The sequence below is a fragment of the Cydia pomonella genome, chromosome 14 (genome assembly GCF_033807575.1).
Source record: "Cydia pomonella isolate Wapato2018A chromosome 14, ilCydPomo1, whole genome shotgun sequence".
NCBI lineage: Eukaryota > Metazoa > Arthropoda > Insecta > Lepidoptera > Tortricidae > Cydia > Cydia pomonella.
The window spans coordinates 8,519,639-8,591,727 of NC_084716.1; the positions used below are offsets into that span (position 1 = coordinate 8,519,639).

Consider the following 72,089-nt stretch of genomic DNA (forward strand, 5'->3'; position numbering starts at 1 on the left):
TTGGTGGGGAAGATGCGAGTAGCCCCCTGCCGCCTGTACTCGCCGATACGCGCCCTACACGCAGCACGCGCTCCAAACTACCTACCAGGTATCAAGACTATGAGATGGACTATTCCCTCATAGCTGAAAGTATGTCTTTTACTGAGCCACAATCTTATGAGGAAGCCATCTCTGGCCCTAACTGTCACCATTGGCAGGCAGCCATGCAGGATGAATATAATTCTATGCTATATAATAATGTTTGGAAATTAGTAGATCGCCCTTCGGGAGCCAATGTTATAAAGTGTAAATGGGTCTTTAAGACTAAACATGACGCTTCAGGGAATTTTGATAAGTACAAAGCCCGTTTAGTTGCCAGAGGCTTTACACAAGTTCATGGGGTCGACTACTCTGAAACATATTCACCTGTTGTCAGGCACAGTAGTATGAGAATACTATTCTCCTTAGCAAATAAATTAGATTTAAATATAGATCACATAGATGTTGCTACAGCGTTTCTTAATGGGAACCTAGAGGAGACCATTTATATGGAACAGCCTCCGGGCTTTGATAATAATGATCGAAACAAAGTATGTATGTTGTTAAAAGGAATCTATGGATTAAAGCAAGCTAGCAAAATTTGGAATAATAAAGTTCACGACTTGCTTTCTTCCAATAGCTTTACACAAAGTAAATGTGAACCCTGTGTATATATAAGTAGGTCACAAAATGATTTGGTCATAATAGCTTTATATGTGGACGACTTTTATGTCTTTTATAGCAAAAATAGTACCATTTATAAACATTTATTACAGCTTTTGGAAAGTAATTTTAATGTAAAAAATTTAGGTAATCTCAAAAGCTGTCTCGGTATGAATGTTACACGTGATAGATCAAAAGGATTGTTAAAGCTTGACCAAACTGAATATATCCGGAAATTGTTAGTTAAATTCGGTATGCAAAATTGTAAGGCCGTGTGCACACCCATGTTGCCTAACAGTAAGTTTCATAAAGCTGAGAAATGTCTAGATGAAAATCTTTATAATTATAGGCAATTAATGGGCTCACTAATGTACCTATGTGTTTGCACAAGGCCAGATATTGCTTTTGCGTGTAGCCAATTGTGTCAATTTAATAATGGCTTTGACCAAACTCACTGGTTAGCAGCTAAACGCATACTTCGGTATCTAGCAGGGACAATTGATTATTGTTTGTTATTTACAAAAAATGACAATTGTAATTTAGATGCATATGCCGACGCAGATTGGGCTAATGACCAATTAGATAGGAGGTCTTATACAGGCTTTGTTATTAAATTTGGTACTGACACTATCCATTGGGAGGCTAGGAAGCAGAGGTGCATTGCTCTTTCTTCTACAGAATCAGAATACTTAGCGATGTCTGATGTTTGCAAAGATATCTGTTTCATTAAGAACTTTATATCAGAAATTTGGGAAAATGTAAATTTAATTATAACTTTATATAATGATAACCTTAGTGCCCAAAAGCTGTTAGAAGTAAAAGAGTATTGTCACAAGCGAACTAAACATATCGATCTTAGATACCATTATGTTAAAGATTTGGTAAAAAGTAATTGTATATCTGTTAAGTATTTGCAAACCGATATGATGATAGCAGATGTTTTTACTAAAGCTCTAGGTTCCACCAAGCATTACAAATTTATAAAACAATGTAATATTGTAAAGTGTTAGTTTATAATGTATGTAGCTTGTTTGGCTGGTTTGCTTGGAATGATTGCATATTATATAGGTTTAAGTGTTTTCAACTTCTGCAAGTGATACCTATATTTTGTTATGTATACCTAAGCATGTTATAACATTATAAGCATATGGGGAAGTGTTAATTTTTACATATGGTATTGTTGGTATGCTCATAATGTGTCACTCGCGTTTTGCATACTGGCAACTCTCTCTCTCTTTCCCTTTCAAGATGGAACTGTGAGCATCGATATTTTTATCTCAATGTACATTAAAATTATTCTAGTTAATTGTAGTCATCCGTTGTTTGATAGTTGTAATAAAACTGTGCTTTATTCACGGCTTATCAATATACTCAGTGAAAATAATATTTCGTTGTTTTTCTTAAGCTGCACGCCAATACGATTCACCCACTGCCAAGCCCTATACAGGCTTTTCTTTTAATAGTATCATATTAAATATCAGTATTTAATATTTACTGCTAACTCCTAGGTGAAGGAAAATAATATAGCGAAAGCTCTATATTAAATTAAGAGTCTAAGGTACGCTTTCATAAAATATAAGCCCACGAGCATAAAACTGCTGTGAGATTCAAATATATTAAAATTATTTTAAACGCGCTACTTACGTAATTTTACTTGATTCAAACTCGACCTATTTCGATCCATTTCGAAGATCTTCTACAGGAGCAACACCTGCGACGAGTGCCGTGTACTGCGGGGAAGCGGTCAAGACCCCATACAAATTCATTCTTATTCTTCATCATCTCTTATATCCTTGGTTGATGATTTAATTTGAAATGAAAAAATATATTTGACATATAATTTTATTACAAAGTAAAAAACAATACTATTTACAATATAACTATAACATTAACTAGAAACGCAAATATAATTACATAAAAATATTTACACTTACAAGATCATTTATAAATGGCTTTTGAAGCAAGTATCATTTAGAAATATAGATAAGTACTACATGTGGCAGTCAAGTGCAAAAGTTGCTTATAAATTACTTACTTATACCTTACACACCATATAAAAAAGTAAAATACATTGTATATGCAGATATCAATCACAATGAAAAAAATCAACGATGATCAACTCTGACCAACATGGGATACGAACCCACATCATTGGATCACCGGTCCAATGCGCTATCAATTGCTCTAGCTGACCATCCGTCATTGACCGCGAATTCAACAATTGCAACTGTGACAACGTCACTAACGCCGTTGATTATTTTATTGTGATTAACATCTGCATATAAAATTTATATATTATAATGTGATACGTTCCACAATAAAAAAGGAAATAGTATTAACATTTAAGTAAAATAAAAATAAAATTATGTTAAATGAATAATGGTACACAAACGACAACTGTAGAGGAAAGTGAAATGAAAGAGCCCGTTTAGAATCTAAACAGTCTAAACGTTCGAAAGACCCAAGCGGCTCTTTTATAAATTAGCTCCTTCATGACATTTCTCCTCTAACTGTTGTACCAAATTAATAAGAACACAACCTTGTTCGTAAATCACATAAAACATTAACAATAATTAAGAAGACGACATTATTATGAAGGTTTAGGCGTCATAGATTACATTTTTCTGATATAAATCATAATATTTTCATACAAGGAGAATTACATACTGACACATAATTGGTTTTTAATTTTGTTTCATTTTAATTTTATTTTAAATGTTCAATGTCCTTTCACACATACATAAATAAGATGTATGATATCTATGAATTAGCTATAGTGATAACACTGGTCAGCTCTACGCTTCAGAGTTACCAAATTTAATCTATAGGTACCTACACTTCTTTGGACTTCTTGTTTCTTTGAAGCAAATGACTATTAAGATTATTCGAAAACAGACTCAATTAATGGTCCAATCATATAATTCATATTTACTTATAATGACTCCCATTTCTCGCCGTAATTTTTTCTTACGCCTTACCGTGTTATGTAAAGCACAGACCCGATAATGACGATTTCAAAAATCTATAGTGAGTCATAACATTAAATTAAAATACAGCGCTTAACCCCTATATTAGTATTTAATATAGGATATCTCTATTTTAAATCTATTAGATGGTGTCCGATTTTGGTGTCTAGCTCGTTGCTGACTGTGTTTTATTACTGTTAACAGTACAGTAGGATCTCGCTAATCCGGATGGAAAAAAACCGGACGGTGGCGAATTATCCGGATAATCATTTAATTGGTAAGAAGAAGCTTTTTCTGTATGTATTAACATATTACTCAAAGAAACCAACGAAAAGAAAAAGAGTTTTTAGTTATAAAAGTAGTAGACCAGAGCTATACTTAGTCTCTTAATGGGGTGAGAAAAGTAATTTTGATGCTATCAATGTCGTTTTAAGACAGTGCAGTGCGCCTTTAGCGTCCGGATTACAGAGATCACCGGATTAGCCAGGCTCTACTGTACTACCAAAATTAAGTTAAACATTGTATTTTAATTCACATTTTTCTCAAATTATCCATAGTAGGTAGGTCCATGCATGTACCTATCAGCTCGGCGGTCTATGACGATGAGGTTCGCGTTCTTGGCGGGGTACCCGTGGTGGTACACCCACTTCTTGCCGCCCTGGTGACCGCTACCGTGGTGGTGCGCCGCGTGGTGCTTGCCGTGACCATCATGTCCGTCTGCGGCTTTGTGGCCCTGGGGACATATTGACATTAGAAAGAGTAAAAGCAATGTAAAGATGGGTTTTGCTTTTACTATTAGTAGTTTGGTTCTAACTAGTATAAACTATATATTCGGTTATAAATAAAATATATTTATACCGACTATAGAGTGGGAAACCAATTTTGACCGTGACATTAGAATAATACTCATCACTCTTTTTGGAATAATACCAAGTAAAAGACACACACTAACAAGCGAATCTTTCCAAACTATCATACCAATTTGAACGTAGGTACACTGATATCAAAATGATATCTAGCTAGGCTTTGCACGATGGATCTGAAATGTATAGAAAGATCCGTAGATCCGGATAGTTTCATACACTTCCGATCCGGATTGCAATTGCTGTCATTCAGTTATTGCATTTCGGTCGTACTTGTCTGTCCATGCATTGGCGTGGGCGAACGTACAACCATTAAATAACATGATTCTGAGATCATTCTGATATCAGTGACTATTCGAATTGGCCTGGATGTCATTTAGTTATCAATCGCACGTGCATTTCGCTCGTCCTTATCCGTACACCAGATAATTTTGTTTTCACAATACCAACTGGTAAAGGTCCTCTTGATTATTCAAAAAGTAATGAGAAAGTTGCATTTTATCCATATGTGGTGCAAAGTAATCAGATGCAATGTGAGTTGTTTCCTTATGTTACCTGGTAGTTTGACTTTTAAATGATGATTTTGAATGAATATTTTTTTATTATTAGAATGTTTCGCTTGCTCGGGTAGCACGAGCGGTTAAACAACAGCTTTGCCCTCTTGTACAACAAATAAATATTTACTTTACTTTTACTTTAAAATGACATGACCGGGCCACTGAACTCGATCATACGACAATGACCACTCACCTTGTGAGCGTGGTGGTGGCCTCCCTTGATGAAGTGTCCGGATTCGCCCTTCTTGTTATGGTGGTGATCGTTGTGGAGTTTCCCTTTCTTGAAATGGCCGCCCTGTGGATTGAAATAAGTTGGTAAGTAAATTGAATATGCCTACTTTAGTAAGAGTCGGACCACGATAAGTTTTCACTGCCAAGTGCTCAAGTATGGAGCCTATAAGGATACGCATACTGCCAGGTTTGTGCAAATTTGGCTAGCTGTCTAGGTATACTACAGTATGTATCTGAACGTAAAGCAATTACTCAAACCCGTTAAGGTTTAGAGTATACTGAGCAACTTTTACTATGGGACCAACCCCGAAATCAGAACCCCTAGTGTATCGAATAAATGTACACTAGGGGTACACTATGACCTAACCATTACCGCGTTTAAGTTTAATGTCTACTCTACACATTAATCAGCTCTGCACTTGAACCAGTAGAAGTACGTAAATAAATTTAAAATTTCGGATATTCATGCGCCAGCAAGAAATACAGGGTGTTTAGTCACCTGCAATAATTTACGAGGTGAATATTATAGGCATAACTGAACAACTTTTACTATGGGACCAACCCCAAAATCGCGAAAAAATATTGGGAGTTTCGTACATTTTGGCTGTCTGACCTTGACATTTTCTATGGGAGAGTAAATTATTTTCCCGATTTTAGCTTTGATCCCATGTTAAAGTTGCTCAGTATGACCTATAGGTCATTAATACATATATTCATATGGTAATATATATATTCATCCCGTAAATTATTGCAGGTGACCAAATAAACACCCCGTATACTTCGTTGCAGATATGGTTTGATTATGTAACGTTCCAAAACATGCATTTTCAATTTATAATTTATAGATTTTCTACTTGTAAATGAGAAATATCACACTAATTTGATCTGCCGTTTTTGCGTGACGAGTCAATATTACAGTATATACTGTACATTACTCGAAAGTGTGGTTCAATAGAAATTGAAAATAAGTTACTCACACGCCAGCGACTATGTCCGCGTCAAACTGTTCCATAAATAACCAATACTCACCGAGACAATTCTAAAAACCCAAACACAATTAGATTGCGTTGTTTTATCACAGAGTTCCTATGGCCACCTGCTGTCTCCATAATCAGATCAGTTCGATGGTACAATAATATTGCATTGTCACCCGACCTACACATGTATGCAAATTTTCTGCTTCATCGGAAACCGGAAATTGGGTCAAATTTAACTTGCATGATTTGATTACAGACAGACAGTTTGATAACGTGACAGGTGAAACTAAATAAAAGCTTGTAAAAAATAAACTGGTTTGTTTCATGTTATTTCTATCCTTTCAGCCTCAGAGAGTAAACGTAAATATTTAAATTTTAGGTAAATATTTCTGATTTGAGCTCCGATATCACCTTACATTTAAACAATAAGGAACAATCAACTTACTCATTTTATCTAAGATTGGCGTGCACTTCTAAACAAGTCCAAGAATATCATATTTAATGGACAGCATCGGCAAGAACAATAAGTACTTTTAACTCATTAGAGAACTCGGTAATAGACACTGAAAAACAAAACTGGCCAAGTACGAGTCGGGTCATTTGTGTAAAGGGTCTGTTGTTTAACAAAATCACATAGTGGAAAAAATAAACATAGTGAAAATGTCATCTATATACTAGCAGCCGTACCAGCACCAGCCAATGAAAAACCAATATAATATAAAATATATTTGAGGAATATTTTGCACAGATCGACATAGCCCCAATTAGATTGGAGCTAGGTCGATCCGTTCAAACTTTAGATACATATATAACATCCACAACTCAGGAACAAATATTCGTTATAAACACACAAATAAATGCCTTAACCTAACCGGGATTCGAACCCGGGACCAGTACGACTGCCACCAGTTTGACGCTGACATAGTCGCTGGCGTGTGAGTAACTTACTTTCTATGTATCTCGCTCGTACTCGCATAGGCGAGCGAGATGGTATAGAAAACAAGTTATTACGCATACGTTAGCAAATATGTCAGCTAGTGTCAAAGTCCAGCTAAGGCAGTTGTAGTAAGGCTAAGAGGCCGTTACATATTTTGAATTTGGAATTTAATGCGTGAGAATACGGTAAGCCATGTGAATTGCTGTCTGTGAATTTCCAATTGCTGTTTCGGCTGTTTCGGCTGGCGCCTAGTAGGTAATAGAGTCTAATGGAACCTTTTGGGTACGGAACCCTAAGAATAGCTTGCTTAAGTAATTTAATAGTTATAATAGTATGCTATCAGGTACAGGGGATCCAACGGTGCAATTTTTAATTAAGTCCCACGATAAGCCAAGAAACTAAAGAACTTTTAAACAACGGGCTAAGACACAGGTCCAAAGAAAACGTGGGAGCATGGCATTCCTACTCATTTTTTACACAATGACAAATTGATAATATGACAGAAACTTTATGAATAGATTAATAAAGATAGGTAGAATGTAGAATATTATACCTAAATTGAAAATGATTTAATGCACGGACAATATTATTTTTTTAAATTTTAATATCCACAAAAAATTGGACTTAAATAACTTTATTGCAAGTTTTAGGCTAAAAAATTAAGACAATTTTTTCCCTCATATTTTATGGACCTCAACATATTTTATGGTCATCGGCTCCACGCACGCTTCCTAAATGTTCTGATCAAAATTGTTCAGTAAATATTTTAATAAATTTACTTACGAATATATATATATATAGAGGTATATTAATAACTAGCTTAAATATAAAATAGGCCCTTGAGGCATTGTACCAAGGATGCTGGCGGCATTTCCTCGTAAGTATTGCAATCTGATTGTGCGAGGAACTTACGAATATAATTCGCTCTAGCTTGTATTTTAAACGGATAAAAAATAACAGTAAAGCTAGATTTGAAAAGTGCAATTAGTAGCGGCAACACAGAGCCGGGTCGTAAAAGCCGTTCCCTTTAATCCAACTTTGCACCAACGGCATAAATTATACTAACTTTACTAATATATGTCTGGGTGTTATTACTGTTCTAGCATTAAATTAAAAATGGGGTAGTGGGGGTAAAGCATCGCTAAACTGTTCTTGGAAACAACGAGGCTTTCTTTTCCACCACGCATTGCACCCTAAAGGAAAACCAATTAAAATTTACTGAAAATACGGTTAATAAGTAAATGAGTTTTGGTGGTGGGGCGGAATTTTGCACATTAAAAATCTGCATGAATAGCAAAAAAACCGGACATGTGCGAGTCGGACTCGCCCACCGAGGGTTCCGTACTTTTTAGTATTTGGTTATAGCGGCAACAGAAATACATCATCCGAGAAAATTTCAACTGTCTAACTATCACGGTTCATGAGATACAGCCTGGTGACAGACAGACAGCGGAGTCTTAGTAATAGGGTCCCGTTTTACCTTTTGGGTACGAAACCCTACAAATGAAGACCATTTTGTAAAATAAAATGACGAAATCTGGCAAGTGTCCATTGTAGCCACAAAATGCGATAATAACCTCAGCGGCCCCAAAATGGTCGCGCTTAACGTCTCCCACCGTAGCCGTCACTTTTTAACCAATATAATAATGTAAGTATATTAGTATCATAATAAATAAATATTATAGAATATTCTTACACAAATTGATTAAATTGCTACGGCACTTACCTACTACCTACGGGTGTAGAGAGCGGAGTTTGTGAAAAATCGTACCGCTTTCTTATGTAACAATACAGTTGCCAAAAATTTAATTAGCAAACTTGAGGATTTTCTCTAGGGACTTCACCAATTCGAATCTTGATTTTGTTACTTTCATTCTACTTCAACAAAATCACGAACATGGGTCTAAAACGCACTTTAAAAATGTGTAACAATTTATGCACAAAAACTAAAAAAACGAAAATTGCTTCCAAAGTGCGAACATGATATCCGCGTTCCCCAGGACGCACGTCCATCTCGCTTTCACTTATGCTCAGTAAGAGTGAGAGAAGATCACGAACCTGCAGCTCCACAGTAAGGTCAAGAAGGCATAAAATACAAACATGGCTCAGGAACAAATATCTGTACATCACACAAATAAATCTCAAGGATTCGAACCCAGGACCATCGGCTTCATAAGCAGGGTACCGACTAGATAAGTATGTAAATGCGAGCCTGATCTGTAACGTGACAGCGTACTTATGACAGTGTATGTGTCTTTCAATCGCGATGAGACGATAAGTGACGTTTATTTGTGAATAACATTATAAAGTCGAATAAATTAAAAATGGGGTAGTGGGGGTAAAGCATCGCTAAACTGTTCTTGGAAACAACGAGGCTTTCTTTTCCACCACGCATTGCACCCTAAAGGAAAACCAATTAAAATTTACTGAAAATACGGTTAATAAGTAAATGAGTTTTGGTGGTGGGGCGGAATTTTGCACATTAAAAATCTGCATGAATAGCAAAAAACCGGACATGTGCGAGTCGGACTCGCCCACCGAGGGTTCCGTACTTTTTAGTATTTGGTTATAGCGGCAACAGAAATACATCATCCGAGAAAATTTCAACTGTCTAACTATCACGGTTCATGAGATACAGCCTGGTGACAGACAGACAGCGGAGTCTTAGTAATAGGGTCCCGTTTTACCTTTTGGGTACGAAACCCTACAAATGAAGACCATTTTGTAAAATAAAATGACGAAATCTGGCAAGTGTCCATTGTAGCCACAAAATGCGATAATAACCTCAGCGGCCCCAAAATGGTCGCGCTTAACGTCTCCCACCGTAGCCGTCACTTTTTAACCAATATAATAATGTAAGTATATTAGTATCATAATAAATAAATATTATAGAATATTCTTACACAAATTGATTAAATTGCTACGGCACTTACCTACTACCTACGGGTGTAGAGAGCGGAGTTTGTGAAAAATCGTACCGCTTTCTTATGTAACAATACAGTTGCCAAAAATTTAATTAGCAAACTTGAGGATTTTCTCTAGGGACTTCACCAATTCGAATCTTGATTTTGTTACTTTCATTCTACTTCAACAAAATCACGAACATGGGTCTAAAACGCACTTTAAAAATGTGTAACAATTTATGCACAAAAACTAAAAAAACGAAAATTGCTTCCAAAGTGCGAACATGATATCCGCGTTCCCCAGGACGCACGTCCATCTCGCTTTCACTTATGCTCAGTAAGAGTGAGAGAAGATCACGAACCTGCAGCTCCACAGTAAGGTCAAGAAGGCATAAAATACAAACATGGCTCAGGAACAAATATCTGTACATCACACAAATAAATCTCAAGGATTCGAACCCAGGACCATCGGCTTCATAAGCAGGGTACCGACTAGATAAGTATGTAAATGCGAGCCTGATCTGTAACGTGACAGCGTACTTATGACAGTGTATGTGTCTTTCAATCGCGATGAGACGATAAGTGACGTTTATTTGTGAATAACATTATAAAGTCCTAATATACGATATACGATAAAAGTGTAATTATCATATACGTAGGCGATAAAAAGCTGAGATGACGATGACAACAATAACCGTTATTACCACATTACTTCACTAGTCAACTGTCAATCTGACAAGGGTTGCTAAAGCGGCAACAATTGAATGTTGTCAATCAAACTACCACGCTGGGTGACCGATTTAATCAAAATTGATACTGACTTCTTGCGGTATTGTCACGGTTTTCAATCAATGTGAGGCAAATTCGACCTGACTCAGTGAAATTTGCGACATGTCGACATTGCAAAGTGATTATTTTTAACTGCAACGGATCTGCTCAGTTATGTGCAAGGATTATTTTTGAATGGAAAGAAAATAGAACGAGGCAGAGCTTGGTAAAGTAAATAATATGTCTAATCCCATCCGTTGAGAAATTATCCTATCAATTGTGTATGTTTAGGGGATAACCTACGTTTGGCCGAAATATATGATTGCATTAGCATTGTTGTCACAAATGACCTTGTAATTTATATAGAATGTGAAATAGGAAATATGACAAATCATATCATAATGGCGGATATGTCTTAAATCATGTAAAATGATGTAGAATTAAGCACGATCCAACTTTTGCTTGTTAGCGACTTGCTACTTCGATATTTGAATTCCTCGTCGCCAGAACGACGCGAAAATGAATCAGGAACGTTTGTGCTGATATGCTTGTACGATATGCTTACCTTTTAATGATTTCGTAGGAATTGCATGCAAACACAATGCATAATTTCATACGTCACTATATTAAATAACTATTTTTTCTTTTTTTATTAATATACCTAAAACATAAACTGATGCTTATCCACTTATGACCACGATATATACCTTACAAACAATACTTTATTAATAGTAAAGGATTGACATTACAGGTTCATTACATACCGTCATGGTTAAGGGTCCACAGCAAGCTCGGTTCTCTATACAAACGTAGTTACGTTCACATTTTAAAACGACTAGATAGATTGCGCTGAAGCTTTGCACTTACAATAGGACAAGATATATCTATGCCTGTACTTAGTTTATGTAGCTTCAGATACCATAGTTAAATAAATACATAAGCTGGAGCGATATAAAAATAATTACAGGCATATATATACATGTCATTGTATGTGCAAAGTTTCATTACAATCCAACATGTAGTTTTAAACTCAGAACGAAATTCCGTTTGTATGGGAAGGTGAAATGCGGCCGAGCTTGCCGGGGACTCCTAATAGTTTGAAGCTAACAATGTAAGTGGACACAAACTTTTCTTAATTAATATGGATGTTATATAACGGACGTAATGGGAAAGTTTAGGGCCTAACCCAAAGAAAGGGGAAAGTTTAGTTCTCCGAGTTGATCACAGATGCCGTAGGCAACCCTAGTGCTTGGCACAGGATACCTAGGTCCGGAAAGACCTAAGTCTAACTTTCTCTTAGTTTTTGCGTGTACACCGTACGTACTAAATATAGATTTAGGTTAGTTTTATATAATCTTATTCCCTTGTATATAATATTGTTAATAAGAGTTGTAATTCGATACCTATTACAAAGGAGTATGATTAATGAAACTTTGTTTTTCTTCGTAAAAATCTTGTTTTTCTACAAACGTAATACAATATTACATAATTTAATGTAAATCTTTTGCCTTTCAGATACCAAGATACTACCTGTAAGTAAATAATCCGATGCAGAGTTTGTAATCCACTCTCAAATAAAATTTTTATTTAACAAAAATACCTAAGGATTACATAACCATCGGTATTACTGGATCTTCTTCCTCCTCGCGTTGTCCCGACATTTTGCCACGGCTCATGGGAGCCTGGGGTCCGCTTGGCAACTAACCCCGAGAATTGGCGTAGGCACTAGTTTTTACGAAAGCGACTGCCATCTGACCTTCCAACCCAGAGGGGCCTATTGGGATTAGTCCGGTTTCCTCACGATGTTTTCTTTCACTGAAAAGCGACTGGTAAATATCAAGTTATATTTCGTACATAAGTTCCGAATAACTCATTGGTACGAGCCGGGGTTTGAATTCGCGACCTCCCGAATTGCAAGTCGCTCGCTCTTACCGCTAGGCCTCCAGCGCTCGGTATTACTGGATATAGCTACTAATAATACTTATTAATCACTTTATAAAATATTCAGCCAACACCGTTATCCACAAAATTTTCCATTGAATTTCCGAACCTACGACGACTTAAACCAGTCACTGTTTACCCATTCAAAATACCGTTACGTATTGGCTAATAATTATATCTAAACAAAGTAATAATTTCCTATAGAAAATACATGCAAAATGCATTTTTAACTGCCCAATTTTCCAATAGGTGGCGGTGTGCCGGTCGGAAACTGGGCAATGAGATCGCAACGCAGCTGCATGGGGATGCATCTCAGAATTGGCCCTTAAAAGCATTTCAACTGTCTGTTCATCCACTGAGTGTGGTAACTAGAGTTTTTGGAGCATACGACTGCATTTTATTGAATGCTGGTCGTATAACTTATTTCATTACATAAAAAACTGTTTTTTTTTTATCAGTGAAAAAGCGCGTTTTTTAAAAGGTAGGCCCCTAACTCTGAGCCCCTATTTTGTAAAAAGTCATATCTACAGGTTTAAATAATTTAAACCTTAATTTTAATTATTAAAATGATGGTTGATGCAACAAAAGTACAGATGAATAATTTACTTTATTCAGTGATTTGTAAGGATCCGTACCCATAGGGTAAAACGGGACCATATTGCTAAGACTGCGCTGTCCGTCCGTCCGTCCGTCTATGTCCGTCTTCCACCAGACTGTATCTCATGAACCGTGATAGTTAGACAGTAGAAATTTTCACAGACGATGTATCTCTGTTGCTGCTGTGACAACAAATACTAAAAAACAGAATAAAATAAATATTTAAGGGGCTCCCATACAACAAACGTGTTTTTTTTGCTCGTTTTTATAGATAATGGTACGGAACCCTTCGTGCGCTACTCCGACGTCCGACTCGCACTTGGCCGGTTTTTTTATTGATTTCTAATTTTACACGGCCTTTCATTTCGCCACTAAAGCGAGTAGGTATCCGAAAATGTTCAACGTGCTCCTCGTAATATTATCATTTTGATTATTAGGTAATTCATGAATTTGACGACCGGTTTGGCCTAGTGGGTAGTGACCCTGCCTACGAAGCTGATGGTCCCGGGTTCAAATCCTGGTAAGGGCATTTATTCGTGTGATGAGCATGGGTATTTGTTCCTAAGTCATGGGTGTTTTCTATGTATTTAAGTATTTATAAATATTTATATATTATATATATCGTTGTCTAAGTACCCTCAACACAAGCCTTATTGAGCTTACTGTGGGACTTAGTCAATTTGTGTAATAATGTCCTATAATATTTATTTATTTATTTATTTATGAATTGATATTGGAGTGTATAAAAAAATATACGCTCTCTAACAAGTACATTCTAGTTATAGTTAGGTACTACATATGTTTCTAATATGACACTTGAATTTCGAGCGCTCGATTTCGTGTGGCTCCCTTTAATACTATCTCCACTACTAGGCATTTCAATTCCACTAATAGAATTAAAAACGAGTGCTCAATACTACTAACTGACTGCCCGCAGTGGTCAGAAATGCAGCCTCCACCGATATATTTAAATGTAGACTGCGAAAGTGGCTACTAACCTTATCTTTGTATGACGTCGATGAGTTTTTTAAACTACCGTGTACATAGGTTACTCGTATTAAGGTACTATGAAGTTGTATTAACTTATATTATGTTGAGTGTTTTTATATGAAATGAGAATTAATGTGAATCAGATCTATATTAAGTATTACTCTGTGACATTGACATGTTTGTTTTAAGTACTATTGTACCTATTATTAAGACATTTTGACCTATAACTTTGGCGTTATTAATAAAGTTTTGTATTTGTATTTGTACTAGACTCCCAATTTCTATCGCTTGTATGTCAAAAATAGCATTTCGCCGTTTTTCACAGATTTTCGAGGGACGAAGTCGAGCACTCGAAATTAAAAAAAATCGGCCCCATGATACTTGTCTGTAAGTGTCAAAGTGACATTTATGTCACTTTTTTATACTGACAGATCAGTAACGTATTGGAAACACTAAAACTAGAATTGGCCTGTAAGCAATCGCACCAGGCAAAAAATGCTTTCAACAAGTGAACTCTGCGTGAAGTGAAAAACTGTATATTTCCAATCAGCTAACTAACTTAAAAAACCCCTCATTATCCTAAACAAATTCACAGATAATAAAAGATAAGATAAGAAAGGCTAATCCCAAGTTTTTAATCCAATCCCGATGTCTAGACACGCTTGTGGGTGTTCAGAATTCTGATTGCTTACATTTTTTTCAAATTCTGAGTGAAGCCACCGTGTCATTTTTTTTGACAAATAATTACTTATATTTAAATGTGTGTATTTGAAAAGTAATTGATATCGAACTTAGAATAAATTTAAAAGTGGAAAAGATTACTGTCTTGGGTGAGACTTGTACTTACGGCCTCTGGATAATCCAGCGCTCACCCAAGACAGTAATTTTTTCTACTTTTAAATTTATTCTAAGCTTAATAGTATCGTTCGCAGACGTTTCTGCTTGTTCAAAATTAATTTAATTGATATCGGATAGAAAATAAACAAAAATACAGGCAGAGTGACGCTTGATATTCCTTTGATCGTAATCACATCTTAAGTAGTAGTTACTGTCGTTTACTTACGAGTCTGTCATATTTTAATTTCAGTTAGTCATTTAAAGTAAAAAAACAAAAACCCGACTGCGCACTAAAAAAGAGGAAAACAAGCACCACAAGAATATTGTTGTTGATGGTAAGTATCGCAGGCGGGGACCACCAGAGCGTTACTTATAGTCATTTTGGTTGTTGGTCCCCGCCTGCGATACTTACCATCAACAACAATATTCTTGTGGGGCTTGTTTTCCTCTTTTTTAGTGTGCAGTCGGGTTTTTGTTTTTTTTTTATAATAATTTTTATTTTATTTATAACTTTTTAGTTACCCCCAAAAACCATCCTATGACACTCCTGTGATCAAGACGAATCTAGCGATACCTCTTACATCAAAATCCATCAAGCCGTTTAGGCTACAGGAGGCCACAAAGAAACATACATACATACATACATACATACACTCGAAAAACATTACCCTCCTCCCTTTGGCACTCGGGTAATAAATATTTATTAATGACTTTTAAAATCCGTATCTTGTTAGTATCACTCAAACTCGAAACCCTATAAATTAAACGCAATAATGTTGTGTCTGTTTTTCAATGTCCAAGTAAAGTATCATTTTTTTTTTCAAATATATAAATACATTAATTGCTAGATAAAATTTCCTGCAAAACTTAGCACTTTATCTACTAGTTAGGCTTATTTGAAGATCGTGAAACGCCAATGATGACTATTCGTCAGATAAGTGGCAAGTACCTTATTCAGGACTTTACTTGGACATTGTGAAACAGGCCCTAAGTATTTTTGGTTATAAACTTATAATATGTGAATATATGTAACACTAATTTTAGAGAAAACAAAAAAAAAAATAAACTTGCAATATTTTATGCCAGACAAGCTATCTCTTACAAAACGTGATTTAATAAGATTGTAATGCAAAATATTCTGGTTTACGTATGCTTTCTACCACACCCGATACACACATTCATGTATGGTAATAATGTGCTGTATTATTAAGAGGGTCACACACTATGACATCACGAAAGGGGTGCAAAGAAAGCATTTCATTCATACAACATATATGAGAAAGAATGAGTAATCCTTGCTTGTGTATACGGGAATTTAAAAGCTAGGTATTGATTTATTGTAGTGTTTGTAAACTAGGGGCCTATCCAATAGGACAATCGTTGGTAGGAAACGTCAATAGAAGTGTATGGAAATATTTCACTAATTCTATGGAAGGTAGAGGTAAGGAATACAATCTCCATGTACCGAAAAGTATCCGTCATAAAACCTTGACCCATAAAACCTAAATAGGTGGCACTACAATACCTAGAATATTTGAAAAAAAAAACAGACAGCGCAGTTCATTCCGTCAATAACGCTTAGGTTCCTAGCTAGCTACTCTAGCGCTACTCTGGAGAGATTTGGAACTATTATTTACAGCTGATAGCTGTATTCCTTTCCGCCACCATCCATAATTAATTCTCTTCGTTTGGCGTTTGTCGATGTACGAATGTCATCATGGCCAGAAAACAAAGCGGTGGTTGCGGCTTCTAACCCAAGGTCGTGAGTTCAAACAAGTTCGGCTCGTAACAATATTAAGTGTTAAAAAAATTCATTCTACGAATACTTGTTTGAATATAAATTATAGTGAGAAATACTGTCAATTTAATATAAAAAGTAATAAGTTTTTGGCAAAAACTTCATTTTTGGTACAAGCTTTTATTGCTGACTGTACTTTTCTCTACAGGCAACTAATACTCATCGAGACAATTCTAAAAGCTCCAAACACAATTAGGTTGCGTTGTTTTATCATAGAGTTCCTATGGCCACGTCCTGTCTCCATCATCAGATCAGCTCGATAGTACCATATTGCATTGTCAGCCAACTTACATATGTAGGTATGCAAATTTTCAGCTTCATTAGAAATCGGGAAGTGGGTCAAATTTAACTTGCAAGATTTCATTACAGACCGACAGACAGACAACGGGACTGGTGAAACAGGTGAAACTGAAATAAATAAAAGCTTGTAAAAAAGGTAAAATTTATGTAAAACGCAGAAGTGGAATGTTACGTTGTAAATATGTAAAATAATGTATTTCTTTAGTTGATACCTTTTGACGACCTGTCTGGTCTAGAGGGTAGTGAACCTGCCTATGAAGCCGATGGTCCCGGGTCACCACAACACAAGCCTTATTGAGCTTACTGTGGGACTTAGTAAATTTGTGTAATAACGTCCTATAATATTAATTTAATGTCTATGCATTTAACTATTGTGGTTGCTATGGAAATGCATTTAACTAATACAACAATATGTAGGTATTTCTCACGTCATGCTTTAAGTTGTGTTAAAGCAAAGTGGAATTCACCTCCTCTACTATCATACCTTTACTTTCTACAATCAAACCAAGTTTTTAAAGCATCCATACAAGGTTAGATTACAGAAGCCAAATAAATTTTTGTTAAAAATATTTCTAAATTAATTGTTTGTTTGCGATTCGTTCGAGTCACGCCTAATTGGTCAGACATCAGGTTCACCGTTAAGTACAAAACGGCTTATGTCGATATCTAATCTAACAGACGTGTTAATCTTAAATAAAAGGAACCCTGTTGTTAACTTTAAGGTGACATGTTTAGTCAAATAATACCTCAAATTGGTTTTAAAATAGTCTTTTAAATATATAAGACGTAGATTTACTAATTTTTCTAAAAATGTTTTTCATTTTTTGAAATTCAACTGTTAAATATCTATTATTTAGTACCTACATAATCGTACCTACTTTTCGAGAAATTCATTGTATGAGCTGAGGTTTGAATACACGACCTTCCATCATCAATAATTTTAAATTTGAAAGTGATTGTGCAAGAATATGTTACGATTAAACAATCGAATGACCTTCACAGTGGCTGTTAGACCTATTTTGTGTGCTCGGACAGAAAGCACCCACTAGGCTCCCTTTTTACTAAAACCGACACAAATGTACTTACCTCCTTTCAATCTGCTTAAAAATTAGCTACGTCACGGCTAAACAGAATTGTTATCTTAACGGTGCAAATAGATTTCACATCTCGCAGTTTCAATACAGATTCTATCGGGGGAAATCCAATTATGTTGGCCAATCAAGGTGGTTAGCGAACAGGGGGATTAAAATAGGCTCCCGTTGTGCTTATTTTATGGTTTGCCGACAGTCATATGCAGTCGGACCAAGCTAAGTCTGCAAGCTACGTGGTTGTAATGACGAAATGTGGGAATGTGGTCAAATTTCTTTGGAAATATGACGTTCATAATATGACTTTACACTTCGTCGTATAAAAGTCGGTATACTTAGAGTTAGCTTAGATGGATTCCGTCATCTTTCTAGCGCTGTCCCGGCTTCTTGCGCCACAGCTCATAGCAAGATAAATAAAAATTTAAAGATGATATACTTTAATGTAAAAATATTAATAGTTAAATGGCGATGATAGTAGCGCGATCACGCAAAAACGGCTGAACTTCATAAAATAATCATAAAGAAAGTTGGAAGTATTATAGATACTAGGATATTCAACGAATTTTAACGCTGACGAAGACGCAGGACATGCGGTTTAAACGATGTAAATAAATAAACAAGAGCATATCGGGCCATGCTCAGAGTAGGGTTCCGTAGTTACTCTTCCGTCACAATAAGCTAAACTGGAGCTTAAAGTATAGTAGATTATTAACCAAGGGATGAACTGTGGATAGTACGTCTTTTTACTATAAAGGGGAAACTTTTTGCGATAACTCAAAAACAGCTGAACTGATCATGTCCGCTATAGTTTTCATTTAATGTCTTTCTTGAGCTCTACTTCCATGATTTCTTTCATATTTTTTGACCTATGGTTCAAAAGTTAGAGGGGGGGAGGGGGGACACATTTTTTTTTTCGTAGCTATTATCTCCGAATATATCCACTTTATCAAAAAATGTTTATTGAAGACCCCTATTCGTTTTGAAATTCAATCGATATCCCACGCTGTAGGGTTGAAGTACAAAAAAATCACCCCACTTTAAGTGTAGGGGAGGTACCCTAAAAAATATTTTTTAGATTTTATTTTACGACTTTGTCGGCTTTATTGATTTATATATCCATGCCAAATTTCAGCTTTCTAGCACTAATGACCACGGAGCAAAGCCTCGGACAGACAGACAGGCAGACGGACATGGCGAAACTATAAGGATTCCTAGTTGACTATGGGACCCTAAAAACCGGACAAGTGCTAGTCGGACAGTTCCATAAAAAAATTACTTATTTTTTACTTTATTTTTATTTTTTACTAATTTAAATTTACTAATTAATTTTCAGCTTTTTCCCTGTACTTGTAGTATAAGAAAATACATATAACTTGCCAAATTTCATAGTTCAGTACCCCTAGTGTAAATATTTTCGACAGCGAAACGTGACGTACGCGTTTGCGTTAAGTGTCATTTTGTATGAGATTTTTGACTTTCCAAAACGTCCCCCTTGGCGCGCTGTTCAAAACCCATACAAAATGAGACTAAACGCAAACGCGTACGTCACGTTTCGAAATCGAAATTATTTACACTAGGGGTACTGGTTCAACGGAAAGTATCCTTTACATTTTGATTCCCCTGAGAATTTCGTAAGTCGTAATATATGTTTTTTCCGGCATAAACGCTCGTATCCTTTTTTTTGCGTAAACGTGGAAGTTTGATTTTTTCACAGATTCCAGTAAACTTGAGTATATAGTTTTAATTTCAACTCGATACATCCACGCGTACCCGAGATAAATGATCTTGACAGACAGAAGGAGGGACGGACGGAGGACGGACAACAAAGTGATTTCATAAGGGTTGCGCTTTGTCCTTTTGAGGTACGGACGGAACCCTAAAAATGTTTATTTATAAACGTGTGTCAATTTTAACAAGCCTTAGATGATTCTGTATCCCGTAAAACCACCCAACTATATTCCATTACTAGATTATTACAAGTATAGTCCAACAATACCAATCTTCTTGGTTTTGGGTGCTTGCCTGAGTTTTTCTTCCTTTTATGAAAATATGTTGCCTTCAAGCTTTTTGATCATTGGGTGGGTCGACGGCCCATCATTATGATATTTGTAGGCAAAATTAAAAAAATTACAAAAAATGTCTACAAACATTTTACTTGACAGTTGCTCCGTATAAAAATGAACTGTCATACGGACCGTCATTCGACTCGAGAGGTATACATTTCAAGGGGATTTATAGTACGTGTCATCCACGATGACGCGCAGATTTGTCAAATCTAACCTTTAATAACATAATAATACGACTAAAGGCACGCGTCTTCGTGAATGACACGACCTATAAACTTTATTTATACCACGCAAATGGCAAACAAGCGTGCGGCCCTCCTGATGTTAAGCAGTATCGGTAGCCTATGTACGCCTGCAACTCCAGAGAAGTTACATGAGCGTTGCCGATCCTAACACTGCACCCTCGTTGAGCTCTGGCAACCTTACTCACCGGCAGGTACACAACACTATGACTAGGGTCTAGTGTTATTTGGCTGCGGTCTGTAGGGTGGAGGTACTTCCCCAGTTGGGCTCTGCTCTAGATCTGGAATGATATCCGCTGTGCAGTGCCCTACCACACACAGTGAGATGACATTCACAGTGCCCATACCTCTATTTTGGACGTAGTTTAAGGATATACCCGGATCCGCTTTCGACTCTAGTGGACTTACACGCGCGTTGTCGACCTTTTAAGCCGACATGGGTCCATTGTCTGTGTTGGTAAATAGAGGCCCTACTATAGCCAAAATAATACATCCTGGTCATACATATTTTATAGCAAAGTCGTTCGCTTCTTTCCTGTAGACATCGTAAATTTAAGGGAACCTAAAGCCAATTTTAAAACGGCACGTTTACAGGCGGGGTAACTTTTTTCAATACCTGAGACTATAAGAGAAATAAGAAAAACGGGATATAACGTTATTTTATTACACACAGAAGTGACCTTTTTCTACAATGGGTTTGACTTGTTTGCGTCTTTCCTGTAGACATCGCAAATTTAAGGGAATCTAAAGCTAATTTTACGCGGCATCTTTACAGGCGGGATAATTCTTTTCAATACTTGAGACTCAAATAAGAAAAACAAGGGAAATCTATGTACCAGAGACGTTATTTTATTGTCCACAGAAGTGACCTTTTTCTACAATGTATTTGACTTGTATGTATCTTTCCTGTAGACATTGCAAATGTAAGGGAATCTAAATACATTTTTCAGTACTTGAGACTCGAATTAAGAAAAACGGGATATGTACCAAGTCCTTAACTTTTACTGTATTGACACAGAAGTGACCTTTTTTTAAAATGTTGACTTTGGGAACATTGTGAAATTGTGGATTTATATTTATTAGTCTCACTTACCGACTCATGTTTCTTCTCATTGTGGTAGCCGCCATGTTTCTCCTCCTCCGCCGAATCTCCCTCCTCCTCGAAGAACTCTACGTTCTTCTCATACTCCTCCTTTTTGTGGATGTCGTGGCTTCCTTTCGTGCTGTGTCCTTTGGAGTGTTTGCCTGATTCCTCGTACTGCAGTCAAATAGAGTTGAGAATGGGATAGTATGAAATGGAACCATTTTATTATTTAACCAGCAGGGGTAAGAAAACTGTCTGTGTTGCTTTGGGATCACTAGCGCTTTGGAAGTGATTTTTAGGTTAAACAAATAGTCCGCAAACCAGGAACTTAAAAAAAAATTGTCATCACCTCCCGGCCGATACTTTGTCAGATGTTTAGATGCTATCATGAATTAAAAAAAAACCGTCAGTCGGTTGTATCGCGGTGGAAAGAACGTCAGCCGGTCGCATGAACATAAGCGCTTTATCTTTTTATGATTCCTGACGCTGTCTGATGAATTCCATCAGGCGTTTTGGATCACGCATAACGCATACTTTGCGATAAGGCACGTATTTTTTACATGTTCATGTGACCAGCTGACGGTCTTTCCACCGCGATACAACCGGCTGACGGTTATTTTTAATTCATGATAGCATCTAAACTATCAACTGACAAAGTATTAGCCGGCAGGCGATGACTGACGATATATGCTCCTGGCCCGCGGTCGAAAATGAGCGGCCATTTTTCCATAACTAGACTAGACTGGACTGTTTCCTGGAGACAAGGCTTCGAGCATTTTCACATTGTCCGTTCCGATATCGGATGTCGGATGTGCTTTGGAGAAAAACAGCTGCTAGAAATGCCCTATGGCATCATAAGTCCGTTTATTTTTAATAAAATGGCACTTTTTTACTTTTTGATTCTTTTTAGTTGTATCCAACATCTGATACCGGATTAGATAATGTAAAAACGCTCTAAGAGTCTTGTTAGAATGGAATTCAAAAGAGTGTTTAAGACGATATAAAAACGAGATTTTCGATACCTGCGTTTTGGAGCTATAAAGACAACTGCTGCTGGCGCAACTAGATATCGAAAATCTCGGTTTCGTTCTCGACTGCTTCTTCGGCTAAAATACCTATTTGAAAATATTTGAATTGTGCTCTATAAACTAATTAATTTAATAATGTTTCACTATTTGTTGCTGTGTGCAGGCATGGCGCAACATTGGGTAGCGATATTACTACGGCGGAGTTGATGTCGCCTCTATATCTGTCAATTTCCTTGATAAAATGAGTGACGTTCGCATTACTGACGCGACTTTTACGTTTAATCCGCCACTCATTGTATCAAATAAATTGACAGATACAACGGCGGGGTTGTCGTTGAGATTCAAGATGGCGAAGACGTCTCGAAAATATTTTTTTGTGTATTGCTCATTAATATTGTTTAAAGTGTAATATTGATAGCTTATTATGCAGTAAACTATCGTTGCTTTAACACGGCAATCCATCGTGCCTAAGTATCCAGCCAGATCAGCGGCCAGCTATCTGTTTACTAAAAGCAATTACCGAAGAACGTCATGCTCTACGAGTACCTACATTTAAGTTACTACTGAACAACGACACTTGATATTGGCAAAATCATTATAGATTTGATGGAGGCCATATTTTAAAAGAAGAAGATTCAACGGCGGCATCTACGTAAACCAATCATGTCGTAGCATAATATGTAGCAACTTTTTCAAAACTATGCTGGCAGCGAGCGGCAGGAACAGAAACATAAGCAAAGTGTGAACGGCGGCGTAATAACTGTGATTAGGGTGTGCATCTAGCGTCTAGCCTAGCATGGTGAGAATGTTCGCTGCAATGGGTACGGTCTTGGTAGCTCAGATGGCAGAGCACTGTACTAAATAGTGATCGAGTGGTTGTGGATTCAAGTCCCACCCAAGACAGTGAATTTTTCCACGTTTAATTTAAGTAGATAGTCTTTCTTGCGCGCGAATTATCTGTTGCGGTGAGATGTAGAGACCCCGTTAGTTAGTGCGTACCTTAGCATGTTTCTTGCCGTGTTCCTCGTGAACGTGCTCCCCGAAGTGACCGGACTCGTCATGGTGCTCCTTGTTATGGCCTCCGTGGTCTTCATACTTGCCAAGATGGTCCTCTTTGTCGTGATGCCCCTTTTTGCTCTTTGTATCCTTATGAAGCCCCTGTTGAAAAAAATAAAAATAAAAATAAAAATGTAAAAAATAATACACACCAAAAAAAAATATATATATGAGTATACCTTGGTACAGTCAGCATCAAAAGTAACGGACTAAACCACGCTTCAAAAGTATCTACCATTCTGTAACAGCTTAACAAAAAGTGATGGTTCTATATGTAGAACAATGAAGACTGTAAAAGATATACTTTATAACGTGAATTTTAGAGATTTATCTATATTTGGAAAAGTTATCCGGAATATCAGTTACTTTTGACGCGTTGTTTCATCCGTTACTATTGATGCTACCATCAATATCGAACGTAATTAAATACGACGATGGCCCAGTGGGTAGTGAGTGGGTAGGAAGGGGCCTATGAAGCCGATGGTCCTGGATTCGAATCCCGGTAAGGGCATTTATTTGTGTGATGAACACAGATATTTGTTCCTGAGTCATGGGTTGTTTCTTTATATATAAGTATGTATTTATCTATATATGTATGTATATCGTTGCCACAGTACAAGCTTTGCTTAGTTTGGGGCTAGGTCGATATGTGTAAGATTGTCCCCAAATATTTATTTATTTTTAAACATAAACAAAATAGCTTCAATAATATTGCATTGTAGGCAGATATCGCAAGTAGGCCTATACAAGAGTAAGGTTAGATATTGTTAAAAACCTATAAAACGGTTTTGTATGTATGTAAAGTTCTGATTCCGGCTAGTAATGATTTTAAAATATCAGGGGGCCAACCGCGAAACCGAAGTTCGCAAATTGCGGGGATCTTTCTCTTTTAATCTCACTGAGACGTAATTAGAGTGACAGAAACAAATGCCCGCAATTGATGAACTTCGATTTTCGCGGTGATAGCCCCTGAGCATACTGTCTACTCGTTTTCCTTGACAATAGTCGTGTTTAGATATAATTGAGCACTATGACGCTCGCACTAAACAGCAAACATGGCCATATTATTGTTATACACCGATATTCAAATGAATGCTATGTTTGTCGAGAAATCCTTTGAAATGTTTAATATATGCATATTCGATGTATAATTGGCACCCCGTACAATACAGGGTCATAATTGACTTCTGAAGTTCTCATTACTTCGAGTTCCCTCTTGTTAGTAGGTATTTGTGGATACAGGATGCCTCTGCTGTTGGGGTTATAAAATTTGAGAATAAAGTTTATAAATGAATATCTATCGATTATTAACTATAATTAAATTAAGTAATTCAAGAGTCAGACTCCAGCCACGTTTTTCTATGCAATTTTTCTCTGCAGCTACATATATAATTACATCGCTCAACAAAGTTTAAAGTTTTATAATATTTTCAATAGTAGCTGTAAGACGAATGGATATCCTTGTCTTCTATGCTTTTTTGTAAAAAAAAAACAAATGGCGCCAATATTTAATAATTTATAATATATTTCCCATATGCAGTGAGCCATTATAACAATACACGAGTATTGCATATTGGGTCGAAATTTCGACTACCTATTTAATAATAGTACATTACGATACAAGTGTAAATATAATTTACAGTACATATGGGGCTACTTTTTAGCACTAGTGCGAGAAGTAGCATATTACGTTACTGTGTCGAACATTTAAAGGGCCATATGTACTGTAAAACGTTGTACGATACATGTGCGAATAGGTAATTCGCTACTCGTGTCGATTTAAAACACTCCCTTCGGTCGTGTTTTAATTTATCGCCACTCGTTTCGAATTTCCTATTTTTCGCACTTGTATCGTAATGTACTATTAGGTAATGAGTTTTTCAATGTCATCAGTTACGTTACTTACGTTGTTATGCGTGGTAGGGCTATGGTAGTGATATGGATAGGTACTACCTTTTAAGTATCAGACGGACAGCATAGAATTAATTACTAATAGAATCCATTCAATTAATTTTAAAAATGATAGTTTAGATTGAAAACGAGAAATGATTTTTCTATTTTAATGCCCGATGCCAGAAGCACCCTGTAGTTATTTACAACCCTCTCTATCTTTTGTTATATTATGACAAAGGTCCAATAGCTAAACTATTGAGAAATCGAATCTAAACTGAACGCCTGCGCAAATGTCCCTGTAAATGCACTACTCGCAAATTGCAAATGCATATCAGAGATATGATAAAAATAATGATCTTCCTACTAAAAATAAACTAACTTATCTATTAAATAAAACTAAAAAAATAATACTAAATAAATCTTCCTACTTATATCATTATATGTCATATCTTTATTCTTTCTCTTGTAACAAAAGGCGACGCTTATGTTTTGTTCTAAATTGCTTAGTTTAATATGTTTTTTACATAACAACATGCGTAATATCATTACATTGTCCGAAAAAAAACGGGCAAAAACACTGTATGCGCTTTCAATGTTCTGAAACTAAAAATTTAACTAAAGTTAAAAACAAATTTAATTTGGGTTCGTAAATTTTTCTGAGTAGCCTAATTAAAAATATCTGTAATGGAAACAAGTATAAAACTTTTATGATACGAAATTTTGCTAAAAAATTAATTGATCCTCTCCGATAATAAATAAAGAGTGTTGGATATTGGACCGAATCCTAGCAACGCAGCTGCCAAAAGGTACCTTGTAAAATAACAATAAAATTGTTTAAATAACAATTAGCTCTATGAATGTTTGGCACGTTCATGATCTCAATATTTAAGCCTACTATCTATTGTATAACGCGAGACCGTCAATGTTTTTAGAAGCGGTTGTGTCATGTGGACATAACAATGAGTGAATGTGCAAATATAATTACCAAAATATTAAAACGAGTTGAAAGTATAGATGGAATATTTAAAATCCCACACCTCATGATCATTTAATTTGTTTGGGCCATAAAAAAATCCGTCAGATATAACCTCAGCCAAAATACTGAAAAGGATTAACGTGAAATTGTAGTTTTGATACTTTTGATATTGAAGTTTTAGATGTTTTAGTCAAGGGAAAATACCATGGAAAATCACATGAAAACTTGCCTATATTTGTAAGGGCAAAAAAAACTAGTTTAGCTAGTTTTTTTGCCCTTAAAAAGTTGATGTTAGTTTGATAGAAAGAAATACGAAAACATGTTTAAATTTCATTTATTTTCTTATTATATTTATTATACTATAGCAGTATAATTTTAGTATAAAATAGCTAGTGATATAGCCGAGGGATTTGACTAGCAAAATTTCAATCAGAAGTATACTTTCAAAGTTATTGATGAAAAAAGTTAGAATCCGCTAGATCATCAGATCTTCCATCGCAAATTACGCGTGGCGGGCCATATTTTTTGTTCGTTTCTAATTTTCTGGCTTTACACGCCCTCTAACAGCCACACCCAATTTCGTGATGTTGCTAAAGCAGTTTTTTAAGAAAAGCTATTTGCAAAATATATTAGTATTAATATTCATTATATTTAATTAATAGAATCAGGCGTTACTTTGCGGAAATCCATGCTAATTAAAACAAGAAATATTACTTTGCTAATCCGCGAGAAAATAACGTGTTAGTCAATCAGTGCTAACCCGTTATACTTACTTGCGTATTTTTACATGCAATTAATGTTCCCACCCTCCCACCGCAAAAATAAATACGCAAATAAATATAACAACCCACCACCAAAAGTACAAAACTCGACACGTGTTTCGCCTCTCTATGAGGCATCCTCAGGAGATGCTGGAGATGTTGACGGTCTGACACCCGACAACTGACCAGTGACAACCGGGTGTCAGACCGTCAACATCTCCAGCATCTCCTGAGGATGCCTCGTAGAGAGGCGAAACACGTGTCGAGTTTTGTACTTTTGGTGGTGGGTTGTTATATTTATTTGCGTATTTATTTTTGCGGTGGGAGGGTGGGAACATTAATTGCATGTAAAAATACGCAAGTAAGTATAACGGGTTAGCACTGATTGACTAACACGTTATTTTCTCGCGGATTAGCAAAGTAATATTTCTTGTTTTAATTTTCATTATATTTTAAAGACTGCGGCCGTAGTTGATACATGGTTGGACGAAATCGGTTCGATAGAAAATTATTGCAAAGATTGGTCTTAAAGTCACCATTAAACGGTTCTATGTCCTTAGTTTTTGACTTATGGGTCTGGAATGAAAATCAAAATTTTAAAATATTCATACAGAAACCGCTAAAGACCAATATTACCTACACAAATAACCCATTTTTTCAATAGCTTTCTTATACCCTTTCAAGGCTCAGTGTAAAAAAAAGTCTTCTACTTTTTCTAATCAAAACGCGATACCGAATTATACCCTTAAACGGATCCCCACTATTTTTGTTACACCCTGTATTGCTGTCCCGCCCACTGTGCGAACGGATAGATAGCAAATGACACGTCAATGTACGAAATTAGTCGTGCTTAGCGTTCATACATTTACGTCCTTACTGTACACACACACACACAGATATTTTTTATTGTTTTACCTCGTAAGCCTTTTTGCCGTGTTCCTCGTGTTCTTCTTCGTGGGAAGAATGATGCTCCGAGCCGCGTCCTGGAACAAAATAGGTGTTTGTATCGTAATCCACTACAGATAAACAACTCTAAACTCAAAGATCTTTTTCACTTTTTTACATTATATGTATAAAAGTGGTAGTGCAAACTTAAATTAGACGTAGGTTTTAGTGCTATAAAACGATTCTGAAAGATTTTTTTAATTTAGTCTTAACTACCAGAGCATAATTTTTTTTTTCGTGCGGTAAGGTATTATTTTACAACATAGTGACAATTGTGACGTCGCGCAATTAATGTGACGTTTTGATTCAAAACAAAGTAGTGATACATCGCTTGCATAACTATTGTATATAGAAAAATAAAAGTAGTCTGTTTTTCATAACCTATTAAACCTATGGAACCTATGAAAGTGTGTTCATAGCTAAACTAACTACCCTCTGGTTATGCGGTCATATCAAAAATACAGGCGGTATTGTAATCTGCAGTAGCAGCCTTGTGTGTCAGTAGGTAACTATAAAAGGGGACCGGTCCCCAGGGGCCCATTTTTGGAACGGCATTAGTCTAATATTATTAATGTGTTGCCATGGTAACTTATACAATTTGACAGCTCGTGGACTAACAGTAGTCTAATACCGTTCAAGAAATGAGCCCCTGGCCGTTTACATTTAGAGTAACGTTATTTGGTTAAGGATGTAGATTCCTATACTATTAAACAGTACGAGGATTTGCGTATCACAGGATATAGGCTAACTGGCAATGGCATAATGCATCGCGACTGAATGCAATCACCCGGGCAGTCCGTCGCCTACGTTATGAGACGCTCTATTAGACTACATTTTCTCAGACTTATTTTGCTTCTACTGTATAAATAACTCACAGAAAGAGGTTTATACAGGACTAGCGACCTGCCCCGAGTACGCACGGGTTAACAAATTATACATTTTATACCTTCCTCAAGAATGACTGTGAAAACCGTATGAAAATCCGTTCAGAGCTTAGCATGCCAAGTTTCTTGCTTTCTGTCGGATGAGATCATTCTTTTGATATCTGTTAGGGATGGTAGCCGTACTTAAATCATATCTATTTACATTTAATAGAAGAGCTTTCGTAAAATTAACAAATCATACCCGTCCTTAGGGCAAAACCTGACCCGTAAAGTTATGTAACAAAACAAGACCTTACGCAACGTTAATCAGATCATTTTACGCTGTAATGTGATTACATTGAAAGTGTAACAATGGAAAGTACCAGATCAGCTATCAATCATTTGAACCATTTCACTCGGTTTACAACTGTACCTGTTGTTATAATTGATATGGCTAAGCATCAATTTCAGCAGCACAGAATATACCGGGTGTTTCCTGTAACACGAGCAAATAATTAAACCATAGATTGTACTCCTAAAATGATATAACTTATGATTAACAACTTTTAAAAATTATGAAATGTTTAGATTTTATCTTTTTCATACAAATTTAATATTATTTTCAATGTACGCTGACATCAGTGTGTTTGACGTTGCTTGTCACGCTTTAAACGTAACCAAATTCGCAATACATTGCGCCTTAGAATTAACTTCAATGTGTAATAAAAATTAAAATATGAGTTATTTTTAAAATTCGCTGAACAAATGTTGATCAGTTTGAGGAGTACAGTCTACAGTTTAATTTATTGCTCCTGTTACAGGAAACACCCGGTATAACAGTACTACCGTACAAAAATGACACTTCCTACAAAACCGAAGTTTGACAACGATTCTGGGACGAATCATGCTTTCTCTTTCTAACACATGGCACTAACCCTTTCAGCTATTTAGGGTTGTCAAATTCAAGTCATTATCTTATCTGTGGTTGTGCACGCAAAGGAGACGTCAAGTTGTGCCAACCCTAATAATTGCTCGGAGCAATACTGAGCCGAACGGAGCCGAAAATGACCGAGGAGGATTGTCGCCCCACGGCCCCACTGCACTGGCGCAAGCAAAGGCAAAAGGAAGGTGTGTGATTTTAGTCCATCTATGTTAATAGGTAGCTAATATGTAAGTAGTTTAAGTAAATAAACCATTTTTAAATAAGCAATAAAAATGTCAACTCCAAAACACTCCCTAAAAATCCCCTCATGTCTCCGTTGTTTGCTTTATTTTCGAATCTAGAAATAAATAAGAACAGTAGATAAATTAGCTGAGAATCCCACTCAGGAAAGTACAAAAGACGATGAATGAATGAGAGAATTGTATGAAGTATAGATACAAGTACGAGAGGTATAAAAGCGAGAACTGGTATGAATGAAAAATTAGCTAGGTACAGACTCTTGTCGCTTATTGATAATCGGGTTAATAGATCTAACTACAGACGCCATCATCATGAGAGCGGCCACGCATAGGTGCTCAAAAATATCTGAACATGCATTTTAAGAGGAAAGAGGTCGGCCGTTTCTCCATACAAACGTAGTTCCCATTTTCCTCTCTGGATATTGACATTTTGGAAAATATTTTTACACAATTTGATGTATATTAATCGTTAACATATGCCCCTACGTTTGATTTTTTTTGATTTTTGTATTATTATAAAAGTTGGAGCGAAAACCAGATTTCATACAGCATTTTAAATGCTTCTAACATTTTCTCACAAACAATAATTACAAACTTGAAAATTTACGTATAGGCATAGCTGTGGTTGATAGATTTCGTGCGGGTCCTCCACTTTCGTCTGAACCCCTTAATGCTTTGTCCAGATATTTCTGAACACCTTAGCCGCTCCGATATATCTGATGGCGACTTTACATCAGAAACGTATTAAATTGCACAGTGACACACACATGATATATATATGTACTTTTGTTGAAGATAGATCATATAAATACTTCATGTAAATTAAGTTGGTCACAGTAGAAATAGAAATCCATAGTTCGTCTTCAGAGATGTACCTATTGCACAAAACAAGCTCTGTATATGGTTCGAAGTTCGACCCCATCAATCCCATGGGGCATCTTTACCCTTTTGGTCTGACACGACGCGACGCTGTATCTGGCTGACGGTAATAATTAATTTCAAAGTCTGAACTATGTCTGAATGTTCCTGCTAATATGTTGCTAAATTATCTCCATGTCACCATTAAGTCTTAACCTTGGTCTGAATTAAAGATTATAATAATAATTAAGTAATTGAATCTGGGTAACCAAGAAAATACAAAATTGTCTACAGAACGCAGCTCGATGGTACCATAATATTGCATTGTCACCCAACTTAAATATGTATTTACAATTTTAGCTTCAATGGAAACCGGGAAGTGGGTCAAATTTACTTCCAAGATTTGATTACATTATTACGGAACAGATGGAACTAAATAAAAGCTTTTAAGAAAAGACGTTGAGTTTTAATAAAATACCTGCATGAAAGTTAATTCGTTTGGGGCTACAATAACTGCCCATGAAATACCTACGTGGCCGTATCAAAAATACAGTACAAGTTGGCACTAACATGTACAAGAAGATGTAACAGTGAACGACCATTTAGACCATCAACTATTTCAGTCAGTCTCGACAAACATAATTATAACTTTAACAGAAACTAGACCTGGGACCCCTAAGGCGATGCGAATTCGTTGGTTGCTCCGGTGTGCGACGAGAATACTTTCAGAGTTATTGAGGTAAAACTTCAAAACCCGCGCGATCGCCAAATCTCTCATCGCAAGTATCGCGCGGCGCACCCTTTTAACTGAGATCTATTTGTGCCTTGGGGCATCCCAAAATGCGTCTGCGAGAATAACACTAAAGTGGGTACAACTCTAAATCTAATTCAAATCCAAAATGTAAATGCCACCCATAAGCTTCATCTTCACATTGACAGCGCACACATACAAGAGAGGTATGGGCATTGTGAATCAGTGAGTGGTCTGGATGTCATCTCGCTTTGTGTGGTAGGGCACAGCACAGCGGATGTCATTCCAGATCTAGAGCAGAGCCCAACTGGGGAAGTACCTACACCTTACAGAAACCGCAGCCAAATAACACTAGACCCTACTCATAGTGTTGTGTTCCTGCCGGAGAGTAAGGTTGCCAGAGCTCAACGAGGGTACGGAGTGTTAGGTTGGCAATACGCATGTCACTCCTCTGGAGTTGCAGGCGTACATAGGCTACGGAGACTGCTTACCATCAGGCGAGCCGTGTTTGTTTGCCACCGACGTAGTATACAACTCGTATTTTAACGAAACTCGTAGGTATAAAAAACTGAAGAGATTTTTTTGTTTGTTGGAAGAATTTTTTGTCAAATAACTTTTATTGTATAAAATATTATTCTCAATGTATTTATAAGTCCGTTTTTTTTTTCTCGTCTCGAATAGTGAAAACGATTTTTTTAACGTTTTATAACGTGTTATTTACATTTATGACAAAAAAGTATAAAATTCAGTTCAAAATAAAACAACAAGCGATCGGATGCTTATTCAAATACAGTTACGTCAGGTAATGACATTGAGGATGCTCATTTCCACAAAAATAGAAAGTTAAGCGCGGTACGGACCATGATAACTAGGTAACAACCGTAACAAGATTTGCGTTGACGAGCCAAATCTACTTTCAATGGCCGCGACGATGCATTAAATCTACTCGATTCGGTTTCTTTTTCAGCGGACAAGTGTTTCTGAATGTTTTAATTGATTTTATATTTTTAATAGTCGTAAAAAAGCTGTAAGACAGCTCAATATAGTTTAATTGCGGCTCATCGAGTCTCTCGCCGAGTCTCGGCATCACTCAGATCCAATCGGAGAAGCGCGAGATGAGACGAAGAAGACCGAGGCCAGAAGGGAGCAGCATGCATGTTCAAAACACACACTCGTTCTTGGCCTGTCTTGGGGTGTCTCGACGGGTATACCAAATCTTTATAGAAATTTTACATTTATGATGACATTGGCTTAGCAAAGTCATGCATACTTAGGTTGATTTGCGTCTAATGGAATACTATTACCTATTTGTAATTGATCAAATAGACAAATAGCTTGCTACAGTACAATATTAGCATATTAATGGCTTCAGATAGACATTTAGCAATTTCCTATTTTAATTAGATCATCTTGCATCGTAACTTAACCTAAATAAAAGATGACACGCTAGAACTATCCGGGTCTGGGCCGACGCTTCCGACATTTTGTTTTCTATGACGGGTGATTCGTGATTACGTGACGCGTTCTATATAAAATTGAGGTGTCGGACGCCTCGGCCCAGACCCGTAACGTTCTAGCGTGAGTCATCCTTAAATCCTCTAAAAAAAGTCTGAAACTTTAGAGTACCTAGCTCCAGTCTAGATTTCTACAGGTGAAATCTCCAGATAAAATCTAAACTCATCAAAGCAACACTAATCGCAAGGCCGACATGTCGCAAACCAAGACGAACCCAATCCTTTCAAATCTACATTAACGTATTATTAGAAAACGGACTTTAGTAATCCAGAACCAATTGGTGTTTACTGATTAATTTCTTGCAGCTTGGCCTTTGATTTGCGGTGCACCGTAAAATGTGGTTGTAGTGTCGGCAAGTTTTTTTAATTTTTGTACTAATTTGCCGTGATGTTTGGTAATACTATGCTACGTTGGTAAATGTGCTCGAGGCGATATTATGCGTACGAGATAATTGCCAGTGCGCAATAAGAAAGTCGATGTGTGTAATGATCAATGCACACGTGTTTCAACCGTTTTAAACAAAACTTACATATTAATCTAATTTAAAATCTTAAAACACCAAAAGTGCAAATAAAAAAGTGCGGATTATCATACAAGTTCGATAAATATAATTAAAAAAAAAACGGGTTTAACATCTAGGATATGAGCTAAAAAAGATTCAATAAGTTCCACGTTTCGAGCAAGGGTGTTGAAAATTTGATAAAACAAAAGTAAACCTAAGACCTAATATATTTTTCTTTTGAATCATGAAAGTTATCAGAAATTAATAATTTATACAGTTATAATACGTACTTATCTTTTTATCGGACAAATTAATGTAGGTACGAGAAATTATGACACCAAGTTAGATACGTTAACATCATTAGGGCTAATATGGTCGGTGTTTTATCATCTGTCATCATGCCTGTCACGTTCTAACAAGTATGCAAGTGCGAGAGTGACGCATAAATGACAAGTGATAAAAATGCGACCATGATATATATGTCAATTTGTGATATGAAACTTAACTAGTAAATATTAGTCGGTATCTAAAATGTGATATGACTATCGCTTGAGAACATAGTTTAATTGGAGGGACGTTGTACACGAAGTAATAAATGTGCATCAAATATAACTTATTTGTTAAAATAATTTATTTTCCCTCTTAAAATACGTATATATCAAGACGTAATAGTTAACGGATTCGGATCCAAAAATTAAAGATCTTGGGTCAATCAGCAAATTCGGTATTGTTTAAATGAATTCTAATAGCTAAAAAAAGTAGATTTACGATGAGTGCACAAAGAAAATGAATTTAATGACTGTATTATTTAAAAAAAACTGCCCCATAGTACAGGAATCAACGCTGAAAGCCCCGAAGACCTGAACTATAATCGCGAAATTCGAAGAAAATTGCGGGCAACTTTCTCTGTCACTCTAATTACGCCTTCACTGGAGTAAAAAAGAAAGATCCCCGCAAATTGCGAATTTCGCGGTAGGCCCTCTGATATTCCTCTTTTCTGACGCACCTCAATGCAAACGAGATGTATAAAAAGTAAGTTACGTCGATGTGAGCGAATATGTCAATATCAAAACTGGTGGTGGCCGTACTGATGTATTTTCAATTGTTTATAAATGTAATTATGTCATGCCATAGGATTTAAGATATTAATATAAATTTCATTAATTTAAAATATGATGAAACATTAGGATCATTAAAGTGTACGAAGCTAGGAATATTTAACGGAGCAATCCTTAATTAGATGATATTTGCTTTCGTTGCAATTCCCGCTTAGCATTATAGTTTTCTAATATCTCTATACAAGAACAACACCATAAAATAAATGTTTAGTTATAGTTATTTATATTTATGATTCTAAGCCTTATAAAAAACAAACTGGAAACAATTATCAATGTCATATTTTTGAACTTGGCTCGTACTCATCTTCGGTTGAGCTTGTCATGAAAAATACTTGAATTAATTGGCACAAATTATACGCCAAAAAACGATTTGCATTGTGAAAAATGTTAAATACCGACCTGGCCTGGACCCAGTTTTCGGTCATTATTGTCATGTTATTTACGCTTTCTCTCGCGTATTATTAATTTTCAGGTAAATGCCTACGGTTTTTACAGCTACAGCAGGTACCACAAGGTCACATGACCTTCCCAACTTTGAGAGAAAACTTAAACTTAGTGCTAATAAATAAATATTATAGGGACAATCTTACACAAATTGATTAAGTCCCACGGTAAGCCAAGAAGGCTTCTGTTGTGGGTACTCAGACAACGATATATATAATATACAAATACTTAAATACATAGAAAACATCCATGACTCAGGAACAAATATCTGTACTCATCACGCAAATAAATGCCCTTACCGGGATTCGAACCTAGGACCTTCGGCTTCATAGGTAGGGTCACTACCCACTAGGTCAGACCGGTCGTCAAGTGCTATAAGGCTCTTGCAAAGGTGGTGTAGAGAGGTGACAATGTATTTTTCTACTCTTCGAATTTAATGGTTGAATTACGACATCGTATACCAAACTGTAACCGCACTTTTTACTATGAGCTCCCGACTCCACCAGGTACTTCTTACGAAACGAAGTCAACAGTAATGAATTCGACCAATCGTGTAGTGTCGCCAAAAATAGAACAAAGGAAACCAATGCGCGAATTTCATGAACAAGAAGTTCGTTGATGTCTTTTGTACTATCTTTTTATCTGCTGAGATAGCTACATTTTTTTTTAAATTATTCAGGTTTTACAGTAGAAAAAAATGTACACAATAGTGATATAATCACGCTTTTTAATCTCGTACATTACTTAGCTTCATAGCCGAAACACGGTACCTACTTGAAAAGCTCTCTCATATAAATACTAATCAGGAATTCTAATTTCGAGGCCGCTTGACCTTATCGGGTTTAGGGCAAGTGGGTAACTTATTCTTTCGTCTTACATTACATTAACATAAGATTGGACTAGTGTTGGTTATGACTCGAGTCTTTTGACTCCTCTGCTTTAAGAGTCGAGTGTTTTTAGACTCATAATCAGAATTGAATTGAAACTCGAGCTCTTTTCATCTTTCTAGTGACCCGAGTCTTTTTTAGACAACTCTCATATTTACAATTCAAAATGCGTTGTCTTCATGTAAACTTCGTGGGTTAGGTTACGTACAGCATACAATAACGCTTATTTTTTTTACTACTACTAGCACCTAGATAAAACCTACAAAATTGTTGACGGAGTCTTTATTTGGAGGCTCGATTCCTTTTCTGTTGCGCTTAAAAAATACTCGATTCGGGGTTTAAACGACTTAGAAGGCCTACCGCGAACCACGTTCGACGTGTTGCCTCTCTGTCGCACTTGTAAATTCGTGCGTAAGTGTGATAGGGAGGCAACACGTCGAACGTGGTTCGCGGTAAGCCCTTTGAGGTTTTTTAGCGCTGTTTCGTAAAAACGAGTTGAGTTCTTCAAATTTAGACTCAAAAGACTCGAGTTGCTACCAACACTGGATTGGACATTGCTGACTGGCTGACTAGGCAAAATGTTTGAATCTGGAGTGTTAGACGCTTAAGCAGGGAAGAATAGCTTTGCGATCCTAACGAAATAAAGGTACTTTTTCTAGGAAATTCCATTTCGAGAGAAAACAAATACAAATTGTTTATTTGACAAATATAAGTTTAAACAGTGTTACATGTTATACTGACCTCCACACTAGGCATAGCCTGTCTCGTAGAGGAAACGTATTCCACTAACTAAATCGTAACAAATCACTTTGATTTTAATTTCATCGCTTCAGCTTTTTGAATTTCTGACGGCCGGTCTGGCCTAGTGGGTAGTGACTCTGCCTATGAAGCCGATGTTTCCGGGTTAAAATCCTGGTAAGGGCATTTGTAACGGATATTTGTTCCTGAGTCATGGGTGTTTTCTATGTATTTAAGTATTTATAAATATTTATATATTATATATATCGTTGTCTAAGTACCCTCAACACAAGCCTTATTGAGCTTACTGTGGGACTTATTTTTTTATTATTAGACTTTATTTATGTATGCTAGGTTTATAGGTTTCGCTATTATAATTTTTTTTTGTTTTTGCAAATTTTGAAAAAAAAAAGGAAAACCTATATTTCTAGTTTTTCATTTTGACAATAACATACTAAAAAAATATGGAGAATGGTAAATATTTAGAAGTAGAAAAACGTTTTCTCTTTTTGTATGGACGTTGGTATAATTCCCTCTTAAGAAATTTGTCTTAACAGAATCTTAGTCTGCTTATTATGGGTTAGTTAAGTTCATGTTCTTCTAGAAAACGGTCAAAGAGAAAGATAGTTCAATCCGGAAACCCGCATTGCTTTTTAGTATGCTGTCTCAAAGGCACAGCTCACCCCAGGACCCCAACTACTAAACGGAGCATATATGATCATTTCTATTTTAAGCTGTACAGTCAGCATCAAAAGTAGCGGATCAAATAACGTTTCATAAGTAAGTATCTACCATTCTGTAACAGCTTAACAAAAAGTGATGCCTTTAATATAGGATAACTAAGACTGTAAAAGGTGTACTTTTGAGCGCGAATTTTAGAAATTAATCTACATTTGGAAAAGTTATCCGGAATATCAAATACTTTTGGCGGGTTGTTTCATCCGCTACTTTTGATGCTGACTGTACCCCTAACATACATTTTTTATTTGGAATTTTATATCATTTTCCACTCAAAATCAAAATGGGGACATTATTTTTCTCAGTGAAAATAGAAAAAGCGCGTGATTCCCAGTAGAAATATTATGAAAAAATCCCAATTCTAACACAACTTTCGGACCCGGGTACGTCCTTAAACTACGGTCAAGAGAGAGGTATGGGCATTGTGAATGTCATCTCGCTTTGTGTGGGAGGGCACAGCACAGCGGATGTCATTCCAGATCTAGAGCAGAGCCCAACTGGGGAAGTACCTCCACCTTACAGAAAACCGCAGCCAAATAACACTAGACCCTACTCATAGTGTTGTGTTCCTGCCGGTGAGTAAGGTTGCCAGAGCTCAACGATGGGGGTTAGCGTCGGCAACGCGTATGTGCGCTACGGAGCCTGGTTACATCAGGCGGGCCGTATGCTTGATGCCACCAACGTTGTATAAAAAAAATTGTGACTGTCGCGATTTTTTTTTTAAATCTTTATTAAATAAAAGGGTTTTATCATGTTTGATGATGTCACCCCCATTGTTACAAATCAAAATCACAATTTTACCGTCGCTTAATTCCTAAATTATTGACAAGTTAAGTACAAATCTTTAGCTGTTTTAGACATACACTGCTGCATAGCTGTTTTAATTGTAGATCGTGTCATTCACGAAGACGCATGCCTTGATTCGTATTATCATGTTATTACAGGTTAGATTTGACAAATCTGTACGTCATCTTGGATGACACGAACTAATAAACAGGTCTGATTGTGGTCCAAAATAGATTAAATTTAAATAATAAAATTAATGTGCAACAATTTTATTATTAGGTAAGGCAAGGAGGGGTAAAACTATCACGGGGGCAAGACAAACACTTGTATGGTATCCTCATACTGTTTGTGTATACAGGGTGATTCATGAGACGTGAGCAGGACTAAGCCTACACAATCAGTAAATGTTAATGAATCGTTCACCATCATATTTAAGTAAAACAATCACGCTTTTTATCTGTTATTTAACTTTTTGTTAAGGTCAAATTTGATTATCTACAATTATGGACACCCTACAACACTTAATTAACAAAGATAAAACCTCTTTAACCGTTATGACAGCACTTTGATTATGAAGAAAATAAAATGTCACACGATACGATTTTATAAAAGTAACCACACTCCGATGAAATTCAATTTGTCACTTATTATGCATAAAACAAAGAGGGTGATCATAAATATCGTAAATAAAATAAAACTTTTTTTTAACAGTAAAAATTAAATTAACGTTAATCTCACAAATACTGGTACGAAACAGTTGCTGATAATTTACTGAATATGCAGGCTTGATCCTGCTCACGTCTCCTGAATCATCCGATATAGATTCCGACTATGGAATGAACTTCCATATTAAAGTTTTTACTGGGATAAAATAGTTACTTCAAATAAAGGAGTGCACACATTTTTTTGACACCCCAGGCCGGCCGGCAGTATGCTTGTTTGCCATCGACGCGGTATAAAAGAACGATAAAAAACTACAAGTTACGTGGGTTTTACGTGAGCTATTGTGGTTCTGGGTGTCAAATTGCCAAATTGATTGCTTTTCAATTGATTGCTGCAATTTATTTGAAATTTAGTTTCGCTATCATGAAACTTGAAGACTGAATACGATCATCTTTTGTGTGGTCGATTTGTCTGGTAAATCGAATTAAGATTTAGAAACAAGTTATGAATAGAATCTGTTACCTAAATGGCACTCAAAATGATTTAGGTATTATTTACTTTTAAAAAGGACTACTACTTTATGTAGTTTAGGTATTGTTTACTTTTTTTTTTACTTAAATGTAATAGTTTGATGGTTTCTTACTCAATCGACAGATACATTTGACATTAACTGATAGATTAACAGAAAGGATATTTTATAGCGAAATCATCGCCCAAAGGTAAATAAAATGAATGGGATTGGTCAAAAGTGTAAAAGGTGTAATATTTCTTTTTCATTGTATTTGTGAAGGTTAAAATGTTATAAAAAACCGACAAGTACATAAGTTACTAAAAATGCCAGAAATGTAAGTCAATACCCGAGGTTTATGAAGAACACCTGTAGGGCTAACATGGTCGGCTCTTTATCATTTGTAACCATGCTTGTCACATTCTAACAAGTATGTAAGTGCGAAAGTGACGGGCATAGCGACAAGTGATAAAAATGGATCCATGCTGCCACCGCTGAATTGTCTTTACCGATTAATCAATTGCGTTTTATTTTTCATCGATTCGGCTCCTACAAATAAAGATACGCTCATACTGTATTTAAATATATACGGTGTAACACGAGACACCCGAAAGATATTAACAGTGTGTTCCTGATCACAGTTAAAGACTAAAATGTCACATAAACTTTTCTGGAATTCGCTTACTTTCAGAGTTGACGCCAATTAAAAAAAAAACATCTTATTGTTACTCAGTGCAAAACGCTTTTTTGATGGCGCTGATGCCATTATGGGGCGTAGTTTAAATATTTTTACTGTTAGATATCAACAAATGACAAGTAACACTTTGCAAAACTACACGAAATTTACACGAGGTAGGTACACATAACATTTTATCCTTATTGTCGCCTGATAAATGAGTAAGTAGTTAAAATCTTTCCGGTTCCTCGAGTTACATCGTGTATATGAACCGACAACCATATGTCCCTTGATGTGTCTATAGTATCAAATAGTATTGACCAAGGCACATTAGCCTAAAACTTGTCGAAGATCTATAATAAGTAAGTGGAACATCTTCAACGCCTAGTAGATCTACGGCGCGGGTTTAAATTCGGCAATGAAAGCCAGCCTGCAGCCGATAAGATACAATCCCATCCACCACCGATTAATGCTTAAAGCATAAGGCAGGCTAACAAATTTGATATCTAAATCTAGCGGAACAAAGGTTAAATCAAACAGCTGTTTACCAAGTAATGGAGGGTAGGTTGTATACGTTATTTGATTTTCATTGAAGTCTGCTAGTCTACTTTGAACTTTAAACAATGAATAGTCTAAGTATGTTTTTGTGTGTCACCAAGGAAGCTTTCGATAATATCAAGCTGACAGTCCCTGTAGTAGGTCAGATTTGATCGCTGTTTATTAGCATAAAGTGTTACAACCCTTGAGCCTCAGTCAACCTAGAGTAGAATTTTTCCGAGAATAATCCATCATAGTTTTGACGTATAATCTTGGAAAATTCTTGAAAGAGTTTAAGTACCATTCCGAGAAGAACTTTAAGCCATTCTATCGATAAAATAAATACCGCTGCAGTAATATTCTAAGCTTTTTTTGTGGAGAGTTATTGCGTTATGTAATTTTTGAGGGATGCAAGGACGGATTTATAAATAAAAAATACATATTAAACATACATTTTATGTGATTACTCAAATATTCAGGAAAAATGTTATCCTCTTAATTATCGAAATAGTATCCAAAAATCTAAATATAAGAGTTATATAGTACCGAATATTTTGTCGATCTACTTTATCTTTAAAAACTAACTACTAATGAAATAGACAATTGAAAAAGCTAACAACTAAATAATTGTTATTACCAATTAAGTAGGAGGCATAAAAATAAATACTTTATAAGAGTTTTCATTTAAAAGTGCTTTTCTTTCGGGATTTTTCACAAAGAATCTTTGTAATACAATAGTAGTTTATGTGACTGCTACATAATAAAAGGCATTAAAATACACGAGTGTGGGTTTAAAAACGAACGAAGTGAGTTTCTTAATAGGATCACACGAGTGTTTTAATGCCTAATTATGTACATACACTATTTTATCTACACACATATTATTAACTTTCTATGATATATTCACTAACCCAAATTACAGGGCATCGTTGCTCTCTTGGCGGAACTCGCGGATATGTGGTGGCGTCACCGAAATATTTATATCTCTTATTTTACACGAAACTTTTGCTATAGTTACTTTAAAAACAACAAAATATATTCATATTATACTTAAAACTAATTAAAAGTTAAACTGTACGTCAAATGGCGGCAAGTGCAAACTTTTTTCACGCATGTCACGCATTCGTAGTTTTTTTTTTAAATTCAGAGACAAACTAGAGTCGGGGGCCTATTTCCGTATCATTCGATACAAACGAACATGCCAGATATGTCACAATTGTATGCGATTGACATTTCATGTCGAACAAAAACGCATCTCGACTGATATTAGAATAGAGGTCAAATGGAATTGCTTTTTTTCAGAGATGTTCCAAATTTGAAGTCATAACCAAATCGATTTGATGTAGTTATGAAGCAATTACAACATCATCACAGATAAGAAATTTCGTTGTAACAAAACAGTTTATCGTAATGTTGGCCATTATTTACGGATTTTGAAGGCATCATAGAGGGTTTATGATATGTGTGTAGATAAAGGATGTTTAAAAGTAGTCTAATTTATAAGACATGCAGTCATAAAGGCTTATTGGGCCCTTTTAAGGATCGGATATATATATGTGGGGGCTTAATTTACATTTCTCTTAATGGCCTTGGTTGGGTTGTTGGAAACATTTTCCAAAGCAAACTTTGATTTCATCTCTGATACTAAAATAACATGATAACATGTTTATTTTGTGTTTCACAAATAATATAATCTACAAGTATACTACAATTTTCATGTATTAAATAAAATAAATAGATACATGTTATAGGACATTTTTGCACATATTGACTAAGTCTCACAGTAAGCTCAATAAGGCTTGTGTTGAGGATACGTAGACAACGATATATTTGATATATGAATACATAGGAAACACCCAAGACTCAGGAACAAATATCCGTGCTTATTGCACAAATAAATGCCCTTACCAGGATTTGACCCCGGGGCTATCGGCTTCATAGGCAAGGTTACTCCCACTAAGCTAGACAGGTCGTTTGAATAAATTAAAAGACAAAGGAATTTCGATTACCCTGTGCAACCCATTTTATCTGGTTTTGTGCTGAAAATTAGGTACAGTTCGCTTGAGTAGATCAGGAAAAAAGTGTAATTTAGGAAATCCCACCTATGATAATTTTATGTGTTCTAATGTTATTTATTTAAGACGTTCTGTTACTCATCTGGTTTGGGTCAAATTATATAGGTATATAGTTTGCAACCCACATTTCATTTCATTTTTTTTTGTGTTAAGAATGAATAAATGATATAGTAAAAGAAACTTTATGTTTAATAAGACTCATATTACTAAAACCCGGAAATGTTTCGAAAGTTTTATTCACAATATAAGTTGAATAGTAAGTAGGTAAAAGAAAAGTAAAAGTAAAAGATGGTCGCGTTATCATCCAAGAGATCGGGACTCAGACCCTCAATTGAACTTCAGGCGTCCTATCCGAAAATAAAGTGCTAGGGTATATACCTACGTTTTTTTTGCAAGATTTGCATCCTACGCAAGTTTTTGGAGGTCGGATTCTATTTCATAACAATATAACATCAATCTCAGTGTCTAGGTAACTGTCAAACTAGGGGTTAATTCAAAGTTATCTTTTGACATCAAAATGATATTTAAATCATGTTATTTTGTTCTCATTCGCCAGTGCGTTTTATTTTTCTATAATATAATAAATGTACACCAATTCGGCCTTCAGTATTTGTAAAGATCAAAATGTAATAAGATTGATATCATCTTGTTATTATTAAATAAAAAATGAACATGCCTGCTCGAATATGATGTAAGAGACTACTTCCCAATGTGTATGTTTGTACTTCAATACTTTTAATTAATATCATCATCTTGGGATCACTAATTAAGCTTTAATTTCTTTAATATAATGTAATGTTTTATTTTTAATTTTAAGCTATGTTCAACACAATATTTTATTGTTATGAATGAATAAATAAAAATAAATAAATAAATAAATAAAACTTATGTGCTTTATTGTACAGTCGTTTTTTTTTTGTTTTAGCAATCAACATTTTGGTTTTAATTGGATTGTAGAATTTTCATTCTGATAATTATCTCCCTATTCCATAAATATCAATACCTTGACCTAACAAATTGAAGGTATTCTCAAGAAATAATACTGAAGTTTATACTTAGTCGTGTTTTTTGAATGCAAATGTATTTTCCTCGTACTCGAAATGAAAAGTAGAGTGTTTAACTCGGGTGTAAAGCACAATTTCAGTCTCGGATCTGGCCAAACTACCTCTACAAAAATGGGTACCTTTCATCTCTTGGTTAACAATCTACTATTACAAACCAACGTTCCAAAAATATAAATGTGAACAACCTTATTGTCACAGAGGCGTGTGGAATGTGTCTGATATTTTGGGAAAGTTGCCTTGTAAAGATGTTTGTAAACTCGCACATAGTAAAAAGAAACAGGCGAAACACGTCTATAGGATTAATAAAATACTAACTCCTCAACGGCCGATACGGCCACGGCGATTGCTATCAACTCCGTTGCTACGAAGGCGTGCATCCCTTTTTTATTTTATGGGATCTCACACAGTTCACTTTACAAACTCATTTTAAACGCAGTAATAATGTACTGTGTTTTAGCGTATAAGCAGCGTATTTATTATTCAAAATTATCCTACTATCCTTTTTTTTAGTATTACGAATTTTATTTGCTTAAAATCTCAATCAAAACTCACAACATGAATAATAAACTAAAAAATAGTTTCGTCATATATTTTGTTTTAACAAACATATCGTCTACGCGATGCCTCAATTAGTGGCCTAGCAATAAGATGGTGATTCGTCAGTGATCAAATAGCTTGTCCGACCTTGCTTATTAACATCTCAATAAAGAAAATAATATATATTATTTGACATTCTTACACAGATTGACTAAGTCAAGTTTATGTAAAATAACACCAACTCAGTAAATAGATTAGACACTAACCTTTTTCAACATGGTAATCCTTTGGTCCTTCCTCCTTCTTATGGTCGCTAGACGCTGGCACTGCATCAGTCACAGTTTCACTATTGCTCGCCTGTGCTTCTCCTGAAGGTCCGGTTAAAGCGTCTACTGCAGTCGGTTCTTCATAATGTGGAGTGGTAACTCGGACGATGTTCAAGTTCTTTATGCTGTTTCCTTTATCTTCAGCAGACGTGTCATCTTTCCACAGACCCACTGTAGTCGTTGGGTAATCATACCCAACAGCTGTAGTCTTAAAGTCATCATTAGCAAGAGAAGTAATATCAGGGTATGTAATCGGTTGTGTAGTTTGTTTAGTTAGTTTGTCTTCCACTGTTTCAGCTACGAACGAATCGGAAGCTTCGGTTGTAGTTCTGATTTTCGGTTTCTTCAGTTTTCGTTTAGGGAAATAAAGTATCGGTTCTACTTTTTCTGTTGTGGTCGCTGGTGCTATGTGATTTTCGGCGCTGTTGTATTTAGAAGAGAAACGCCGTGGTGTGTTTGGGTTTGCTTTGGGTGGAATTATCTCATCTTCATTATCATCAATCGTGTAAAGGTCCGGATTTCTGAACAACGAATATTTAGCTCGCTCGGTATCTTTTGGTTTATACGTCGTGGTCGTCGGCGTCGTTTGTCTTGGTTTTTCCGTAATTTGTTCAAAAACTGCATCTTCACCGGAAGTGGATTTTTTTTTCGACATTTATACTATATTTATCCTTCCAAGACATATCTTCGTACTCGTCATAGTTTGGAGGAGTAGTAGGTTTAGCACGATATCGTTTATTATTCCGATATTTCTTTTTCTGTACACTTCTATGGCGTAATTCGTTGTCATAATCGTCATGTTTATTTTTTTGTGAAATAGCTCTTTGTTCTTGCTCATGCCTGAGTTTCAACTGATCGACACTGTCTAGAATGATTCTCTTCTTTTCTTCATTCTCTTTTTGTTCTTCTGGTGATAGTTTTTGAGGCTCCTCTTCCGATTGTTGCTGATTTTTATTTGCAACTTCCGAATCATCTTCGTCGTCGTTAAACTCTTGTATATTAGGCCTAGGTGTTAGTGCAATACTTAAGTCTGGTTCAGGTGTCGTCGTAGGATTATCTTCCACGTATCCTTTAATGTTTTCTCTTTTTTCCGGTACTTCATATTCATCTTGATTTACATATTCCTGATTAACTATGGACTTATTGATATCATCTGCTAAACTAGGAGATGGTTTCGTGATAATATTGATTAATCCTTCAATATCAGAATTACTGCTATGTTGTTGTTGTTGTTCTTGTTGTTGCTGTTCTTGTTGCTGTTGTTCTGGTTGTTGTTGTTCTTGTTGTTGTGGTTGGGAAAGTGTTTCGCTTTCATTATGCACTGGCCTATTTAAGTCCGCCCAGTCCTTCTTATCATAATAATCGTCATTATCAGATTCACCTTGTCCGGTATAATCTCCTGAATCATCATCGGCTACGGCTTTTATTAAGAAATTCATTGGTAATGCGAGTCGTTTTTTCACTTTAGCTTTAGGTTTAGTAACGTCAACGAATTCACCGAGTTCATCACCATGTTTGTTTTTGAACGGTACCCAGTCGGGGTAGAATTCCAGGATTTCGCGTTTGGATACATTATTGGTGCTGTTGTTTTCTGTTTGTGTGTTGTTACTGCCGACGGCGGCGGTGGCAATAGCGGCACAGAGAAATATGGCGCGTATCATGGTAACCGACCACTGGCACAGCTCGCGACGTACTAACTTAGCGGAGCCAAGATGACGACTATTATTTATATTGTTTACAAAACGATCGGACGCGCTTGCTGCGCGTGCGTTGAATCAAGTGGATAAGATTTGAAGAGCGTGTTATGAGAATTGAAATGTGAAAAAGAAAAAGCTGATGTCACCGTGTTTTCAGACGTTATTTATGATCTCTATTGTTTGGGTTCACTTAAATTTTATCTGACACTAACACATTTTTTTTAATATTAGTTCCCGGATTTCTTGCAAGATAGCATGACACATAAGTGTTGTACCTGTAGGAGAAGCTTAAGTACATAGATGAATTTGTACCACACTGACATGACCCGTAATTATATGTATGTATATTAGCAAAATAAATACATTGAAATGAAATACTGATAAGTCGATCTTAGTGATGGAAAGCGTTTTATTTAATATACCACTTTTTTATCTATTTTTCTTTTTATTTCAGTTTTGTAATACCATATGCAAGATGTGCGAAAAGAGGGTCTATTTACACCATGGCATGTGGTAGATTTTTATAAAATGGTTTCAAGAAATCATAAATCTATCTGTCGGTAGGTGCAGAAGTAAGGCCTGTTCTACAGATAAAGACGAGTGTGTTATTTATTTAAAATTGGCCGTAACTCCGTTTTGGATACTAATGATAGCGAAAAATTTAGTAGCTCTGTGAGCTGCAGATACAGAATTTTGGTACAACCTGAAACTGAGACAGCAGACGGAGAGACAGACGAAACTATAAGGTACCCTATTAAAGGGCTTCACATCAGTAGGTCGAATCTTAAAAAAAAAATCAAAATCAAATATCTTTATTTTGCATAAAATATGGTACAAAAGATGGACTTAATAACTAAGAAGCACATGCATATTTTATCAGCAACTGGCTTGCAAAAACAAACAAAGCTTTAGCTACTCCAAAGAAGACAAGAAAACATAAACCGATTGATTTTCATTTAACATGATTTTAAAAGTAAACGTTTGAAGAGATACTACTTGTCTTGTCCATGTTATGTCTTTCAAGCGGACCGAGAAGGCTCCGTGAAATGAACAGAACTCCGGCGGTTTATTGGGCAGACGGGCGTTTACTTTTCTATTGCTAAAATATTCTTGGCGTGATTCATAAACGTCTGTTGCATTGATAATCGTTGATAATTTTGACATTTATGTTTGTTAGAAAGAGTCAATATTTAACAGAAGTTTGAAAGGTTTGAGAGGGAGTTTTACGAATAAGGGAGTGTAGCAATTGCGGTGGGTAGTAAAATCGAGTCACTCAGCGTTTTACGTTTTCTTTTTACAATCACTTCGTCTGTGGAGTGCGTATTCGAGTGATCTAGTGCTAGACATGCTCATGCCTGACAGATGATACCTTTATCGACAATGACTGTCCTTTAGTCTCTATGCCAGTTTATTTATATATGGAGAAACTTTGACGTCAAATGTTTGTAGATTTTTTTTTTATTAGGCACGTGAATTGTGAATTCATTTAGAAATGTAACCATAAATGAATAAAAATACGGTAAAAACATGTTTCTTCGACAATTTTTTGAATTAAGTCCAATCAAGAGTCTTGAAGGAATTGTCATTCATCATGCGATGAGGTATAAGTTTAAAGATCCCGTTTTTTGCCGCCTTAACATAAAAACGCCGCGTTTTAAATGCCGCGTCTCTGTCTCTGCCGGTCTGCACCGTCAAGGCTGCATGAAATGGTGTGCCGATGCCGTGATCAGTGAACTGATTCGCGCGTCTCGAGATGCCATTGACCCCTGATTCTGTTTCGTCTGTTGCATTTCAAAGCGGTCATAGGTTAACGTCTGAAGATATTTCTGATATGTTAAGTACCTATATCTATGGTTTCAGAAGTTGGTTCACGTTGCCTGGTGGCTTCTAGAAAAGTAAAAGTGGTTTATAGAATGCTAGACATATGGTAGATGTATGGAAATGTCACATGTGTCGTTGCATTTGCCATGCCGAAATATTTTTACTTTTAATAACCAACCAAATATATCGGAAGGCTACGAAAAGTCACGTGACTACATATTTCCATACATTATTTAAGGTCTGATTGGCGTTTTCTATCAACGATTGTCATCTTTGCTAGGTACCCAGGGGTTACAGGGTGCATAGCCAACGTGCCAATCGTAAACTCTCCGTAGCGTAGCGTAGTTGGGTCATAAAAATTTTTTTGCAAACTCTTTCGCGTCTTTCCTGTAGACATCGCAAAGTTATGGGAATCTAAAGCAAATATTAACGCGGCACCTTTACAGGCGGGACACATTTTTCCAATACTTAAGGAGACTCAAATAAGATAAAGAGAATATGTATGTACCAGAGTCGTTAACTTTGATTGTTTCGTCCACCTTTTTCTAAAACGTTTTTGATCCAGTCATCTGTATTACTCTTCCATATTAGTGCAATAACGCTGATCGAAACTTAAATTTTGTATCGAAATGAGTCATCGTTGCCTTGCGTGGCAGGCTCTGAATTTGACAGTGAATATAAAGGAAAAACCAGAGACTTAGATTAAGATTTAGGATCTAAAGGGATCCTTAGATAGTGTCTGTCGTCTTGATGCCTATATTATATTATAGTGTGTATTATAGTGTGAAATGTAAATGTAAACTATAGATGAATGTATTTGGCATTAAAACTCTAGGTCCATGGGGATCCAGCGCGCACAAGTTTTTTTTGGAGAAATCGCGAAACGTCTGGTTGACGTAACTGGTGACCGCAGAGCTGGCGGCTTCCTCGCACAACGTATCAGTATTGCGCTGCAACGAGAAAATGCCGCCAGCATCCTTAGTACAATGCCTCAAGGGCCTATTTTAGATATAAGCTAGTTATAGTAATCATCTGTATAATATCCATTATGTATATTGTTATTGTAAAAAAAAAACATTATATCAACTATAGATGGATTTTTTAAGTATGAAATAAACTGGCGTTTGCCGATGTACGATTGTCATCTTGGCTTCGCCCTCAGGGCTACTTGGCAAGTGAAAGCGTTTAGGAAAACGGCAAGTAAAACTATGGTTTTGATCACGTCGCTTTGATTTTTATTTTGGATGGCGTTTGTCGATTTACCTAGTGCCATCTATCCTTTCCTGTACCCTATAAAATTTATTCTTGGGACCCTTGGTTTCAACTCCCTGGAAGTGAGACGCAACTCCTGCGCGGTGACTCGGACTGCCCGGACCTGGGAGAGGCCTCTCTAGTGAGTCTTTGTTCCTGATCTAAAACAGAGATCACCCTCACTCGTCTGACCGCGAGTGTGGCCTCTGTTAGCAGTGCCAACGGTGCGTACGGCGGCGCATAGAAATTCGTTGATCCCTCGCCCTGGCTGCTAAATACGTTCGTAGTTTCAACACCCAAGCGAGACCTGCTTGCGTGGCGTTGGGCGGATGTGTGTAAGGAATGCTTGAGATTTTGTGAGATGATGGATAAAAGGGAATCTAATGTTTTAAAAGTGTTTTAGTCATAGTTGTACATACTTATAGTATGAAATTGTTATTTCAGAGTGTATTTAGTTTTAAACTGTGCAAATATTAAATAAATGAAGTAAATCTTGGTTATGGCCCCAGGGGGCTTACAGCAAACATCGAAACATAGTTATAATGCATATCAATCGCTCTTGTCAAATGAACGAACGAAGTATTTGGCGATAAAAGTCCAGTATTCTTGGGAGTCTTTATTTAAATAGGTACGACATTGATTTTGTTATATCGCCCGTACATATTCGTACTTTGAAAAAGAAAATTCCCATGAGAGTCGTCCCCTTAATTACGTGAGTGATCCGTTTTTAAATAAATACATTGTAATGAAGGTATATGTTTGAATACGTCTGATGTTTAAACATTTCATGGTCTCTTCATGAAAAATCATTTTTAAAATCCGTTGCTGGCAATTTTGCGTGTTTTAATTATAAATTTCAATTAACCTGAAATAATATTATTTATTTGCCATGTCGTGATTCTTTGTGTACCCAGGAGCACTGATACTCACATCATGTTTTTTAGGCTTAACTTTTTGTACGTTTAAATGAAAAAAGGAATCGATACGTTTTTTAGATTCAATTTTCATGTAATGTTTTAAGTGCATTTTAGACCTATGTTCGTGTTTTTTTTCTATCGAGCAAAAGTTAAAAATCTCAGGATTCGAATCAATACAGTCCCTCGAGAAAGGCCTCAAGATTGCCAATTAAATTTATAGCAGCCATATTGAGCTCCGTTTTCCGAACACTGCACCTTAAGTAATAAGCAGTATTTCAAAGGTGGTCAATGCGGTTATCATACCGATGCAGTTAACGGATACGATGCCAGTGTGACAACCGCTTTATCTCACGGTATTACCACTTTATAAAAATAACATGAAAATATTGAATAATGTAATTTGCTTCTTTATCTTTGACGTACCTCAAAATTAAATAGCGTCAATAAGGAAGTAGTCGTTTAAGCAAGTAAGCAATTATGAAAAATGTTTTTAGGTACATATTTTGATGTATATTAACTTTTTTAATTAGGATTTTCTTTTCTGTAAAAAATAGGAGCGAAAACAGAATTTTTTAAGTGTTCTAACTAAAAGTTCTAACTTTTATAATAACTTAAGATTTCAAATAAATCAATAATAATAACGCCAGGGCATAGCTGTGGTTGATATACAACAAACTGTCAAATTATTAATACCTAATTGTTGATATCAACAATTTTTTATATTATTAAAAATTGTTGATATCAACAATTTTTAATAATATTAATATCCAGAGAGGAAAATGAGGACTGCGTTTGTATGAAAAGGCGGCTTTGGGGCGGTTGCGGCCTGTCACGCTACTATACATACATTACAGTGAAACTTAGTTAAGAGGGACCTAGATAAGTGAGAAACCTGTATAGCTGGGACTCATGGTTTGGTTCCGACACTTTACCTCTGTTTGTGAGACAAAACAAAGCTCTAAACTGAGATTAGTATTTTGGAATTTATTGTCACATTTAAGAAGCGCTGGTGGCAGTGGTGGCCTAGCGGTAAGAGCGTGCGACTTTCAATCCGGAGATCGCGGGTTTAAACCCCGGCTCGTACCCATGAGTTTTTCGGCACTTATGTACGAAATATAATTTGATATTTACCAGTCGCTTTTCGGTGAAGGAAAGCATCGTGAGGAAACCGGACTAATCCCAATAAGGCCTAGTTTACCCTATGGGTTGAAGGTCAGATGGCAGTCGCTTTTGTAAAAACTAGTGCCTACGCCAATTGTTGAGATTAGTTGCTAAGCGGACCCCAGGCTCCCATAAGCCATGGCAAAATGCCGGGACAACGCGAGGAAGTTGATGATGGATAGTCACATTTACCTCTGTAATTGAGACAAACAGTGTATTTTGCCTCTATTACTGAGACTAGATTTGCAAGAATACTCTTGCTCAATTGTTTTTTTAGAAATGCGCCCTCTGTTACTCTTTTTGCACGTCTATAGAGTAGCGAGTGTAAAAGTTTTTTGTGAAAAAATTTCAATTTTAATACATGCTTTAAGCTGTACTTTTATTTCAACAAGCTATTAGTACTCATCGAGGCAATTCTAACAAAGCCAAACACAAGTAGGTTGCTTTGTTTTATGACCGAGTTCCTCTTCCTATGGCCACCTCCTGTATCCATCATCAGATGAGCTCGATGGTACCATAATTTGCATTGTCATCAGACTTACGTTTGTATGCAAAATTTCAGCTTCATGGGATGTGGGTCAAATTTAACTGATTTTTTTGCAAGATTTGACCCGGAATCAACTTTTTTTAAATCAGTAAAATTTGATCTACTGATTAAAACTGATAAAAAAATATTCGGATTTTATGTAATTATTTTTTTCTTATTACTTACATAAAACAGATAAACAAACTATGTAATACGTTATTTTTTATCATGATTTATTTTATAACTTGTTTAAGAGCAGTGACCCAAGGTACAAAACTGTCCCACACTTTTGTATGAAAATAAGGGTTCGTCAACTGGGTCACCCAAATTCATTATAAAAATTTGACGTATTTTTATTTCTGCTGGATCTGGCATATAGGATCTTGTTTCATTTTGACCATGTGAAAACTTACAAAAGTTCAACTAATTATGATTAAGGGCTGTACAAAAGACAAGAAAAAGTTGATTTACCGAGATACATGAACATTGCAAGTTAAATAAAAGCTTGTAATAAAAAAGCCGCCAAGTGTGAATCGGACTCGCACATGAAGGGTTCCGTACCATTTATGACGTATTAAAAAAAAACTACTTACTAGATGTCATTCAAACCAATTTTCGGTGGAAGTTTGCATGGTAATGTACATCATATATTTTTTTTTTAGTTTTATCATTCTCTTATTTTAGAAGTTACAGGGGGGGGGGACACATTTTACCACTTTGGAAGTGTCTTGCACAAACTATTCAGTTTAGAAAAAAATGATATTAGAAACCTCAATATCATTTTTGGAGACCTATCCATAGATACCCCACACGTATGGGTTTGATGAATAAAAAATTTGAGTTTCAGTTTTAAGTATGGGGAACCCTCAAAATTCATTGTTTTTTTTTTCTATTTTTGTGTGAAAATCTTAATGCGGTTCACAAAATACATCTCCAAGTTTACCAAGTTTCAACAGTATAGTTCTTATAGTTTCAGAAAAAAGTGGCTGTGACATGGACGGACAGACAGACAGACACGACGAATCCATAAGGGTTCCGTTTTTTGCCATCTGGCTGCGGAACCCTAAAAAGGGTAAACATTTGCTACCCGGAGATAAGGTAAAAGGTACATTTGTATTTGCTGTACGACGGGCAACGAACTCTACTCTTTATTAAAATACGTCTACTTTGTCATTACTCGTACTTCGCAGGGGCCCATTCAAATCGTCAACTTCACATGAAAGTTTTTAATTGTTATGGAACGTGCAACGAACTCTGCTCTTCAAATACATTTTGACATTAATCATACAAAAGGGACCAAAAGGGGCCTATTCGACTCGTCCAAGGTAAAGGAGTGATGTAGCTACGAGGTCAAATAAGTGTAATTATTCTAATTATGGTCAACCACACCTTATACTTTACGAGTCAAATAAGCCCCCAATATTCTGCACCTAAAATGTTCCTTGCGCCATATTTACACTGAGATTGACATGAAATACCTATACTTACACACTATTTCTTTTTTTAAACAAGCATCTATTCAGAAGGCCGTGTCGGATGCAACTTTGCTTCGCTACACAAAAACACATCAACTACATAAAAAACTCGTTTAATTTTGCACCTTATTATATAACAATACGGTGTAGAATCGTCTGCGTTTTTAGACGTAGTTGATGAGTTTCTATGATCGGGTAAAATATGTTGCAACGTGCCACCCGCAAGAATTGCGCGTTCAATCTGACGATTTGAAACAGTTATTGAGTCCGATTTGAATACCTATTAAAAATTACTTTAACAAATATTGGCAACTGTTTATGGCATTGGTTAGTTAGGTAAAATTACTTAGGTGCTCAAGAAAATGTGTTTGTCGGTAATCCTTTATTACGCAAGGTTCTCTCGCGTCGATTGATAGTCCTTATGACGGTTCCTTCAAGTGTCTTTTAATTGGGCTTAATTAAAAAAAAAAAATATTGAAAGAAAGTGGTTTTTAGAGCGTTTCTTTAAAAAAATGCCACTTTTATTTAGATCTTTTTCATAAATGTGTTTTTATAAGCTTTTATCGAGTTTCACCTGTCCCGTTGTCCGTTGGTCTGTAATCAAATCTTGCAAGTTAAATTTGATCCACTTCCCGGTTTCCGATTGAGCTGAAAATTTGCATACATATGTAAGTCGGGTGACAATGCAATATTATGGTACCATCGAGCTGATCTGATGATGGGGACAGGAGGTAGCCATAGGAACTCTGTGATAAAACAAGGCAACCTGGCAAGTTGCAAGGTGTTTGGGGTTTTTAGAACTGTCTCGACGAGAATTAGTTAACGGTGGAATGAAAAGTACAGTCAGCGATAAAAACTTTTACCAAAAATATTATTTTTTGTCAAAAACTTATTTCTGCTCAGAATCACGAGCTCTTACGATTCTAATGGGGTAAAAAAATGTCCTAGAATTTTTTTTCCTATTGTGTTACCATTTCCCCATATACTTTGTATGGTAGTAACAAAAAGAAAAGTTTAAAAAATATATGTAAATATTTGGGACACGTTTATTTTCCTATAAAGATGAAAAAGGCGCGAGCCTAACTAGAAATAACACAAAAGTGGCAAAAAAGGTCATATAAAAATGTGGCAAAAAAGAAACGTTCTTTACTTAAATGTTACAATTCTAAATAAATGTATGTAAACTGCGAATAAAATGTCTGCATACATTTTAAATGACAGTTACTCCTCCTGGGGACGATCATTACCATCACCCGAGACGTATTTTTTTATTTGAATAAGGTAAGTATTTGACCACAATCTCACCTGATGGTAAGTGCTGATGCAGTCTGGGATGGAACATGCTGACCTAAAAGATGTCTATTCACTCTTGATTTAAAAAAAAAACCAAGTTATAGCGGACTGGGAGTTGATTTGCAGGAAGTGAATTGGCTACTTGACAATCTTTTGTAAATAATGTCAATCGATCTTGATTTTCCTGGGGATCAAATCTATATAGGACTCATGGCATTTAAGCAAGACAAAGATCAGAAATGAGAATTAAAGTCTGACGCTTGCACTCGACGATTGAAACGCCTCTAACAAAATGATAATTTAATGTGACGTCACATTACATTAGTCTGTCCTAAATGTATGGAAGATCAAGAGAATTGATATTTTGACCCTGAAATATTGCGTTTATGTATATAGTTGTCATAGAATTTATTTTTCAATAAAATATAAGAAATCGAATAGTGCCATTTTCTTGTTGCATTTTGAAAGTAAAAAAAAAAATTTTTAGACTTTGAAGCCTTGTATTTTTTTATAATCTCAATATATCTTTATAAATTCCACTTTGTATAATAGATGGCTCATTTTATATCCATTTATCTAAATTTTGTTATAATATTTAACATGTGTCAAGTACCCAATTCCACTCCACTTATTCGTATATATGCGGTTTAGTTAGGATAGCCTCTTCGCTCGTGTTCAGGTTATTGATTACTAATTATTTTCTAAGAAGCTGTTCGTCTAATCTCGTAATAGCTGTCAATATAATGATTGTTGTGTTAAAGTGTTACACAATTGCCTCATTAATTGTTTTATTTTCTTTTACAATTCAGAAGTAGCATCATCGTAAGTAGGTAGGTGACATATGTCGAGTTGCCATGTTTTATAGTACCAATCAATTTGGGTCGAACGTTTTGCTGAATAACAGATGAGCGTCAAATAACGTATTACAGGAAACCTACGTTATTCCGCATCATCGTTATATTCTTTAATATTTTAATTAGACAATTTGAAATAAGCCGTACTTTAAGACGAAAGGGGATGGCCATTTTTCGTACAAACGTGGTCCCCATTTTCCTCTCTGGATATTGACATTCTGGATATTTTTACATATTTTGATGTATATTAACCATAGCTATGCCCCTACGTTGAAATTTTTCGATTTATTGATTATTGTAAAAATTAGGAGCGAAAAAAAGATTTCTTACAATTTTTTCAATGCTTCTAACTCTTATAATAGTCCAAAAATCGAAATAAGTCAAACGTCGGGCATAGCTGTCGTTGATATACAACAAATTGTGTCAAAATATTTTCAATACTGTGAATATCCAGAAAGGAAAATGAGGACTAAGTTTGTAAGAAAACGCGATTTTGCACGGGTCCACCACTTTCGTCTTAACGTGTGTATTATTTTTATACGCACCCGGCTTGAAGATCTTGACGCCAAACGTCAGCTCCGAAAAACTCGGCCCAAGCCCTCCTACAACTATACATACAACTCATCTGGACAGCTCTACTGTGCTCCGTGCAGCCGAACTTTCAAGACTAAATTTGGATTTGCAAGTCACGCTCGCGCCCATGCGCGTAATAGTTAATAAATAATATTTAAAAACAATATTAATAAAAAAAATAAAAATAACTTGTCAGGATATCGCCGTCGACGGATACGTCTGGGAGGACATCATCATCATCATCATTATTTTTATAGTGACAAAAAAAATATTTTTGCAAATAATCTGTCAGTATAAAAATTTAATTATAAGTGTAGAAATTAAACCTTGAGTATGCACCAAATGATTACGAAATGTTCTCAGAGTACCGCAAATATAGTTGATTGTTAGGGTTCGGAACTTGGGCAGCGGATCATTTACGCAAGTCCCTCGGTTTGATACAAGGCCGACATTAATTAACGCAAACAACGATGCTCTGGGGAACTATACATTTCTAAACACTTTACTTAACATAGTAATGTAAGAATTGATATTTGACAGTTATTTTTGTATTTATTTTAATTAATTTTTATTTTAGTAAATGGAAAACCAACAGCGCTATATATATCTAGAACTTACAATAGAATTACAAAGCCAATTACAGGTTCTCACATATAGAATTATAATAAATTATTTAAAAAAAATGCCCAACTTAATTTACACACACACACATAAAGTGTGTGTGTGTGTAAATTATCGATCTCACACACACACACACACTTACTGCGCTCCGTGCAGCCGAACTTTCAAGACTAAATTTGGATTTGCAAGTCACGCTCGCGCCCATGCGCGTAATAGTTAATAAATAATATTTAAAAACAATATTAGTAAAAAAAATAAAAATAACTTGTCAGGATATCGCCGTCGACGGATACGTCTGGGAGGACATCATCATCATCATCATTATTTTTATAGTGACAAAAAAAATATTTTTGCAAATAATCTGTCAGTATAAAAATTTAATTATAAGTGTAGAAATTAAACCTTGAGTATGCACCAAATGATTACGAAATGTTCTCAGAGTACCGCAAATATAGTTGATTGTTAGGGTTCGGAACTTGGGCAGCGGATCATTTACGCAAGTCCCTCGGTTTGATACAAGGCCGACATTAATTAACGCAAACAACGATGCTCTGGGGAACTATACATTTCTAAACACTTTACTTAACATAGTAATGTAAGAATTGATATTTGACAGTTATTTTTGTATTTATTTTAATTAATTTTTATTTTAGTAAATGGAAAACCAACAGCGCTATATATATCTAGAACTTACAATAGAATTACAAAGCCAATTACAGGTTCTCACATATAGAATTATAATAAATTATTTAAAAAAAATGCCCAACTTAATTTACACACACACACATAAAGTGTGTGTGTGTGTAAATTATCGATCTCACACACACACACACACACACATAAAGTGTGTGTGTGTGTGTGAGATCGATTTTTACAAAAAAAAGTATAAGAATCTTGTTATTAATTGACCCTTGTATATTTGAAGCGAAGACCTACCGTTTAACAGATAGTCATAGCTTCATATAATTATGTGGCGTTTTCAACCAAAAGGGTACTTATTGTCGGCTGTCAATAAGGCGCAATTTCCATAAAGCTTCAATATAATATAAGGCTTGTGTTGACTTACTTAGACAACACTCATGACTCGGGAACAAATATTCATCACTCATCACTCTGCTCATCACACAAATAAATGCCCGTACCAGGATTTGAACCCAGGACAATCGGCTTCACAGGCAGGGTCACTAACACTAGGCCAGACAGGTCGTCAAAATGAAACCAGTTTCGAATGCAATGAGTTTCAGTATAAAATCAACCTTATTTACAGGTTCCTTCTAATTGAAAACGTCACATATGTATATGTATAAGGTTCAATTCATAACTGACAAATATCAATTCATACAATGCGCTTACTGCAAAATCCAGTTTGTAGCCAAATACACAAACACACATGTTTGCATTGCATTTTCAATTGCAGGAATGCTCTCATCTATTGAAACAATCACCTAATGTAACTCTGTTGTTACAAAGTTATTAGTCAAATAGTCATTGAGTGTATTAGATGTGTACAATCAACAACAAAAAGTGGCAGTGTATAGCAGTAGCGGCGCGTGAAAATTCTAGCTAGGCAACTCGGAACAAAAAAAAACCTAATTTATCATTATGTACTTTTTTTCATGATAAAAGTGAAGCGTGCGCTAGGTGTATCCTTGGGCGCGACCTTTTGCAGTTAGTGAATAACCACCTTTGCCATACTATTATACACCAAAAAATACAAAATTTCACGGGCTTAGTAACTTTATATATAAATTTGTGCACATAACTAAATAAAATCACATAAAAACATAAAAAAAGAACATTTAAAACTAATAATAACAACAAGCCTTGGTATCAACCGCGACGGGAGTGTTATCATATCATAATTCCATTTTCACCCACGAATTCTAAAACCTATTACTACAAACTTACAAACAGTACTTTCTTTGAAGAAACGTTCGTTATCAAATAATTAAACTTGAGATGAGACTACATAAGATACTTGGATTTTGTATTAAAATTTATCTTTCCCTATCCCTGATGACAATCATGAGATGTTGGAAGAAGCTTCAGCGCCAGCCAGTACTAACGACCCCTCAGCTTCCTCCAACGGCCCCCCAGCATGTCTACGACAACAAGTGACCGCGCGGGGCGCGGGCGCGCGGGGTACGGACCCCACCACACTCCATTAGCTCCAGCGGCCGCCACAACGCCGCACGCGTCTTACATACCTATTACTCGCGAATACCAATTTTGTATCAGTTTCGGATATTAAATCCATATTAAGTATACATCAAGATCTTTTACTTGCACCATAATCGCCTGCAAGTTTATATCCTGGTATTTCTGTATCTGTTTTTTATGTAGTGTGCAATAAAGAATTTTATTATTATTATTATTATCTTTTTTAAAAGATTTTTACAAAAATTGGTATTAATGATAGTAAAATACAATAAAATTTTACCCATTTATTTAATTCAATGTTTTTGTATGGCAATATTAAGCATATGCGCGGCAAACGCACCCGATTCAAAATTGTGAAACATTACACTCCAATATAAATATTACTTGTTTGTATTTAAGGTTTAAATTCAAATGAAGCAGCATGGTAATATAACTGAAGTTATCGCGGCCGTGTACAGAGGGCCTACCACGTACCACGAAGTTCGCAAATAGCGAGCATCTTTCTCTGTCACCCTAATTACGCTATTGGAGTAAAAGAGAAAGTTGCCCGCAATTTGCGTACTGCGGTGTTCGCGGTAGGCCCCTCAGTACTCGCGGACTTTATGAATATGTGCGTGCATTTTTCCAATATAAACCTTATACTCTTACGTTTAAGGTTTTTATTCAAATGAATAACTCGATACAAGACCGAGTTGCTTTGAAGCTCATTCGCGCGCACTCTCTATAGCAAAATTTATGAGCGTGTGCGTGAGTTTTCGTATCTGTGTAGTGGCGCATGAATGAATACTCAAGCTGAGCTTCTCTTCGCGCGCTCGCTATGATTAGTTGAAATTTAATCAATCGTGAAGCTTTAGTAAATCGTGTTAACAATTCCAAGGTAATGTATTACGTAGTGTTTTCATTATGGATATAATATTTTTAATTTTAATGATGATTTATAAGTTTGGTTTATGTAGCAATAAATTTTAGGCAAGCCGGTGGGAATCGAGTTGTATGGAGCCGCCGCCCCTGGTGTATAGGTACCTACATATGCACGTAGTAGTGTAGGTAGGAACTCGAGTTTTTTGAGTCTAAATTTGAAATACTTCGACTCGTTTTTACGAGACTGCGCTAAAACATCTTCCGAGTCTTATAAGTCCCGAGTCGAGTCCTTTATTGAGTCTTTTTTAAGCGCAAGTCACGCAAGTGAAAAGGACTCAAGCCTTCGTTTAATTATGAATTTTTCATGTTTTATAAAAATACTTGCAGCAGTAAATAAAATAATAATATAGTTTAGTAATAGTATGGTGAAGCGGTGGTGGCCGAGTGGATATGACGTCCGACTTTCGATCCGGAGGTTGCGGGTTCAAATCCTGGCTCGTACCAATGAGTTTTTCGGAACTTATGTACGAAATATCATTTGATATTTACCACTAGCTTTTCGGTGAAGGAAAACATCGTGAGGAAACCTGCATACATCTGCGAAGAAATTCAAAGGTGTATGTGAAGTCCCCAATCCGCATTGGGCTAGCGTGGAGACTATAGCCTAAGCCCTCTCGCGCATGAGACGAGGCCTGTGCCCAGCAGTGGGACGTATATAGGCTGAATTATTATTATAATAGTATAGTGTATGAATTTTACTTGAAGACATTTTGAATTTTGTAAAGAAATGCGAGTTCTCTTAAAAGGGCTCGTGTCAAGAGACTTGTAGACAACAGACTCGGGTCTCTAACAAGCTAAAAAGAACTCGAGTATTGACTCAATGAGGGCTACTGCGTTTAATTTCGCCGCTAGGGACGCTAGTGTAGACGGAGGTCTTTCAAAATGTCAAATGCATAGTATTTTAGGGGTTGCAAGCTTTTTTTATCGCGAATTTTATTCCACTCCTTATTCATAATTGTAGTAAATCTTTTTTCACCTGTAATTATTCATGGTAAACATTAGATATATGAAGTTTTTTTTTTTTATTGTAGAGGCAAACGAGCAGACGGATCACCTGATGGTAAGCGATTACCGCCGCCCATGGACACCTGCAACACCAGAGGGGTTGTAAGGGCGTTGCCGGCCTTTAAGATGGCAGTACGCTCTTTTCTTGAAGGTTTGAAGGTCGTATCGGTCCGGAAATACAGCAGGCGACAGTTCATTCCACAGTTTAGCTGTGCGAGGCAGAAAGTTCAATAAATGTTACTGGTTTTAAAAATATGCCAACTAAAATATATGCAAAATTAATCCGGTTGAAACAATGGCAAATTCAGACGTTAAATTATCTTTGGGCATATTAGAACGTATTGGTTAAAAAAAGTAAGCATAGTAGAATTTTGAGATCTGTTTTTCTGGACCTACATCTACAGTGGCGCCAACTGGTGAGCACAAAAACGGTAGGCCAGACAGTCTTTTGCAAAGACATTGAATGTCCGCATTAATAAACCCCCATTCTGAGGCTGTTTATTATTTAAATTAAAATTCTGAAATTGTTTTTATTTTTACTGTTTTTTTTTGTACAAATAGTAAATAACTAGCTTATAATATACTCTAACAATGTGGACCACTTAGTGTCTGAATAAAGAAATTATTTATTATTATTATTATATGGCTTCGTATACGGTAAGAGGTAACTACCGGTTTTTGCGTACAGTACGGACTAGAGATGCAATAGATAGTGGTTTTGCCAGATACCGGATATCCGGCCGTCGGGTCCGCCCAATATTTGGAATCCAGCCGAAGAATATCCGGCTAAAAGTTTTGTCTAATACGAATTCAATTAGATCGCGCATGTGCTCAAACTTCGGTGCAGGGTGCTAGTATCTAGTTTAGGCAGTCGATTATAGAAACGTGGACTACATTCACACGCAGTTGAACATAAAATAGCGGTATATAACAATTTTAGTCGTTGTAAAATATTTTCGCGGCGATTTTTCGTATTTAACTTCGTTTTGTGTTTTGATGTTTGGTTGTATTGTATTCATAAATATCGTGGTAAATTATTATCCGGTATCCGGCCGGATACTGCACAACTAACCGGGTTCCGGCCGGTTGGGAAAAATATGGCCGGATAGGCCGGATACCGGATAGTGACCGGATATCCGTTGTATCTCTAGTACCTACGGACATTATGCGGTATCTCTGTAAATTAGTTACCACGCAACATTTGGCGCCTTATGTAATAAATGAGTCTTTGTTATTAGCAGGCTAGCAAATGCTTTCATTATGATTTCATTATATTTTTGTATCTGTGACAGCGGTTAGACAAATCTAATTACGTTTAGATGTTATAAATAGCGTATATATACAGAGTTTTTAAACATAAAAGGCTAAAATGAAAATAATATTGAATAAGGTAAACCGGCCTTCATTTATCGTTGTTAAACATTGCCTGTGAACTTCTTTCCCAATTACGTTTTATGAATGATTTCACAAAAATATTCGTCCATCTTTCCGAATATTTCATCCAAGAAATTGAATTACTGTCTTGTTTTAAAACAAAATTAAGTTAACATTAGCGTTGATAGAATAATGCTTAGCTTTTCAAATTCTTCGAGGAAATTGTTTCCGAAATGATTTTCACGCGTTATTTCAACTCGGTAAAAGTTTAAAAGAAATGTTATCAAATTGGTATTTATCATTCTCTGCGGCCGCAAATTGAGCATGGAATTTAATTTTTAATACTACATCGGAAGCCATTAGCAAAGAAGGATACGGCCCGCCTGTTGGTAAGCAGTCTCTGTAGCCTATCTACGCCTGCAACTCCAGAGGAGTTACATGCGCGTTGCCGACCTTAACAATCCGCACACTCGTTGTGCTCTGGCAACTTTACTCACCATACACAACACTATGAGTAGTAATTATTAATAATCATTTTACAGCCATTGACTTCATTATGTTTAAAGCTTTATTTAAAAACTAAATATTTGCGATACTTTAATCAGATTTACCTAATATACTTACGTCATAATAGCTATAGCTTAGTTACAAGTAAAACTTGAAAAACCTTAGGCACCCGAAAAGAGGTAAGTATAGGCAAAATAAATTACTTATTATTGATGTTTTTATATACACTGCATTTTTGATAGGTATGTTTTTCGTAGCTGTCTACATTTCAATAATTTAGTTTTCAGTAAAGGACAATGGGCACTTTTGTATGGGGAGTGTCCCATGGATGTATACTGTTGAGACATATGTCGTTTTAAAGCTCTTAATCGTAGTATTATTTTATTGTATGGCACCAACCTTGGACCACTTGCAGGGACCGAGCTATATAAAAAAAGAAGTTGCGCATATAAGCAGTTATATTTCCTTATACGCGGGATATAAAAAGTTTTAGCGTATTTTATTCGAAAGAATATAAAAAATGCTTTATGTTTTTTGTATCAACACCAATGATAAAGTATTTAAAGGGACACAATGAACAGTTTTAAAAAATCGTCATTCTAAAAATTACTTGATACACAGCGAAATAAGAGTGTATACAAATGCCATGTATATCATGTGAAAAGTATTTTTATAAGCTATTTTTCGTATAATATAACTGGGGTCAAATCGTTGCAGGGACCAAAATAAAACCATTTAATGAGTTAATTAATTGTAGTTAATTACGCCTTAACTTTTCTACTCAACGCCAGATGTCGCTCTAAAGCAAAATTCTACTTGACGTAAAACATTTATACATCGCGGTAATCTCGTCAGTCTTACTCCATCATTTTAAAAAGTATAGACTAGTTTATGGATTTCTAAAGTTATGTCAAGATGACTCTGAATGTAATATTGTCAACAATAATTGTCAAAACACGCAATTTAAAATATTCAACATTGTAATTACAAAATAGTATATTTCTAATACGCTATAATTTTCTCCAATCGAAAGGCACTCCATTCCATTGATCTCAGAGAGTATGCTCCTTGATGATCTTCACTATTCATGGGGTAGGTAAGATCAAAGTATTATTTTTTCTCGTATAGCTGCTATATAGCGTTCGACTCCATGGAAAATAAAGGCTCCAAATTATATAAAAAATGTAGCATATATACAAAGTGCAATTTAGATAGTATTCCAGAAAAAAATGCGCCTATGTAAATGCTGAAAAGTTTCCTATCGTATTGTCGAACAAATTCATATCTACTTCTGATCTACGCGACCTTAGAAGTTTGGATTGTCCTACCTAATCATTTTACATTTTATTGTTTTCAGAACAAGAATTATTTTACTTCCCACTGTCTATGTAAGGGGACTTAGAGCGGATTCATACTTTACTATACGTGTCGTGTCGAATGATAGTCCCTATGTCAGTTTCTCCAATTCTATTTTGCGTAGGATAAGTTAAAAAAATAATTAAAAATATGTGTTACCGTATTTTTATTCGTGAAATGTTACCTATATTTCTAAGTTAATGATTGTACTATACTTCCAAAAATATGTCTGACAAACATTTTATATGAAAGCCATTTTTCCATGTAAAAATGAACTGTTATAGGGACCATCTTTTGAATTTATGATAATTTATTCATATTTTAATGTACTCGGGTAATATTGCAGGCATTATATCAGCACCAAATAAATGCTGTGAACCAGATATATATTAAGTGGCGAATAACGTTTCCAAATCGCATTTTCTTTTGACATATTTTTCTTTTTTTTTGCTCTTTTTTTCACGACCGGTTTGGCCTAGTAAGTCGATGATCCTGGGTTTGAATCCCGGTAAGGGCATTTATTTGTGTGATGAGCACAGATATTTGTTCCTGAGTCATGGATGTTTTCTATGTATTTAAGTATTTGTATATTATATATTATTATGTCGTTGTATGAGTACCCACAAAACAAGCCTTCTCGGCTTGCCGTGGGACTCAGTTAATTTGTGTAAGAATGTCCCTATAATATTTATTTATTGTTATTATTATTGTATGTCCGGTAACAGAACTCCCCAGGAGCACTCGGGTGTGTAAGGTCGCTACTCCCCAACTTATTATAATTGTTATTACTTTCAGCATTTTTAAGTTGTTCATCGGACACTGAGGCCATTGAAGTTTCAAGCTGGCGGCATCAAAATGGAGTACCTAGGTACTGTTTCAAATAAATGTGTGGTAAGTAAGTACATTTGGTGAAGTGGAACTGCTGATGTTGATCAGAAACGGAACTCTTCCACGCGCGTGATTTGTCTTCTTTGTTAAGTTTGTAGCGAGTAAGTTTCAAGTACCAAGGTTTTTAGGAACCTTTGTGTCAAGGTAAAGGTCTGACGATGGGTTCCATGAGGAAGCGAGGGAACACCTCAAATCTTATAGGCATATAGTCATTTTGGATTTTCATCAATACCTTAAGCTTTTTCATTCCCACTAGTGGCATTTAATGAAGTGGAACTACTGATGTTGACCAAAACGGAACTCTTGAACGCGCGAGATTTTTCTTCTTTGTTTTTTTTATGATATAAGAGGCAAACGAGCAGACGTCACACCTGATGGTAAGCGATTACCGCCGCCCATGGACACCTGCTAAACCATAGGGGTTGTAAGTTCGGTGCTGGCCTTTAAGATTGGAATACGCTGTTTTCTTAAAGTTTTAAATATCGTATTGGTCCGGAAATACCGCAGGCAACAGATCATTTCATAGTTTAGCTGTATGAGGCAGGCAGTTTCTAGAGAAATGCACAGTTGAGGACTGCCAACCATCTAAGTGGTGAAAATAAAAATGTTGTAGCGTAGAGCGATGACGAAAAGAGGCGGCAAGGATTAATCCGAGCAATTCGATGGAACACTCGCCGTAATAGATTTGTCCTGATAAGTTTGTAGAAAGTAAGGTTGTTAAAAAACATCTGTGTCTAGATCCAGGTCTGATAGATACCTCAAACCTTATAGAAATACATATAGTTTTTTTTGGATTTACATCAATATCTTTAGGCGTTTTATTAAAAAAAAAGCTACATTTAATCAAGTGGAACTGCTGATATGTTCCAGAACGGAACTTTTCAACGCACACGTTTTGTATTCTTTATTAAGCTTGTAGTGAGTAAGGTTCTTAAGGTGTACTTAATACATCAATGTCCAGTTCTGATGATGGGTTTCATGAAGAATCGAGGGAATTCCTAAAATCTTTTAGGCATACATGTAATAATTTCTGGGATTTTATTTACATATCAAGCATTATTATTAAAAAAGTGTCATTTGACTAAAAGTAACAGCTGATGTTGACCAGAATGGAACTCACCAACTCGCTCGCGATTTGTTTTATTAGTTAAGTTTGTAGCAAGTAAGTTTTAAGTATTAAGGTTTATAGGAACATTTGTGTCAAGGTAAAGGTCTGATGATGGGTCCCATGAAGAATCGAGGGAATTTCTTAAATGCTATAGGCATATATGTAGTACTTATTGGATTTTCATCAACATATTATCAACTTTTATTCACAAAAGTGACATATGATGATGTGGAACTACTGATGTTGACCAGAACGGAACTCCAACGCGTGCAATTTTTCTTCGTTAAGTTTGTAGCAAGTAAGGTTCTTAAGAAACATTTTTGTCAAAGTACAGTTCTGATGATGGGTTTCATGAAGAATCGAGGGAATTCCTAAAATCTTATAGGCATACATGTAATAATTTCTGGGATTTTATTTACATATCAAGCATTTTTATTAAAAAATTGTCATTTGACTAAGTGTAACAGCTGATGTTGACCAGAATGGAACTCGCCAACTCGCGCGCGATTTGTTTTATTAGTTAAGTTTGTAGCAAGTAAGTTTTAAGTACTAAGGTTTTTAGGAACATTCGTGTCAAGGTAAAGGTCTGATGATGGGTCCCATGAAGAATCGAGGGAATTTCTTAAATGTTATAGGTATATATATAGTACTTATTGGATTTTCATCAACATATTATCAAGTCTTATTCACAAAAGTGACATTTGATGATGTGGAACTACTGATGTTGACCAAAACGGAACTCCAACGCGCGCAATTTTTCTTCGTTGTTAAGTTTGTAGCGAGTAAGGTTCTCAAGAAACATTTTTGTCGAAGTACAGTTCTGATGATGTGTTTCATGAGAAAGCGAGGGAACTCCTCATTCTCCTCAATTCTTATAGGCATATAGTCATTTTGGATTTTCATCAATATCTTTAGCTTTTTTTATTCACATTAGTGGCATTTGATGAAGTGGAACTAGTGATGTTGACTAAAACGGAACTCTTCAACGCGTGAGATTTTTTCTTTTTTTGTTTGTTGTGATATAAGAGGCAAACTAGCAGACGAATCAACTGATGGTAAGCAATTACCGCTGGCCATGGACATCTGTTACACCATAGGGATTGTAAGTGCGGTTAAAGTTTGAAAGATCGTATTGGGCCGGAAATACCGCATGCGACAGATCATTTCATAGTTTAGCTGTATGAGGCAGGAAGTTTCTAGAGAAATGCACAGTTGTGGACTGCCAACCATCTAAGTGGTGAAGATATAAATGATGTAGCGTAAAGCGGTGACGGAAAGAGGCGGCAGAGATTAATCCGAACAATTCCTCGGAACTTTTAAGTTTGTAGAAAGTAAGGTTCTTAAGAAATATCTGTGCTAGACACCAGTGTCTAGTGTCTAGGTCTGATGATGGACACCTCAAACCTTATAGAAATACATATAGTTTTTTTTTTCATCAATATTTCTAGGTGTTTTATTAAAAAAAAGTTATATTTGATCAAGTGGAACTGCTGATGTTGTCCAGAACGGAACTTTTTAACGCACGCGTTTTGTATTCTTTATTAAGCTTGTAGCGAGTAACGTTCTTAAGGTGTATTTATATCAATGTTCAGTTCTGATGATGGGTTTCATAAATAATCGAGGGAATTCCTGACATCTTATAATTTCTGGATTTTTATTTACATATCAAGCATTTTTATTAAAAAGTGACATTTGACGAAATGCAACAGCTGATGCTGGCCAAAATGGAACTCGCCAATTCGCGCGCGATATGTTTTATTTGTTTATTTTGTAGCAAGTAAAGTTCTTGAAGACATTTGTGTCATAAGGTCTAGTTCTGAGGATGGGTTCCATGAGAAATCGAAGAAATTCCTCAAATCTTATAGGCATACAATACATACAGTAATGTTTGGATTCTCGTCAACATATCAAGCATTTTTATTTAAACAAGTTAGTGATATTGACCAGAACGGAACTCTTCAACGCGCGCTTTTCTTATTCTTTGTTAAGTTTGTAGCAAGCTAGGTTCTTAGGAAACATTTGTGTCAAGGTCCAGTTATGATGATGGATTCAATGAGGAATTGAGGATTTTAAATCGATTTGAATTCACAATTGGGAGGAATTGAGGATTTTCGTCAACATATCAAGTTTTTTTTATTTGACGAGTGACATTTGATGAAGTGAAACTGCTGATATTGAGCAAAATGGAACTCTTCAACGACAAGTATTTTACCTTAGGCGTGTTTTTTATTTTATTTCGTTTATAGCATGTAAGGCTTTTAAGGAACATTTGTGTCAAGGCCCAGTTCTGATGATAGGTTCTACGAGAAACCGAAGGAGCTTCTCATATTGTATAGGATAGGCATACATATAGTCATTTTAGGATTTTCATCAATATTACAAGCATTTTTACTCAATAAAGTGACATTTGTTGAAGTAGAATTGCTGATGAAGAACGGAACACCTCAACGACTTCCAGATTCTTTATTTTTATTACTCTTCTTTCTTTTTCATTATTCTTAGAACAGGTATTTCTACTAAGTGAACCGAACTGCTACTATTAAAAGTAGGTAGGTAGGTAGGTTAAATAGGTTAAAACTGTAAGGATTATTATGTATAAGTAGTCTTTCTTTTAATTAAACATAGGTAAGTAATTCTATTTAAGTATAAGTGTCTTTAAAAAAAACATCAATCGACTCTTATCTGTCACTAGTTCCAGTTTCAGAGTATAAAATCCGGGTACACAGCCACGGCCAGCCGGGTAGCCAGACAGTTCGAATACGGACAAGTTATTGTGAATAAAAAATCTTATCGTCTTGCAAAAGTTATTGTCATAAATGTATAGGTTTCGAATGCATGAATATAAAGTTAAAATGCTGGTAAAAGTATTAGTTTTTATCATTAACCATTTTATATCCCAACAAAACTGTTACCCTTACAAAAATAAAATGCTTTCATTACCTAATGTAGGTTACGTTAGGTAATAAATAAATAAATAGGTAGGGACAATCTTACACAGATTGGCCCCAAACTAATCAAAGCTTGTACTATGGGTACTAGGCGACGTTAAACATACTTATTTAGATAAATATATATTTACGTATATACATAGAAAACACGCATGCCTTAGGAACAAATATCTGTATTCATCACACAAAGAAATGCCCTTACGCGATTCAAACTCGGGACCATCGGCTTCATACTTCATAGGCAGGGTCACTACCCACTAGGCCAAACCGGTCGGCAAAAGGTAAAGATAATTAGGTAAAGACAATGAATAATTAAACGTATTATAAATTGACACCAATATCCATCAAATAGTATAACTAGGTATGCTAAGAGCGGGCTTCAGGCCATTACGTCGCACCTTTAGAATTAAACTAATTTGACTCAAAAAGTACGACTACTTTATATATGTAGTTTGGTAGAACAGTAAGAACTCACTATATGTGTCTCTTTTTCATGCGGTGAAATCCCCCCACCCGGAAAGGGTAGCGACGCCCATTTTATCGACTCTCGAGTCGACTCCAATCTGATACTAATAGTAAGTAAGTACTTACTTAGTAAGCAAATTGTAGTAGTCATCCCTTCTTAATAAAAGGAAAGTATTGTAAAGATACTACTTTTTAACCGACTTCAAAAACTTTCTGAACCAATGTTGAAAATTAGTTATCGTTTGAAAGTGGGTATATAGTTCCAAGATGGTCCTATTTTTGACAAAACCACGAGGAATTAAGGGAACTCCCCAAATCTTATAGGCGTTTTTTAGTTTCATCAACAGACCACCAGGCATTGCCATTCAAAAAAGTGCTATTTGAAGAAGTGGAACTTCTGATCAGGACCAGAAAATAACTCTTTAACGATGCGTATTTCACGCTAGACGATTTGTCTTCTTTGTTATGTTTGTAAAGAAGCTACTTGCTTAACGAGGTTTAAGGAATATTTGTGTAAAGGTCTAGCTTACATCATGGGTTCCATGAGGAATTGAGGCAACCTCTCAATTCTTGATGGAACGTAAAACTGTTTATTGACATAATTGTCGATAGGTATCCCATCTGCTCTAATTTACCCCACTTGACGGTACTTACATGAAAAAAAAACTTCTTTTAAAAATAGGAAACCGACTTCAAACATAAGTATTAGAAAACAATACAAAAACTGTTATTGTATTTTCAGAAACCATACGGAAATAATGAGGATGCATCGACATAAGAAGAATCGAACATGGGCAAGATAAAGTTCAAGAAAAAAGCAAATATAATGTGTACTTGTGTGTAGTCAAAGAAAGTTGAAAAATAAAGCATAATTAATGGCCATAGAATACAGAACCGATACACGAACATTAAGACTATTAAAAATAGACATATAGGTTGATCGTACTACTCGTACTAATGTATTTCTTTTGTTCAATTATATTATTGCATTAAAGTTAGATTCTCTAGATATATATTATTCATAGGTTCTGTATTCTATACGAATTGTTTCAGTGTAATTATTGTACTAAATACCGTTGACCGCCTGTCAACAGTATTTATTTCTACATTACTATCACAGAAGATTTTAGGCCCTACAGTAGTTTTTGAATTAGTATTTACTATGGACAAATATAGCAAAATGTGAGTTTTTACCTAAAATATCAATCTTTTGTGAAGGTGGTGTAGAGTATATACCGCCTAAGACTGAAGTAGCTACGCGGGCAACGTTTTCAAAATAGAATCGTGTTCATGGTCGGCCCATGGTAAAAATAATTAGGTACACGTAGACCCGCTAAATAAACCCCGTGGACCCACCAGGAGAACATATTGGAGAGACTAGAGATAATACACCGCTTTAAGGGCGGTCGCACTCGGCATTGACATCTGGCGTCTAGATGGCGGGTGGACCTCAGCGAATTTCAAAGAAATATTTATAAACATCCAATGACGTCCGGCTCGGACACCAGATCTTCAATCTCCTGATTCCTGTGGAGTCTCCAGGTTCCATCCTCTCCACGTGTGAGTCCTAGGATTTTTCGCGCTGCCAGACTCCGATGACTCAGGCACGTAGTCCAGATGGGTGAGGATCGTGCAGCCTGGAGGGCGTACTCTGAAGTTCCAAATGGCCGAAGACCGTCTAGACGTCCTAGGTAGGTCCCGCTGGAGAGATGAAATGCAAAAAGACCTTAGCGAACTCGGCGCCGTCGACTAGATGGAAACGGTTTTGGACAGAGAAGCATGGCGGTCTTTGGTGTCGGAGGCCAAGATCCACTTCGGGTCGCTGCGCCATAGCAGTAAGTAAGTATTTATAAACATACTGTACCTTCTGTGTACCTAACCCAAAACGAGATATTTAAGAAAAAGTCCACCCGCC

The 72,089-nt window shown here is 35.9% G+C and overlaps 1 protein-coding gene and 1 long non-coding RNA gene across 2 annotated transcripts; one reads left to right on the top strand and one right to left on the bottom strand.

Annotated features, from left to right (window-relative positions):
• Positions 1 to 2,492: 2,492 nt before the first annotated feature.
• Positions 2,493 to 47,963, bottom strand: LOC133524851 (heat shock protein DDB_G0288861-like). Its single transcript, XM_061860999.1, is given in 7 exon segments — positions 2,493 to 4,380; positions 5,261 to 5,362; positions 21,836 to 22,000; positions 23,854 to 24,012; positions 28,456 to 28,523; positions 45,194 to 45,911; positions 45,913 to 47,963. Coding segments are annotated over 7 exon segments (2,400 nt in total). The 5' UTR covers positions 46,915 to 47,963; the 3' UTR covers positions 2,493 to 4,194.
• Positions 47,964 to 68,514: 20,551 nt separating this feature from the next.
• LOC133524852 (uncharacterized) lies at positions 68,515 to 71,190 on the top strand. Its single transcript, XR_009800457.1, has 2 exons — positions 68,515 to 70,284; positions 70,917 to 71,190. It is a non-coding gene; the product is annotated as an uncharacterized LOC133524852 (long non-coding RNA).
• The last annotated feature ends 899 nt before the right edge of the window (positions 71,191 to 72,089 follow it).